The following is a 72,089-nucleotide window of genomic DNA, read 5'->3' on the forward strand; positions in this document are numbered from 1 at the left end:
CTCCACTTCTCCAGCTTCCACCCTAAACACGTTAAAGAAGCCATCCCCTACGGACAAGCCCTCCATATACACAGGATCTGCCCAGATGAGGAGGATCGCAACAGGCACCTCCAGACGCTGAAAGATGCCCTCATAAGAACAGGATATAGTGCTCGACTCATCGATCGACAGTTTTAACGCGCCACAGTGAAAAACCGCACCGACCTCCTCGGAAGACAAACACGGGACACGGCGGACAGAGTATCCTTCGTCGTCCAGAACTTCCCCGGAGCGAAGAAGCAACGACATCTTCTCCAGAGCCTTCAACATGTCATTGATGAAAACGAACATCTCGCCAAGGCCATCCCCACACCCCCACTTCTTGCCTTCAAACAACCGCACAACCTCAAACAGACCATTGTCTGCAGCAAACTACCCAGCCTTCAGGAGAACAGTGACCACGACACCATACAAGCTTGCCACAGCAACCTCTGCAAGACGTGCCGGATCATCGACACGGATGCCATCATCTCACGTGAGAACACCATCCACCAGATACACGGTACCTACTCTTGCAACTCGGCCAACGTTGTCAACCTGATACGCTGCAGGAAAGGATGTCCCGAGGCATGGTACATTGGGGAGACCATGCAGACGCTACGACAACAGATGAATGAACACCGCTCAACAATCACCAGGCAAGAGTGTTCTCTTCCAGTTGGGGTACACTTCAGTAGTCACGGGCATTCGGCCTCTGATCTTTCGGGTAAACGTTCTCCAAGGCGGCCTTCATGACACACGACAATGCAGAGTCGCTGAGCAGAGACTGATAGCCAAGTTCTGCACATGAGGACGGCCTCAACTGGGATCTTGGGTTCATGTCACACTATCTGTAACCCCCACGACTTGCCAAATCTCACTAACTGTCCTGTCTGGAGACAATACACATCTCTTTCACCTGTGCTTAACACTCTCTCCACTCACATTGTCTGTAACTTTAAGACTTGATTACCTGTAAAGACTCGCATTCCAATCATTATTTTGTAACTTGATTTTGTGTCTTTATATGCCCTGTTTGTGAATAGAACTCCCACTCACCTGACGAAGGGGCAGCGCTCCGAAAGCTAGTGGCTTTTGCTGCCAAATAAACCTGTTGGACTTTAACCTGGTGTTGTGAGACTTCTTACTGCCTTTTCTCTGAGACATGCAGATGCAATTCATTCAGTTTCAATAATTTATTATCTCTGTATTTCATGATATACCCTCCTTCATATTTAAATGTCTTGATATCTGCTCACCTCCACATTTTTAATCTACATGGAAAATCTGAGATGACATCAGTATCCAATATTTCTGTCAGAATGTTGTAATGACTTGTGAGCGTTTTATTTTGGATAAGTTCAAAGGCTCTGTCTCAATTCTGATTTACATTTGCTATTTCTGGATCTATTGGATGTTTCCTAATATAAATGTGAAATTTCTTTTTACCTTCCTTCTTTACTTTCTTCCCTCACCTTTTGATTTTGTTTGTCCTCATTCACTGCTTTGTCGTCAATGTATTTTAGTCTCTGCGTTTAAAATCTCCCATTATGACTATTCAATGAATTTTACTGATTTCTTAGCTTTGCCGACACATTTTCCTCAAATTCTCTTCCACCATTTGGTGCTGGGTAGAATGGCCTCTTTCATGTTATGTGATCTGACTGGGATCAACTTTCAATGAGACTTTCAATGTGAGATCTGGAAATACACTCTTAAAAATTCAAATATTTAAAATGACTTTGGAAGCAGGATGTGGAAATGCCGGCGTTGGAATGGGGTAAACACAGTAAGGAGTCTAACAACACCAGGTTAGAGTCCAACAGGTTTATTTGGTAGCAAACGCTAAACCTGTTGGACTTTAACCTGGAGTTCTTAAGACTCCTTATTCAGTAACAGGGACAGGGCTTCAGAAATAAGAAAACCCACAAGGCCCAGGATACTTACAGAATGATTCCTTTACAGCCAAATGAACAAAAACTGCAAGAAATACAATCTGGAGTTGGCTGTTTGGCCCTTTTCAGCCTGGGCAAGACAATGAAAAGTGAAGGTATGGGAATGTAGTTTCTAAAGAGAGAGAAGACAGAGAGAGGGAGAGAAAGAGACAGAGAGGGACAGAGAAAAGGAGGAAGACAAAGAATTCAAGAGAGAGAGAAAAGGATCTTAGATGAAAAAAGCGGAATGAGAAAGTGAGAGACCTAGAGCGCAATCTTACAAAATAAATTCTAAATGCTGAATGAGTGAGAAAACAGGAGTGTTTGGTCAAGTTTTAAAATACAATCTCATGACACTCTTGCCACTTTTGTGGACAGAAGTGTGATTTGCAGTGGTCGGGGGGGGGGGGGGGGGGGGGATGGTGGCAGAGAGCAGAGCTTCAGCAGCTCTGACGAAGGTCTTCCAGACTCAAAATGTTGGCTTTATTCTCTCTTCACAGATGCTGTCAGACCTGCTGAGATTTTCTAGCATTTTTCATTTGGTAAAGATTTAAGTATGTCTTTAAAGGTCTTATAAAATGTGTTTATGTAGCTAGCGAGACCAGGGTTTTTACTATTTTTAAGTGCATGAATGGTCTGATGTTTTGCAGAAAGGAAGGAATTTTTCCCCTATCCCAATAGGCATCAGAATCCTTATACAGTTTCCATTAAAGCGAAGAAATTTGCTCTGGTTTGGTCAAAACGTACTGGGTGTCTGTGACTTAATCTTTGTAACAATATTGCATGGTTGTTGCTTTCTTAACTGAAATACCAACAAGCAGATCACCCTGTTACTGTCCTCATAATATCTGTTTTTCAAATCATTAACACCCTTCAACTTGTTCTGAAAGCAAACTAACGAGAGTTCTGCGAGCCTGTGAGGGAGGTCATCAGAGCTGATGAGTGGTACTTTTTGTTGCTGTTCTAAATGTTGTATTCTCTGTTCTAATAAAGTCCATTTAAATTTATTTCAGTTCCTTTTGGAACATGAAAATGAGATGATGCAACCTCTTAAATCCAGCTTCATGCAGTCCGATGAAATCAGGGGTGAGCTATCCAGTGCTGTGTTAAGCGCTAGATAAAGTTGTAATTCTTTTCTCACAATTTCAACAAATTATTTACCTTTAAGAATGATGCATTCAAACACCACCTCTTTGAGGAAGATTTTTTTCCCAGATTCCAAGTCACAGCCATAGGCCCGTGATCAGAGAGAGTTATTGGTCTGAAGTCACTGTCAATTATTGTATGAGCCTCTGATTTTGTTGTAAAGAAATAGTCAATGCAGGAGTAAGAACAGTGCCCATTGGAGTGAAATGTAAAGTCTCTGATACTCAGGTACAGGTGCCATTGTCTGCTAGCCCAACTTCCATGACATGACTTCTCAGTGAGACTTTTCAATGATCTGCTCATCTTGGAGAAGGGGTTTGATGATGCTGAGAGCCTGTCTGCCATTTGAGACATAACACAATTAAAATCCCCACCCAATCAAAGCAATCCTGTACTTTTATCTAAGACAAGGTTGAAGATCTTTTCAATACATTGTGGGTTATCCTCCTTTGGGGCATATACGTTTATCAATGATGCTTCTGCCCCAACCACAGTTTCATTGAGCAATCTGAACTTGCCATCATTGCCCTTCTGTTGTGAGTGGATACGGAAATTCACAGATCTGTGGACGGCACAGTAGCAGAGTGGTTAGCACTGCTGCTTCACAGCTCCAGGGTCCCGGGTTCGATTCCCGGCCCAGGTCACTGTCTGTGTGGAGTTTGCACATTCTTCTCGTGTCTGTGTGGGTTTCCTCCGGGTGCTCCGGTTTCCTCCCACAGTCCAAAGATGTGCGGGTTAGGTTGATTGGCCAGGTTAAAGATTGCCCCTTAGAGTCCTGGGATGCGTAGGTTAGAGGGATTAGTGGGTAAATATGTGGGGATAGGGCCTGGGTGGGATTGTGGTCGGTGCAGACTCGATGGGCCGAATGGCCTCCTTCTGCACTGTAGGGATTCTATAAATAAGATTGCTACCTAAATTTTTCTCCCTGATGTATGAGAGGAAAAGAACAGTCGGTTTGCCCAAGATCTGCCCGGCAGAATATGTTCTATGTCTGACAAATGTTTTGTTTATAAAAATGCAATTTCCCAGCTTAGATGTTTTAACTGACAAAGTATCTTTGTTCTCTTCATCGGGTTATGTCATACTTTCACGTGATAGTTAATTACCTTTAATGCGTCCATATTAATCTGTATTCAATTGACATGACAGGTGTACTCAGCCTGACAAATAGCCTAATTCAGAGATGAGGGCGTTGAGAGAGGGAAGGCTGGGGGAAAAAAAGAGAGAAAAATAGTTGCTATCCGTACAGTGGCTTTAATGGTGTTCCCTTGAGATTACTGTGGGATAGAAGCTATGTACACAAAAGGTTTAACAGCACATTTGACCCATTTCCAACTGGAGCTAGGCCACTCAACTAAAATTGTCTAAACCAACAAAATTAAGGCTGATCATCTCACTATGCAACTGGCTAAATACACAATTGTGTATAATAACAAAGAAACTCTTGAGTAGACCTTCTGGTGCTTAGCCTTTCAGCTGCACTGGTGATTGGCAACTGAGTGAATTCTTCTGTGTAAACATGCCGGCTGCATTTGGTTACGATGAGTTAAGTCATGTCCACTCATCCCCCAACCCCCATCCAACTTTTCCCATCCCCACTGTTATAAAACCTGGCTAAAATCTTTGACATTCCCAAATAAACAAAACGAAATACATACAATAAATTTCTCAGCCACTTGTAAAGTAATATCTCCAAAGAACAGCATCACATCAAGCAGCTAACATTACACTGGATTAACTGAGCTGCAGCTATCAAGCTGGCCGCAATTGAGTATTAGTTAACCCAGTCCATAGGTAATGTACAAGTTAAAGAGTCTGCAATTTAAACAGTTTCATTTTGTTCCTACTGACATCTGAGGCACATCTCACTACTGTTTAACACTGCCCTCAGTCATCAAGTCTCTGAAGCAGACCTTTTACGTCGCAAACCATCAAGCAGCGAAGCAGAGAATTGCATCATTGTTGTTTTCTACCCACAGTGTGCCATCCAATACGGTACACATCTGTCTCCAGCTGCACGCCCTCAGAGGGGCTCATGGTGATGCCCGGATGTTCCAGTCCCTCTGCAGCCTCCCATACTGATGAAAATGTTTTATTTCCATTCTTCAGATGGACTCTCAGCATCGCCAGCAAGGTGTTGGAACCTTATGTTCTTCTCTCGAAGCTACTTCCTAATATCCACATATTCACATAGTTTCCCCTGCAGAGCTGGTAGTCCTGATCCAGTGTGATTCGTCTTCCATTCAATTGGAGTTTTTTTTGCCCCAAGCCTTAGTGAGAACAGACTGTTTATTCCAGAAGCTGAGAAATTCCACCACAAATGATCTCAGAGGTGTATTAGCATATAACTTTTGTTGCAGTGAACTGTGAGCCCGCTCTAGTTGTAGTGGAACAATCAACCAGGAGTTTTATTAGGTCCTCGAGAAAGCTTACGCCCCACTGGATAAAGTTCTCATCTTCGGAGTTTTCTGCCAACCATAAATTCACAGGTTGTTCCACGTCCTGAAATTTTCACGATGCTCACATCTGTCCTCTAACTGCCTGCTTCTCCAGGGTAAATAAGAGTCTTCAATGCATATGTTGCCACCTTCAACCTTAATAATTTTGTTCCCAGACTCCACTACCCTCTTTCCTAAACCGGTGACAGTTTGTTCCAGTTCAGAGATTGAATTATTCATTTTCCCAAGAACGTCATTAACGTCTTTCCTGAATTTTCTCAGTTCAAACAGAATAGTGCCCAGCTCAGAATTTACCAGACTTGAATGTGGTGCTTGAGTGGCCCCAATGCTGCCATGCAAAGAGGGGCTGCAACTTTTCACTTTTTTATTTCTGTCTTCCATTCTGTACTTTCACTCATTTGGCGTCTGTATCTATACGGGTAACTATTTTGGGGTGATATAATTAGTGGATGGAGGTGGATTCACATTTATGAGCAAATGGAGCAACACTCAGCAGGCAGACATTAGGCTCTCCTGCTCCTCTAGTGGACAGCGCTATTTCCCAACTCTCTGCCCTTTGACCCGCTATTCATCACAATACTTCTGTAGGTGTTTATCTGGTTTAACAACTCCCTCATATCCAACCTCTACAACTTTGGCTCCAAAATTATCTTGACTCTCTTCCTTCCTTGCAGATCTCACTGTTTCTCAAGTCCAAGGGATGAAGAATTGAGCATATCTGGTACACAACTAGTTTAGCCATCCGCCGTCATTTAAGAAGTGTATTTGTGTCATGTTTCTTGTAAAATTTTAGCAGTTAGTTATATTATCTATGCTGCTTTGTATGTATCTGCCAGCCTATGTTGTCCATCCAGCAGTCTAATTGATCTTAATTGCTGGAATGTTTGTTTTGATTTGGACGAATGCAGAGTTGTGATTTTGGTGTTTTCACCTGGGTTTTTTTCAGAGTGGGGCTTGATTGGGTTGACTGACAAGTAAGCTCATATAACTGGGTGGGGCTCAGCTCAGAAGAAATCCAGCTCAGTTGCTACTCGGAAGCTGCAGGAAGAAGTAACTCTTTCTCTCTTGGCACATTGGAGACTGGGATGGCCAGAGAATAGGTCTCTTCCTCTTAAGTTCTGCTGTTTGAAGTTAGATCTTTCTGTGGAGACTGTCTTTCTGGATCACTGTTCATAGGGGTTAAAAGGCTGGAAATCTAGCATCCATTTCAGCATGTCTGTTTTTGATGCTATTCGTTCTGAAGTAGGATTTATGTCTCTGGGGATATTGCTTAAATTGGAATTAAAGAGGTCGATGTTAAGAGGTATACTTTGCCATGTTTAAGTATTTAAATTGGTCAAGGTTAGTAGATCAATAGAATCACACCTGGAGTGAAACACTTTATGCTCGCATGAATGCAAATATCAAATGAAGTTGGGGTCCAGGCTAAGTTATAACCTACCTTAGAGTTTCTGATCTGGTCCTTAACACTTCAGTTCTGGGCACTAAACCACATGCCTTGGGAAGAATGAAGCAAAGATTCATCAGAATGATCCTGGGGTATAACCCCAGTTGCTGTTGGAGATGAGAGTGGAGAGGGCAATTGAGAGGAATTTAAGAAAAGTAGGAAATGGAATCATGCCTTGAGCCTGTGACACAACTCAATTAGATCATGGCTGATCCGTATCTTCACTCTATCTACTTGCCTTAGCTCTGTAACCCTTAATTACCTGTTCAACAATACATCTATCCATCTCAGTTTTGAAATGTTCAATTGATTTCCAGCCTCAGCACATTTTTGTGGAGAGTGTTCGAGATTTCCAATCCCCTTTTTTGTGAAGTGTTTGCTGACATCACCCATTTGTGACGAAGTTATTTTTAATGAAAAGTAACCAAATTCTATAAATCTATTAACCTAATATATTTAATTGTATGCATAGTGGTTAGTCCTGTTGCTTAATAGAGCCAGGGACCCAGGTTCCATTCCTGGCTTGGCTCACTATCTGTGTGGAATTTGCACATTTTTACCATGTCGGTGAGGTCTTCTCCGGGTGCTCCAGTATCCTCCCACAATCCAAAAGATGTGCTGGTTCGGTACATTGGCCACGCTAAATTCTCCCTCGGTGCACCCAAACAGGCACCGGAGTGGTGAATAGGGGATTTTCACAGTAACTTCATTGCAGTGTTGATGTAAACCTCCTTGTGACAATAATAAATAAACTGATACAATGTCACATAATTCCCATGTCCCTGCACCTTTCTCTGTTATGATGTAGCTGTATTCCTTTCTAACGGGCAAAACATAACACATGGTTTCATCCTAAGTATGGTACTGTGCTTCAATTACAGTTATTGTGGTGAAGACAACCAAGGTTAAATTGTCCAGTGTCTGGAGCTGGGACCGGACACAAGCTCCCTATCCAAACTGGCCATTGCAGCTGTTTTGTGACATCATTGCTGTGTGATTGGCTGCTTTGTGATGTCGCGTGGAGACAGTATTCTGCCCCAGTTTCGATATTGGGTTCATGTCACACAATCTGTAATCCCCACAGCTTGCCTGGACTTGCTGAATTTCACTGACTGTCCTGTCTGGAGATAATACACATCTCTTTAACCTGTGCTTAATGCTCTCTCCACTCACATTGTTTGTACCTGCGAATATCTGTTTTGTCGCCACCTGGGTGTTGTTTATCTATTACACAAGATTATAAGTGTGCATAAACAGGTTAACTAAAATACAGGGGCCTATATAACAATTTATATCGATGTGGGTGAATGGCATATAATGAATATATATGAATCTATTATTATACGATAACAGAAGGCATACATGTCAGCTCCACCGTGTTAAACAAAGGTACATAATATAAAATGGAGTCTAGCTTAGCTGATTGTGCTTAGCTTATACTAGCTGGGAAAATCATACGGTTGTATACCGCAGCAAGGACAGCTGGTTTGGATGCACGGAAACAAGCTCCACAGACACGAAAACAACGAGCTCTAATGAAAACAATGAGCTCTACAGTGCTTCTCACAAAATCTCTAAGTATTACAGAGTTCGGGTCTCAATGGTTAAGTGTTACAAAGTTCATTAACCCATTTCCGTCTTCATTTCCCCCCTTTTGGTTGGGCCACGTCCAACATGTCCCCATGACCAACTTAGAACCAAATGTTATTGGCGTATGGGCCTAGCTCCTTTGTCAGGAGGTCTGCCCCCCCTGCCTGTACACTTGTGCCCGGCATAATCTGCGCTGTTACTGTTTTACAGCAAGCGTTCAATAATGTCATACAAACACAGCAAGCAATTACAATTAATACAATCAATCCATGCATCAGGTATGCACCCCATGACCTGAACCATTGCCCCAGCCAGCCTGGAGGGTTATAATTGTGATATTGGTTCCCCTCATCCTGTATTGTTTTCGCCACGTGTTTAATATGGTTTGCTAAGAATATATTCTCCGACGCATCTGGAATATACGTACAGCATTCAGAGCCAACTATAGCACACGTTCCTCCTTGGGAGGCTAGCACATAATCGAGTGCCAATTGGTTCTGTAACACCACAGTCCGGATAGCTACGACCTCTGCTGATATTTCAGAGACGGCTGTGCTCACCTCCTCAAACCCATCCTTAGTCTCATTTGCAATACTCTCTCGGGTTGAGGCCATTTGTATAAGTTCCTGTGCTGCCTTTGCCATCCCATAAAGTGGGGAGGCTATCATGAAGAACCATTCTGTGTCACTAATGGCTCGCTTAGCCCTAAGCAGGTGTATCTTGGGGTGGTCCCATAAGTCAGTGTAATGGTGAATATAAGGCACCACATATGCCAAATAACACGATCCTGCCAAATTCCAGGGAAGCCACGGATAGGCCGACAAAATAGGTACCATTATATGCAGTCATCCCGCTTACATAAGCGGAGGAGAGGCTAACCGGGATGGTGGCTGTGGGGCACTGGATTGTGACCTGTACCATGACCCAAGCGTCATTAGTGATATCAATCTGCTGTATACAGTAGCTACGGCCAACAGGTATGGTTCCATTTCTTATCAGGCAGATAGATCCCCTTTGTTGATTTTTCACAATGAAGTAGGGTGGGAATCTGATTTGTCATAGCTGGGTTGAGAATGTTTCTTGAAGGTCGATAAAGTGCACACTCTGCCCCCTCGCCTTAAAACAACATCACTGTTGCTAATATTAAATGTACCCTGCATGGTGGTACCCGATGGGGTTTTAAATGTCAGTTTCCTTGTCCCTTCCTGGGTTCCATTCTGATTTAAAATCCATTCTATTATTTCCGGAGCTGATAAAGGGATAGGGAATAAAGGAATTCCTCCCTTTCCTCCATGCATGGGAATGTGTGAACAGACCCAGCACTTGCTCAGATTCGGTTGTGATGCATTCAGAAAGGCATATACACAAAGGTGTTCATATAATAGACAGAGTCATCGTTACAGAGATGATCACTGTGCTTTAACCTTAAATTCTCATAATTCCATCTATACTTTCCCGCTATGGCTAACAGGGCCAGGGTCGTGAGAAGCAGCAAGAGAAGCATCCTATCACTTAATAATAACCCGCGCGACCATTATACAATGGTTCAAAGGCTATATCGCCCGCACGCTACTTCCTGCGAACCCGTTCAGCTTGCTTGGAGGTCAGTCATTGTCTGTTTATATCTGCAATTGGAGTATATCACATATTTTTCAAATTAGTTCCAGCATATTCTTTCAACTGAGTTTAATGTTTCCATATACCTTTCCCTCTTATGTCTATACAGGCAAAGGTGTCTCCATTAATAATAACCTCATCGGGCCCATTCCATTTTGGTGCAAACCCTGGTTTGTCAAGTAGTGTTTTCACTAGGATGTCCTGCTGTTGGGACATCAGGGAGCATTTCAAGCTCTCTCTGCGTCTCTTATTTCCTGATTGTCTTTTACCAATTTGCGCATCCCTTTTAGTTGGGTGCTTAGTTCCAAAACATATCTCCTGATTTTATCTTTTAGTGGACCTACATTGGTCCCACCTGTTATGATGCTTTCTGGTAATTGCATTACCCGTCCTGTCATTAGTTCATCAGGGGTTAATCCGGTTGTCCGGTTTGTGGTTGCCCTTAATCTCATTAGTATAATGGGCAATGCCTCTGTTCACATTTTTCCTGATGTCTGTATGACTTTAGCTAGTGCTTTTTCTCCTACAGAATTATGTTTTTATCAATACACAATATATATTATATAAAATTGGTTAAGGCTTTTCAGAATTTGATTTTATTCTCGGGTCTATATGGCAGTGCTTATACTGTATAGTAATCGAGCGGCAGTTGTATCATGCCGCTTTACACTGTGATACCATATCATATCATAACTATGATATCCAAACCCCTTTAATTTAAGCTGTTTCTATTTTTAAACTGAGTTTCAAATTAAAACCCCTGCATTTTAGAAAAATAACAGGCGCCAAATCAAAATCGAAGTAGGTACAATACATACTAGTTAATTGATTAGAAATGTTTTGGTTTGATTCTTAACTGTCTAGGCTTTAAGCTTTGCAGTGTTTTTATATTTGGAAAACCTTGAACAATAGATAGCACATGAAATTCCAACGGCAGTACATATATTTTAACCAGTTACAGAATACTAAACTATCAGACGTTCGTAAATCACTATATTCTGTGGACCTTAATACTGCATTCTAACTGGGCAATTTGCATTGGTGTTGGTCTCCAGAAGTTAGTACTGTAGTCAGGTTTTCCTTTGGATGGGCTAATCAGAACTATCATCAATGTTAGAAGATGTAATCTGTTGCATGTTAACGAAACATAATACAAGCCTTGAATTTCCAAATGTTATTTAGAACTAGTAAAAGAACTGATGGCCAGTTGATGGCAACACAAGTTCCAACAATTCATGGTGTTACAAAGTTTAGCAATGTTTGGCAACAAATGCAGATTTAAAATACTTAACGATAACATCCTTATCTGCATTGACAACTGAGGTTTTAATTAACTAATCGCCTGCTGGAACCTGGAGTAATCAGAACTATGATTCATTTCACTAACTTGATATACTTTAAACTGACTCATAGACAGTATATGCACCTCATTCTTTTGTTCCTATTTTTCTACTACTCCGCAAAATTACTTATTATTTTTTTCCTAACTTCTCAACTAACTCTCTTATAATTTCAACTTCAAGTCAAGGAAAGAGCACATGGTCCTTTCCAAGGTTTAACTCCTTTCTTAACATTAAAACATTAAAGCAAACAACAACAAAACATGCACGCAACCACTTTGTTAAACACACACAGATACACATGGAAGCTTCTTAACATCTTAAACTGGGATGAAAGTAAAACACTTAAAGAGAATACAGAACGTTGATTAACAGTCACTTTTATTCTTCTGTCTTCCAAACTGTAATTAAACTCAAAACAGAAGTAAATTCAAGAAATCTTATCACTTTAATCTCTAACAGTTTGTAACAAATACTCCGCAAGAAAAACAATTTATTAAACTTGCACACAGAGAAGCAATTCACTTTGATCTGCTATACCCTATTCCACCACATGAGGCTCTCAATCGCACAATTACATCCTCTCTCTCTCTGTCACGTACACAGACTGCTTGTTTCATTTAACCCTTTACTCCCCTCTTAACTGTTTTGTTGTGGTAATTCTGCTCCAGTAAGTGGGAGCATTCCCTAATACCCTCTGAATCTCTGCTTTAAACTGAGTGAAGGGTTTATAATTTGCTTTTGGCTGTACATTTGTTCCCCCACGGGTTATTGGCGCTAAGTTGTGTTTTAGCGCTTCCCACTCCTCTGGAGGAGCGGTTGGTCCCTGTTGTGTGGACACATTAGGAGGTAGAGGAACAGTTGCCCCTCTCCATTGCTTTTCTTCTAACACATGGTTTTGTTTCTCCAGTTCCCTTACTCTGGATTCTAACTCTCTGATCTTTTCTTTATTTTCACTCCACCTTTTAGTAGAGGCGACTACTTGCTCAATTAGTCCAGCGAACTGATGTATTAACAATACTTTTATCTTCTTTGTCTTGTTTCTCTTTAGTAGGCAGGGGTCTCCTGTCCGTTAATTTCTTTTACATAGATCATTTTATTCGTTATGGGTAAGGGTAGGTCAGTGATAGATATGGAGGCTCCCATGTCCACCAGCATTTCACATTGTCTGCTCCCTACTCGTGCAGACACGTAGATTCTACCCTCCTCTTACCCAAACTCGCCCCTCGTCAGTTTGCCCCCTCCTGTGGTGGCGGAGGAAGTCTGTATTTGCTCCAACAGGTGGCCTCAGTATGGCCAACCTTATTGCAAAACCTGCAGGTAGGTGCCTTCCAGTTTCCCACAATTATGGTGCACACCCTTGGGTTTAGCTCCTCCTCTGTTTGCACTAACACTTTCCTGATTTATTTGTGGGTATGGTTTCTCATCTGGCCCGTCTCTGATTCCAGATGCCCATTCTACTAATTTATCATAGTTCTGGGTATTGAGAACTTCAATTTTAAGGATTTTTTGGTGAGCTGGTGACAGCCCATCTTTAAATGCTTGTAAAAAGGCTCTATCTGTTCAGGCAGTTTCGGGCATTCCCGAACATTCTTGGTATACTCTAAAGAGTTGCTCCCCAAATTCAGAGGCTCCTTCATCCCTTTGTTGTTTAATATTGGTCATTCTGGACCAATTGGTTGGCGCGTTGCCCAAGACCTGTTGAACTTCCGCCTTAAACCGATTAAATGGTTCAATCATTGCCTCAATCTCGGCGTTTGTCTATGTCGCGTACGTCCACCTTCACCTCGGTAATCCGACCGAGCTCGTTCGGCGGTGTCAGCTTGACCCGCCCCATCACCCATTAGTCTCCACTTATCCTGTGGGCAAGCAGCCCGTACCAACTGGTGTATATCCCGCAAATGTAACTGGTGTCCAACCCAAATGGTGTCCAGTTCTGCCCAAAATTTGCTGTTGTTACTCCAGGGCTGAAGCCTTTCCAGGATGCCAAAATTTGTTGTCTTTCTCTTGGGGTAAAGGGTTTGTATTGGGCGGTGGGATTCTGTAACGTCCCGCCCCGAGTTATGGGAGCGAGATCATGGACCTCTTCCTCATCGGGGTCTCCCACTGGTGCCGTGGGTTGTACAGCCGGCCCATAGGGAGGCAAGGATCCCCAGCCAGGGTCCTCTAAATGTTGGTTTCTCTTTTCTAATTCTCTATTGCGTGCTTCCAACATTTTAATTTTTGCTTTGTCATGAGCTCATTTCTTACCCGAGACTGAGATCTGTTAAATTAATCCGGCCAATTGGTGAACCACTTTCTTTTCCTTTTCCAAACATTTCCGTTGTTGGTCTAGCGGATGGTCTAAATCCCATCCCCCTTTGTTCATCTGTTTAATGAGTTTGTCTCTCTTAGTCATATATTCGTTTATCAGGGACCCCAGGGGTCCCAACTGCCCTTGTCCCGCCATAACACCGATAAGTTTATACTCACCACCTGGAGTCTTCTATTCTCCCTTCTCGCTCTCCCCTCACAGATCGCTCTTATCAGAGTCCGGCTACACCGGTCTTGGGGTTTGATCAGCCCCCCCCCCCCCCCCCCCGGTGTCCCGCTTACACCATATATTTGTTAAGCTAGCTTTTACATGAAGGCTTTTCCTTCCATTCCGGTGATCACTCAGGCAGTCTCTATCTCATTCACGTCTGAACATCACACCTCAGGCAACTATTTTCCAGACCCTACACCCATTTCAATTTCCTGACCATCGCGTGGGGGATTTTCCCTCTTGACAACCGGTCTAAGGCTAGGTGTTAGAGTCAATTGCCTCCTTGTCCGTATGTGCTCAGTTCAGACATCTTTCACTCTCACACTCTCTCATCATAGATGATCACCCACTGTAGTTTGACCCACTCTATCAAGTTCGGTAATCTATTCCAGTGTCCCGGTCGTGGCCATTCGACTGGACCCGTAAACAGATCCCGGGTTTTGGCACCAATTGTTGTAGGTAAATGGGCGGCACGGTAGCACAGTGGTTAACACTGCTGCTTCACAGCTCCAGGGACCTGGGTTCGATTCCCGGCTTGGGTCACTGTCTGTGTGGAGTTTGCACATTCTCCTCGTGTCTGCGTGGGTTTCCTCCGGGTGCTCCGGTTTCCTCCCACAGTCCAAAGATGTGCGGGTTAGGTTGATTGGCCATGCTAAAAAAAAATTGCCCTTAGTGTTCTGAGATGCATAGGTTAGAGGGATTAGTGGGTAAATATGTAGGGATATAGGGGTAAGGCCTGGGTGGGTTTGTGGTCAGTGCAGACTCGATGGGCCGAATGGCCTCTTTCTGTACTGTAGGGTTTCTATGACTTCTATGATACCTCTGAGACTAGTCGTGAGTCAAAGTACAGTGGTTTATTTTCACAATTGTGGAAGAATTCCGATCCCTAACACGGTCTCCAAACTTCTTACTGAATACAGGTCAAGAGCAAACATTTATACATATATTTTTGTCCCTGGTCACGTCCTCATCTTCCCACAATTATTGCTGCCTCGGCAGTTCCATCTTTCCCATGTAACCATGGCCATTCCAAAGCTGCGAATATCTGTTTTGTCGCCACCTGTGTGTTGTTTATCTATTACACAAGATTATAAGTGTGCATAAACAGGTTAACTAAAATACAGGGGCCTATATAACAATTTATATCGATATGGGTGAATGGCATATAATGAATATATATGAATCTATTATTATACGATAACAGAAGGCATACATGTCAGCTCCACCGTGTTAAACAAAGGTACATAATATAAAATGAAGTCTAGCTTAGCTGATTCTGCTCAGCTTATACTAGCTGGGAAAATCATACGGTTGGATACTGCAGCAAGGACAGCTGTTTCTCTTATCTGGTCTGGATGCACGAAAACAAGCTCCACAGACACGAAAACAACGAGCTCTAATGAAAACAATGAGCTCTACAGTGCTTCTCACAAAATCTCTAAGTATTACAGAGTTCGGGTCTCAATGGTTAAGTGTTACAAAGTTCATTAACCCATTCCCGTCTTCACTGATAACTGCAGAGCTTGCCTGAAAGGTCTGGGTATTCTGATCTGTGACCATCGAGGTAACTTTTCCCATTGATCACTGGTCATTAATAAATTTTTACCATTTGTACTGTGACATTGGTTTTCTGAGTCTAATTGCCACCTTGTCGAAAACCCTGCTATCATATAGGTGCAGAACAGTTTATACAACAGGCAGAATTGCATTGAACCGTATACTTGTAACAGCTAACTGTGTGTTCACATTGAGGGAGGATGTGAAACTTTAGATAATGGAACAACAGGTGAGGTGACAGAGGACTGGAGAGCTGCTAACAGTTTAAAGTATTAAAGTTTATTTATTAGTGTCACGAGTAGGCTTACATTAACACTGCAACGAAATTACTGTGAAAATCCCCTAGTTGCCACACTCCGGCGCCTGTTCGGGTACACTGAGGGAGAATTTAGCATGACCAATGCACCTAACCATCATTGCTTTCAGACTGTGGGAGGAAACCGGAGCACTTGGAGGAAACCCATGCAGATACGGGGAGACTGTACAGACTCCACACAGTGACCGAAGCCGGGAATCGAATCCAGGCCCCTGGCACTGTGAGTGCTAACCACTGTGCCACCATGCTGCCCTATTGTTCCATTTGTAAAAAAGAGAGGTAGGGACAGACCAGGAAATATACGATGGGTATAGAGGGATATGGGCCAAATGCGGGCAATTGGGATTAGCTTAGGGGTTTTTAAAAAAAAGGGCAGCATGTAAACCTCGATGACTCTATGACTCGAAACTGTAGTCCAGCCAGTCAAACCTCAGTGATGGAGAAATTGCTAGAAATAATTCTGAGGGACAGAATGTCCACACTTGGATAGACATGGACTAATCAGGGATAGTTGGCATGCTAAGGGAAGGTCGTGTTTGACAAATTCAATTGAATATTGTGAGGAGATAACCAGGAGTGTTGATGAGGGTAATGCATTTGAAATGGTCTATATGGACTTTCACAAAGCTTTTGATAAGATCCCTTGTTAAGGGACCTGGTAAAGAAAGTAAGGGCTCATGAGATCCTGAAGGCAAAGTGGCACATTGGATCCAAAATTAGCTGAGAGGCAGGAAGCAGAGAGTGGTGGTACAGGGAAGTTTCTGTGACTGGAAGACTGTTTGCTGTGGTGTTCCATGGGACTCGATGGCTGGGCTCTTGTTATTGGTGGTAATATTGATTTGGATTTGGATTTAAATGTAGGGGGTATGATGAAAAAGTTTGTGGATTTTATGCAAGTTGGTAGGGTGGTAAAACATGAGGAGGATAGCTAAGACAGCAGGGGGCTATCAATGGACTGGGTAGGTGATCCATGGAATTCTACCTGGAAATGTGTGAGATAATGCACTTGGGGAGGGCTAACTAGGCAAAGGATTATACAATGAATGGTAACCATGGAAAGTACAGGATCAGTGGGACCTTGGAGTGCACATTCATAGATCCCTGAAGATGGCAGGGTAGGTAAATAGAAACATAGGAATTAGGAGCAGAAGTAGGCAAATTCAGCCCTTCGCTCCTGTTTCACCATTCAATCAGATCATGGCTGATCTTTCCTTTGTCTCAAATTCACCTTCCTACCTATTCTCCATAGCCCTTTAACTGTTTTTAAATTAGGAACATATCTACCTCCTTCTTAAAAGCATATAATGATTCAAATTCCACCGTGCTATGGGGCTGCAAGTTCCACAAATTAACTACTTCTGTGAGAAGCAGTTCCTGCTCATCTCAGTTTTAAATCTACCACCTCTCATCTTATACCTGTGATCTCTTGATCAAGATTGCTCCACAAGAGGAAACAATTAGTCTGCATTTACTCTATCACCCTTTTAGAATTTTATATAACTTGACCAGATCCCCTCTCATCTTTCTAAACTCCAGTTAGTATTAGTCCAAACTGTTTAATCTCTCCTCATACGTCAACCCTTTCATCCCCAAAATCAATATGGTGAAGCTCCTCTGAACTGCAGCCAATGCTGCTACATCCTTCTTCAAATAAGGAGACCAAAACTGGATACAGTACTCCAAATGTGGCCTCACCAACATCCTATACACATAGAAAAACTGGTTAAGGTGGGGAACTTGCGTTTATTAGCTGAGGCATGGAATACAGGAACAGGGAGGTCATGCTCCATAAAACACTGGTGAGGCCACAACTGCTGTACTGTGGGCAGTTCTGGTCACCACGTTACAGGGAAGGTGTGATTGCATTGAAGAGGGTGCAGAGGAGATTTACCAGGATGCTGCCTGGGCTTGAGAAAAAATTCGATAGGCTGGGGCTGTTTTCCTTGGAGCAGCAAAGGTTGAGAGGGGATCCAATCAATAGAGGTGGTTAAGATTATGAGGGGTATGGATAAGATGGATATGAAGGCAATAGTAGAGGGGTCAATAACCAGGGGCATAGAATTAAGGGAAGAGATATAAATTTAAGATGGAAGAAGAGGAGAAACATTTTCACCAGAAGCTGGTGGGAGTCTGGAACTCTCTGCCTGAAAGGGTGGAGTCAGAAACACTCATAACATTTAGAAATATTATACATCCCCTTGCACTACATAACCTCCATGGCTATGGACCAAGAACTTGAAAATGGGATAGTGTAGTTGGATCTTTATTGACAAGCGTGGACATGGTGGACTGAATGACCTCCTTCTGTGCTGTAAACATCTTTGAATCTGTGAATTACCACCGTCAGCTCGACCTGCATTCCCTGGGGGTTAAAATGACAACTGGTGATTTGATTGAATATTTCTAGACATTAGCAGCAGAGTTCTTCTATCTCTGTGTCGGAGCAGACTGAGAGAGTGCTCTTGTTCTTTGTGTAGAATCAGTAAATATAAGCTTAGAAATGAATGAAGGCTTGTCTTCAGTGTCCTATGATTCTCCACCTGGTTCTTTGGATTTTGACAGCCTGGCTGATATACACTTGTCACAGAGTTGACATGTTATAGACTCATACAGCATGGAAACAGGCCCTTTGGCCCAACTTGTTCATGCCACCCTTTTTTTTTAAACCCCTAAACTAATCCCAATTGTTCGCATTTGGCCCATATCCCTCTAGACCCACCTTACCCACGTAACTGTCAAAATGCTTTTTAAAAGACAAAATTGTACCCGCCTCTACTACTACCTCTGGCAGCTTGTTCCAGACACTCACCACCCTCTGTGTGAAAAAACTGCCCATCTGGACACTTTTGTATCTCTCCCCTCTCACCTTAAACCGATGCCCTCTAGTTTTAGACTCCCCGACCTTTGGGAAAAGATATTGACTATCTAGCTGATCTATGCCCCTCATTATTTTATAGACCTTTATAAGATCACCCCTCAGCCTTCTACGCTGCAGAGAAAAAAGTTCAAGTCTATCCAGCCTCTCCTTATAACGCAAACCATCAAGTCCTGGTAGCATCGTAGTAAATCTTTTCTGCACTCTTTCTAGTTTAATAATATCCTTTCTATAACAGGGTGACCAGAACTGTACACAGTATTCCAAGTGTGGCCTTACCAATGTCTTGTACAACTTCAACAAGATGTCCCGGCTCCTGTATTCAATGTTCTGACCAATGAAACCAAGCATGCTGAATGCCTTCTTCACCACTCTGTCCACCTGTGACTCCACTTCCAAGGAGCTATGAACAGGTACCCCTAGATCTCTTTGTTCTGTAACTCTCCCCATTAACTGAGTAAGTCCTGCCCTGGTTCAATCTACCAAAATGCATCACCTCACATTTATATAAATTAAACTCCATCTGCCATTCATTAGCCCACTGGCCCAATTGATCAAGATCCCATTGCAATCGGAGATAACTTCCTTCACTGTCCACTATGCCACCAATCTTGGTGTCATCTGCAAACTTACTAACCATGCCCCCTATATTCTCATCCAAATCATTAATATAAATGACAAGTAACAGTGGACCCAGCACTGATCCCTGAGGCACACCGTTGGTCACAGGCCTCCAGTTTGAAAAATAACCCTCTACAACCACCCTCTGGCTTGTCAAGAAGCCAATTTTGTATCCATTTAGATGCCTCTCCGTGGATCCCTTGAGACTTAACCTTATGGAACAACCTACCATGCAGTACCTTGTCAAAGGCCTTGCTAAAGTCCATATAGACAACATCAACTGCAGTGCCCTCATCTACCTTCTTGGTTACCCTTTCAAAAAAACTCAAATCAGATTTATGAGACATGATTTCCCACTCACAAAGCTATGCTGACTGTCCCTAATCAGTCCTTATGTCTTTAAATGCCTGTAGATCCTGTCTCTCAAAATACCTTCCAACAACTTACCCACCACAGTTGTGAGGCTCACTGACCTGTAGTTCCCAGGCTTTTCCCTGCAGCCCTTTTTAAACCAAGGCACAACATTTGCCACCCTCCAATCTTCAGGCACCTCACCCGTGACTATCGATAATTCAAACATTCTGGTAGAAATCTCAGCAACATGTGGTGAGAGTGGGCTCACTATAGTCTCGTCAGTGAAAAAGTGACCATTTCCTGATGGACATTGTCAGTTCCAGGGAGTTTCAGGTTAGCTTCCATTGTAATGTGAATCTCTTGGAATCTCAGGGAGTGGGGGAAGGATTGCTGAGAGTTTTCCTGAAATGTTCGCATTTCAGGGACAGCATGGTGGCATATTGGTGAGCACTGCTGCCTCACAGCAGTGAGAGATCGATTCCTGGCTTTGGTCACTATCTGTGCGGGGTCTGTATGTTCTCCCTTTGTCTCCCACGGTCCAAAAGAGGTGCTGGTTAGGTGCACTGGCCATGCTAAATTTTCCCCTCAGTGTACTCAAACAGGTGCTAAGTGTGGTAACTTGGGGATTTTCACAGTAACTTCATTGCAGTAAGCCTACTTGTGACGAATAAGTTAACTTTAAATTCTTCCCAGGAATGCTATTCCTGGCTGGTGGGACAACTGCCAGTGAATTGATTCAGTCTGCCGGATAAGACAAACCCAATAGATCTGATAGAAATATACTAAGTGATGGGTAAGTGAAGACTCCGTGCAGACTTTGTATTGTATCTGGGCCCTGCCTGCTGTGTGCTTCAGAGATTTCACCCAGTCAATAGCTGAGCCCAGTGACAATCCCCAGACTGCAACCCTCCCACCCCGCCTATTAGAGAATACAGCTCTTCCTCTATCTGTTCCTCACTAGGATCCCTGTGCATACCAGATCATGCACACACACTTTCTTTCCATATTTAATTCCCCATTTCAAAATTTTCATGTTTACAGCATTGAAGTTCAACCCAAGAACAAATGAAAAATGACAGACAGGAAAAGATCCTCTGCTCAGTCCAGCCTGTCCATCGCAAACAAAATAAATTGACTTCTCCAACCCATCTGAGAATGTGTTACATCCTGGAAGAGACCAAAAATAACTTAAAAGGAAGGTTCATTTCAGGGAAAGGTTCTCTGGGAGATTCCGCTCCGATCACCTTAAAAAATCGAAAACGTGTCCAACAGATTCATCTGATCCTGATAAATCCATGAATTACAAAGTCTTTGCTTTTCCATTCCTGCTATGCAGGCACCATCTGAATATGGAGTCTGGATCCTGGATTCCAGATATCTCCTGTCCAGCTCAATACCCAGTGCTCAATCTGCACCCTGTCACAGTTTAACTTTATTCTTTTTTCCCTCATGTTTAAGCCGAGCGAGCGAGCATGCAAGTAAGTGCTCCCACCTTTCATCTATATTCTTTGATAAATCTGTTCAACATGTCTCTACAATTATGAACTTTGATTTCTGAAAACCACATTATTGACACATCGATCAAGCAACAGTGAGGCAGCCTTAAAGGATAAAAATTATTGAACCAGTCATTAACTGCTCGACCACACTAAACCCACCGAGCAAGCCCACTCTGTACTTTAACATTATGTAATAGTGAACACTATTTCACAACATTCGACTTGTTTTTATTTATTCAGCATGTTAATGTTAATTTGACAGACGATGTGTTTTCAGCTACCCGATAACTCTCTGCAATCAGAGTCTGACTAATGTGGCTGAAACATCAACAAGACAAAAATCATTGATAAATCCCAGTTACCGTGTGATTAGTTAACACTGACAGCCTTCAGCAGCTGCGATGCATCAGTAAGAAAATCTTCCCGATGATCCAATTAACATAATGTTTTATATAAAGTCAAGGTCTTCCCAAAAAATTAGAAGTGGGACAGGTTGCATTGCAATATACAATTGGAATAGAATCTTAATACATATTTTAATATAATCCCAATACCCCTAATTGAAATGTCTGTTATTTTTGCTGTCAACTTGCTGTAATATTACGGGCTCATATTAAGAAATTCAGCAGTGAGATATTCAGAAAGAATGTTGTTGATCATCACCGAGACACAGCGCAGACCCGGTGAGGTTTCGGAGACTGTACTATTCCTACTTGTGGAGTGAGGTCCAGGTTAGTAACCCCAGGTGGAGTATGGAATTGAAACTTCTGAAGCAGAGCTGTGAAGAACAGGAAGAGTTCAACCTTAGCCAGTGCTTCACCGGCACACACCCTCGGACCTGAAAAAGAATAGGAGATTATTCAGTGCCACACACAGTCAATTCATAGACCACAAATTTCAGAACTCCTATTTCTTTACCATCTCCACCATCAGCAATTTAATAGACACAGTAGCCTTTCTATTGTTCCCTATACAAACAACAGCAGCAGCTGGAGTCCATTCAGCCCATTGAGCCTGCTCTGCCATTCAATAAGATCAAGACCATCTCCACACCAGCTTCCCGCATGATTCCAATATCCACTGATTCCATTTGTATTCAAAAATCTATCAATGTCTGTCTGGAACATACTTAACAACTGAGCTCCACATCTCTCCAGAGTAGAGAATTTCAAATATTCATAACCCTCTGAGTGAAAACATTATCCTCATCTCAGTTCCTAAATGGTCAATCCACTTACCCTGAGACGATGACTATCTATTGACTACACTTTCTCTGTCTCTGAATGGTCAATCCCTTACCCTGACACTATGATTATTGCAATCCCTAATTGATTGATCCCTGCCTCTGAGAGTATGGCTATCTCTAGGTGACCCGATGAGGAGAAACATGTCCCAGCATCTGCCCTGTTAAGCCCCTGAAGAATTTTAAGTGTTACATTGAAATCTTCTCTCACTCTTCTTAACTTTAGTGGATATAAAGGCCCAGTCTGCTCAATCTCTCCTCACTGCAAGCATCAGTCCAGTGATCTCTCCAAGATAAATGACCCTCCTTTGCTAAGGAATTAAACTGTACACAGTATTCAAGATGTGGGTCTATCAAACCCCTGCCTAATTGCACTGTTTGTGGCACTGGGTCATTAGAATTAGTTGATATAGTTGTTATAGTCCTTTTATTCGGATATCTGTTGACAGCTGCCATTACCTCTATCACTCCTCCTCCTCCTTACACAAGAATTGATGGTCACTGCACTTTCTAAACTGGTGTGAGACTTCACTGAGTTGTCTTGATAGAGGTGTTTATTCTTTCATAGGATGTGGGTGTTGTTGGCCACCCGAGAGGCTGGCTGCTCTGCTGACGGTGCCTCAGATACTTCTCCAACCCCGACTGAGACAGGTTCCTTGACAACTGGCCTTGCAGGAGTTGTTAGGTTAGGAGAGCTCTGCTCTGTTTCAGTAACTGTCCCCCAGAGTTACTGCAGCATGAAACAGCTTTGTGCATTATCTCATGGAGAAGGGAACTCCATGCCTGTCAGATGGAAATGGTGAGATCCATTCACCCTCTCTCAGATGGACACACATCTTGCTCTCACTGACTTCCTGCCCAGCCAGCACTGTGACCACTTCAGTGGCCTCCTCCTATTCTATGGGTGTCAGTGTAATGATGTGAGATACTCCACCATCAGAGCAACTCCCATTCTCCTGCCTTGTGCCTGCCCATTTGTCCTGAAGGGTGAGGAATGAGGGTGTTATGACCATGGTTCATTCTACCACTGTATCCCCAGAGACTCACTGATGTGTGATGTCCATGGTTCCAGTGTCACCTCCCTCCCCCAGGTGTTTGTGGTGAGTGCTGCCCCTGGCTCAGGAAGGAACATGGGTCCTTCCAATGGCACCTTCATCATCAGCTTCCCTCCCTTTGCCCCCTCTGACTGAGACACCATGGATGCAGCAAGGCCCTGGATGACAGAGGCTGCCCTTGTGTTGGTACAGCTGAGGCAGCTGGGCCACGGGCACCTCAGCCACATGGAGACAAGAGTGAACAGCCTGCCTTGACTAAAGCCTGGACTTGTTCCTGGTCATCTTGGCCAGGCCACAAGGAGGTCCTGGGTCTTCCTACACCCTCTCTTCACATTGGGTGGCCAAATATACCAACGTACCAATCAACTCAAGAACAGCTTCTTCCCTGCTGCCATCAGACTTTTGAGTGGACCTACCTCGTATTAAGTTGATATTTCTCTACACCCTAGCTATGACTGTAACATTACATTCTGCACTCTCTCCTTTCCTTCTCTATGAACGGTATGCTTTGTCTGTATAGCGCGCAAGAAACAATACATTTCACTGGATACTAATACATGTAGCAATAATAAATCAAATCAGATCAGATCAGATCAGGAGCATAGATCTGAAGGCAACCAAACGTGGGGCTGAAGTGTAACCAAACATTGAGGAGAACGCCTTCAAATAATCAGAAGCGCTGAGACCTCTGGTACCTATACAGACATGGCTCCTCAAAGCTGCAGAAAGCACAGGCACAAGCGTTTATATATGAAATATCTCAATTATTTCAAGCAAATGTGTCAGTAACACTGCTGGAAATGTATCCTAAGGGTCAGAAGAGGTATCCAGGAGTGAACATAGGGTGGCTACCTGTTTACAGTAGCTGAGAAAATCTCTTAAACTTAAATCTCTCTAAAAGGCAGTCAGAAAGATTATTACCTGGAGTGGTAATATTTTCACTGGGATTAAAGGCGGAAACTTATCCTTGCTCTAAATTCAGTCACAGGATGTGAGCTTCACTGGCGAGATCAGCATTCATTGCTCACCCCTGTCATTAGAATCTTTATAATCTGGGCCAAATAATATCAAATTCTGGATTTTTTGAGGTTGTTGCCAATTCCAAATAAAAATTATTCTCAACACTGCCTTGTGCCAACTAAATGGAAATATTTTACAAAAAGAATACACGACCCTCTCATCCATTACCTGCAGAGAAAGGCATGAAGGCATCTCTCTTCACAAACCTCCCCTCAGCATCCAGGAAGTGAGTCGGGTTAAACTCGTTTGGTGTTTTCCACTGAGTTTTATCGTACAACACCGAGGTCAGCACAGGAATCACATACGTCCCCTGAAAACAAGCAAAACAATTCTGACTTTCTGCATAGGCCGAACTTCACATGGAGACTGAAATCAAGGGATGTAAAAGCAGCTTTGTAGCTGATTCCATTCATTTCTACATAACACAGGTGATGACTGTCCCCACAATGCTCTTAAATGTAAGAGATTATGAAAATTTAAAATACAGTTCCTTATTCAATAACATCCAAATATCTTTATAAATCTTTCTGATTCTGTTACTGGTTTCATTTAGAATATACATTCATATTAGATTGTAATATTCCGCAGGAACAAATTGTGAAATTGAAATTCCATTTCTTGTGTTAAAGTCTACCTTTGGAATGAAATATCCTCGCAAGTTTACATCCACGGTTGTTGAATGAGGAAGGTTCAAGGGGACAATATTGGCAAGCCTCTGAATTTCATGAATGACTGCGTTGGTGTAGGGCATGAGTTTCCGGTCTTCGAATCGAGGGGATCTTCCAGCTCCTATCACCTGATCAATTTCTTCCTGAACTTTCTCTGAAACAGTTTGGAATGGAGCAAGATTATGGGGTAGAAATTCACCTCGATCAGTAACACAAAACCAGTGCCATTGATTCAGCTGAGGGTTAGGAAACAGGACCATTGGAATCATTGGTTCCTAACCATTGATTAGGTGCATTGATCTGAATAGGCACCGGAGTGTGGTGACTAGGTGACTAGTGTGGTGACGTTACTTTTCACAGTAACTCATTGCAGTGTTAATGTAAGCGTTACTTGTGACTAATAAATAAATAAACTTTAAATAAATAAATAAACAGGAGGAGGCCATTCAGCCCACCAAGTCTGTTCTGTCATTCAATCAGATCATGGCTGATCATCTACTCAATGCCACTTTCCCACACTACCCCCTTATCGCTTGATGCCATTGATCTCCCTAAATTTATTGTTTAAGGATGTCCCCAAAGCCTCCATGAAAAGATTAAACATCCCCATTGACTTATGGGAGACCCTGGCTTGTGACTGACCAAAATGGTGAATGAAGTTCAAACAGGAAAGCACCAAACACATTGACAGACTTAACCATGAACATACAGAGGTGACGTTGAGGCATTGGAGAACTTTCTCAAACCTCCAAACAACCCATCGACCCAACCCTTCAGGTAACACCTGCCTCACATGTGGTAGCACCTGCAGATCACATTGGACTTTCAGCCACCTCAAAACCTATCATACCAGAGTGGGAGTGAGCCATCCTCTACCCCGAGGAACTGTTTAAGAAAAATCAAAATTATAGAATTTCTGCAGGTCAGTATTCAAATACGCTCAATAATATGCACAGTATTCTGTTGATCTGAGGCTGGGAGAGATCAGTATGATTGGGATTGCAATGTGAAATATCAATAGTGTCTGTGAGACCTTTTCCACCAATGCAGAGAGAACATCGACACAGCGACATCAAGATTCTCAAAGAAAACATTTTTACATTTTACAAAAAGCTGCCCTATCATAAGACCAAAAGACCATAAGATACAGGAGCAGAATTAGGCCATTTGGCCCATCGAGTCTGATCTGCCATTCGATCATGGCTAATATGTTTCTCAACCCCATTCTCCCACCTTTCCCCATTATCTTTGATTCCCTTACCACTCAAGAACCTTTCTATCTCTGTCTTAAATGCACCCAATAACCTGGCCTCCACAGCCTTCTGTGGCAATGAATTCCACAAATTCACCACCCTTGGGCTGAGTAAATTGGGCAGTTGTAAACCCCGCCGGTGGGAACCACTCCCGGTGTGGGGGAGACACTGGAGGGCCAGGAGAATACCATCCCGGGCCCACTAATCATGTAGAAATGTCAATTTTAATGACATTTCCATATGATAATCAGTTCCGTGCTTGAAATCGTGAAATTGCACGAAAGAAAAAGCAATTGGGAGACTCATCATAGAATCATAGAAACCCTACAGTGCAGAAGGAGGCCATTCGGCCCATCGAGTCTGCACCGACCACAATCCCACCCAGGCCCTACCCCCATATATTTACCCACTAATCCCTCTAACCTACGCATCTTAGGATTCTCAGGGGCAATTTTTAACCTGGCCAATCAACCTAACCCGCACATCTTTGGACTGTCCCACGAAATGAAATGTCCTCATGAAATGCTTCCCACGAAATGCTTCCCACTGGTTCTCCTGGCCATTATTAATTAGTAATGGGTTGAAGGGTTATGGAGAATGGGTAGGAGAGTGGAATTGAGGATGAGATGACATCAGCCATGATCATATTACATGGTGGAGCAAGCTCGAGTGGCTGAATTGCCTATTCCTGCTCCTTATGATGGTTATGATTCTTATTATATGTAGTCATTCCAATCTGTAATTATGTCTTTGCCTACATATGCCGTGTTTGTGAACCTACCTCTCCTCTCACCTGATGAAGGAACGGCGCTCCAAAAGCTCATGATTCCAAATAAACCTGTTGGACTTTGACCTGGTGTTGTGAGGCTTCTTATTATTATATATAGAGTATAGGCATGTGGATCAGAAGGAGCTCTGGAGGTTCCACATACTGCGATTGGTGTGCAGATAAAGGAGTAATATGTCTAATATAGAGTATAGGCATGGGGATCTGTAAAGGGCTCTGGATGTTCCACATATTAGGAATGTTGTGCAGATACAGGATTAACACATCCATGTACGGGATAGACATATGGATCTGTAGGGGTTCTGGAGACTCCACACACTGACGTTGATACAGGAGTAAAACATTTGTGTAGGGCAGTGGTTCCAACCTGAATGTACTGCAGGTGCACTGTGGAAAACAACATCAGCCTTCTCATTAGGTAAATGTTATCTGTTTCCACTGGTAGGCCTACTGCAGGTAAATGTGCTGTGATGATTACAATGTATTTGTGCATCATAAACTATTAGAAATAACCGTGCTTTTAAATACATGTTGATACCCATCAACCACAGGCTATGTAAAAAAAACCCTTTAAAATGGTGGGTGTACGTTGTGGTCCGCAAAAGCTTTTGATGATGATCTAGGTCGGAATTCTCTAACCTCACCTTTGGGTGGGATCCTCCGGTCCTACTGCAGTGAATGGAGATTTGGCTAAGTGCCAAATTCCCCATTCTCACTGGCAGCAATAGTGGGGTGTGAACAACAGCAGAATTCGTGTCCTAGTGGTCCGCATGAAGTAATGGCTTGTAGGACATAGGCATGGGGATCTGTATAGGTTCCTGAAGCTCCACACACTGGGATTGATACAGAGATACATTGCAAAGGAGTGTTCACTATCCACTGGTTAGCAGCCTCCTCCATACGGTGGTAGATACTTTAGAGGTAAGCTCTGGACTTCTTCAAATTTGTATTATTGGATATAGAATTTCTGAGCACTTGTGCCAGACCAAATGATATAGAATTTAAAATGTTGATAGATTTAAAACATTTCCATATTGCATCATTATGAGTATCATACTTTCATCGTGTCTGAATCTGCATTGAATGTTGACTCTCGCATGACTGAATTGTCTTCTTGAGCTCATCTGGAGTTCAGAAAAGTTCCTCTTGCTTGTTTGTAGATGATCAGCTCTTTCTGATACCAACTAGCCGATGCATTATTCATTAACATGACCAGTTCAGTGCTGATCAAGGCATGTTTTCATACTGAACTCTGGGTCATTGAGAGCTATATTAAGGCTACCTTATCTCATTTTAATCAGATCCTTACAAAAGAAATACTATATCACAAATGACTTTTATCTATAGGTAAGGCTGGGTTTGTACACCAAATGTAGATATTAAAGACAACCGTTCAATTCTCTGTACCAATACATTACTGGAAACATTTAATTGATCTCACACGATGTGTACAAAGGACTAATCAGGGAACCATTCCAACAGCAAAAACAAACTATCAGAAGTGAGGCGAATGATATCTTACTCTGGATTTCAGGGTATTTCATCATGAGAAGCAGTCCCCAGCAGATGGTAACGGAAGTTGTTTCTGTCCCGGCACTAAACAGTTCAGTAATCAGAGCAAGCACAGCCCTTTTCTCAATTTCAGAATCCTGGCCTCCTGATTGCTTCAAGAGAAATTAAAGGGGAATATTCAGGAAAATATCTGGTTGCATAAGCTGCAAGATAAACCTGTGTCATTGAAAGTGGCACTCCCTGTCTCTGAAACAGTACATCATGAGGTCAAGTCACTCATCACAAATTTGAGTTCATAATCTGGCTGATCTTTCAGTGTAGTTCTAAGGGAGTACTGCACTGTCAGAGGAGATGTTAAACTGAGGCCCCATCTGCCCTCTCAGGTAAATATAAAAGATCACATGACATTAGTTGAGGAAATTAAGGAAAACTCTTGGTGGTGTCCAAGTCAATATTTATACCTCGAACAAAACATTTATTAAAATTGTGCTTGCGTGGACTTTCATTTATTCCTGGAATGTGGACATCGCTGGCTGAACCAACATTTATTGCCCTTGCAATGAGGGCTTGCTAGACCATTTCAGAGTCAACCACTTTGCTGTGGGTCTGGAGTCATGTGTCGGCAAGACTGCCAGATTTCCTTCCTTAAGGGACATTAGTGAGCCAGGTAGGTTTTTAATGACAATCAACAATAGTCATCATTAGACATAATTCCAGATTTTTACTGAATTCAAATTTCACCATCTGGAATTTGATCCCTTGGTCTCTGGATTACTAGTCCAGTGACAATATGACTACACAACTGCACACATTGACTCCCTTGTTTCCCTGCATTCGAATAATTACCACATTTTGGAAGTAGAACATTGTATGTACATTACTTTGGGACAGTTTGCGGTTATGAAAGATGTCATATTAAATGACCCAGCCTAGGGTATTCAGGGTATATTTTCAGCTGTTGCAGGTTCTATGAAAATCAGAAATATAGCACACAGTGAAGGTAGCAACAGACTACAGAAGGTCCTTGGGTGGTTTCCCTGGATAATGAGTCACCGGTCCACTGCTGGTAGAATCCAGCTGAGGCCCTCAATTAGCTCTGGGTCATTTGACCTCAGGGTAGAAAGGCCACCTTCCACTTTTACTGCCCTGAAGCCTGATCAGGGAATCCAGAAAGGCGATGGGATCTCCAACCAATACCCTCCCACCCCCACCCCAACTCCTCCAAACCCACCTCTGGGGCAGGGCGGGGCATTAAGTTCATTTGCCTTAAAAAAAATTGAATTTTAAATAAAACGAAGAAGAAAGTAGGTCTAAAACATTAAGCAACATTACCAGATATAATTTTAAGACAAGGTTTAACAAAAGTTATACAACCCACGTAAAGACTTTTCAACAATTGCATTATGGCAAGAATTTCTATGCATTTTGCAAGATGAAAACTCGTGCACCATCAATGTTATACACCGACACAATCACTGCAACATATTCAGTTTAGAACACTAGGTTAGCACTAGTGTTAGAAAAAGAGCCAGATACAATGAACGCATTCACTTGTGGTAGAGTTGTCTGATATAACAACAGATACTTCACACCAGTTAAAAGTCTCCCTTTTTATTCTTAAAGCAACTTCCTCTGGTAAAGTTTGAAATATAAGGAGGTTCCCTTAACTGCCGAAAAGGTGAGTCGCTGTACCTGTTGATATCTCATGATTATTGCATCGCGCAGAGTCTGGATGTGGTTCTCGTTCAAGGTTTCTTTGGCTTCCTTGAGGAAATTGTTAAAGATGTTATGCATCTTCTCTCGATTTTCAATGATTTTTTTGTAATTTGGAATCAGAAATCCCAGAGACGGGTAAGAATTGTACAGCTGAATTGGAGAAAATTAACAAATTCAGGCTTTCAGTTAATGAGTGATGGATTTGTTCATGTTCAGTATAACGAGTTTGGCTGGATATTAGCCCCAACCCTGTGAATGAACTTCATAAGTTCATAAGATATCGGAGCAGAATTAGGCCATTCGGCCCATTGAGTCCGCTCTGTCATTCGATCATGGCTGTTATGCTCCTCATCCCCATTTTCCTGCCTTCTCCCCAAAACCCTTCAACCCATTGCCAGTTAAAAATCTGTCTAACTCCTCCTTAAATTTACTCATTGCCCCAGCATCCACCGCACTTTAGGGTAGCGAATTCCACAGATTCACAACCCTTTGTGAGAAGTAGTTTCTCCTGAACTCTCTTTTAAATTTGCGACCCCTTATCCTAAGACTATGACCTCTTGTCCTAGAATGCCCCAACAGCGGAAGCATCCGCTCCACGTCTATTTTATTCATACCTTTTATGATCTTCTATACCGCAATTTGATCTCCCCTCATTCTTCTAAATTCCAGAGAGTATCAGCCTAAACTGTTCAATCTCTCTTCAAATGACAAACCCCTCATCACTGGAATCAATCTAGTGAACTGCCTCTGAACTGCCTCCAATGCCATTACATTTTCCTCAAATAAGGGGACCAAAACTGTGCACAATACTCCAGGTGCAGCCTCACCAATGATTTGTATATTTGCAACAATACTTCATTACCTTCATATTCTATTCCTTTAGCTATAAATGCCAACATTCCATTTGCTTTCTTTATTATCTGCTGTACCTGCATGTTAGTTTTCTGTGACTCATGAACAAGGACACCCAGTTTCCTCTGCACCGGAGCACCCTAAAGTCTCTCCTCATTTAGATATTCAGTCGCTTTCCCATTTTTCCAACTAAAATGCACGACCTCACATTTATCCACGTTAAACTCCATGTGCCACATTTTGGCCCACTCTCCTAACCTATCTATATCCATTTGTAAGGTTCTTATTTCCTCATTGCAACTTACTGTTTCACTTATTTTTGTGTCACATGCAAATTTTGCTATAGAGCCTTCTATCCCTGTATCCAAGTCATTAATGTGGATTGTAAATAGCTGGGGCCCAAGGACTGAACCTTGTGGCACCCCACTAGTTACTTCTTGCCATCCAGAAAAAAAAACTCATTTATCCCGACTCTCTGTCTTCTGTCCATCAGGCAGTCACCTATCCAAGCTAATAAATTACCCCTAATCCCATGCTATCTAACCTTGTGAATTAACCTTTTGTGCAGCACCTTATTAAATGCCTTCCAGAAGTTCAGATATACAACATCGACAGGATCCCCATTATCCATTTTGCTTGTTACATCCTCAAAGCACTCTTTCATAAAACCATGCTGACTCCGATGCATAGTGTTTTGACTTTCCAAATGTCCTGATATGGCTTCCTTGATAATTGATTCTAACACTTTCCCAACAACAGATGATAAGCTAACTGGTCTGTAATTTCCCACATTTTGCCCCTCTCCCTTTCTGAATAAGGGCATTACATTAGCATTTCCTTCCATTGGGGCACCTTTAACATTTTCAAAATCTTTCATAGGCTGTGGGTGTCATTGGCTAGGCCAATGTTTATTTCCCATCCCCAAGTGCACTTGAGAAGGCGGTGGTGAGCTGCCTTCTTGAACAGCTGCAGTCTATGTGGTGTAGGTACACTCAGAGTGCTGTTAAGGAAGGAATTCTCAGACTTTGGCCCAGTGACAGTGAAGGAACAGTGATATATTTCCAAGTCAGGATAACGTGTGACTTGGAATGGAACTTGAAATGAACCACTGCTGTGACAATTCCACTGTGAGTTCGGAAGCATCGACATAGTGGTAGCAATTTCAGCATTATCCCAAGTTAACATTTGCTCTGTGCATTTTCTCACAGAAGATGGTTACCCTAAATTTATTCCATGTTGATACTGCTCACTAACACAAAGTTAAAAACCCTCTCAGTCAGTTGAGGAAATCGTTATTCAGACCAACGCACAAGTGAGTGAACTTAGCAATCGACCTCACTACAATAAGATAAAAGGATATTTACATGTATTGAAGCTGTCCCAGCCAGTCCAGCACCCTCATTATTCAGTTTAATTAGGTTGATAAGTGATTCATCAGTATAAAGAAAACGGTCTCCAAATATGATTGAACAGATAATATTGCTGACAGCAGAATTAATAATCTGTCGTGTTTCAAATGGTTGACCTATTAATAGACAGAATGTTCAAGATGAAAACAAGGCTATATATGTCAATAATACTTCAAAAACTTGTTCAGTTGTGAAAAATCACAAGTTAAATCACAAGGACTCTTAAATTGGCCCCGCAGGTGGAGGAGGTGGTTAAGAAGGCGTATGGTGTGCTGGCCTTTATCAATCAAGGGACTGAGTTTAGGAGTCCGGGGATAATAATGCAGGTATATAAGACCCTCGTCAGACCCCACTTGGAGTACTGTGCTCAGTTCTGGTCGCCTCATTACAGGAAGGATGTGTAAAAGATTGAAAGGGTGCAGAGGCGATTTACAAGGATGTTGCCTGGATTGAGTGGCATGCCTTATGAGGATAGGCTGAGGGAGCTCGGTCTTTCCTCCTTGGAGAGACGTAGGATGAGAGGAGACCTAATAGAGGTGTATAAGATGTTGAGAGGCATAGATTGGGTGGACTCTTGGAGGCTTTGTCCCAGGGTGGAAATGGCTGCTACGAGAGGACACAGGTTTAAGGTGCTGGGGTGTAGGTACAGGGGAAATGTTAGGGGGAAGTTTTTCACACAGAGGGTGGTGGGCGAGTGGAATCGGCTGCCGTCAGTGGTGGTGGAGGCAAACTCAATAGAGTCTTTTAAGAGACTCCTGGATAAATACATGGGGCTTAATAGGATGGAGGGTTATAGGTAAGCCTAAAAGGTAGGGATATGTTCGGCACAACTTGTGGGGCCGAAGGGCCTGTTTTGTGCTGTAGTTTTCTATGTTTCTGTGATTCTATGTAAAAAAACACTGAGCTTACTAATTCAGGATTTCATCAAACACGAGAGGAATAGGCAGAAACTGCAGTAAATCAGGAAGTAGTGATTCTTCAATACAATTAACACCCTGAACATTGTGGGAGAAACAGGCAGCTTATGGAGCAGCTTTAATGCCCTTGAAAGTAACCATATAGAGTGAAAAATATAAGGTGTTGAGTTTTCATTCCAACACACCCAATAGAAGTGGGAAAACAGGGAGAACGATGAGGCTGAAATTTGCCCTTGGCTGTTGAGGAAAACAAATAGAAGTCCATCTGCACTGAAACAGAGAGAAGGATAAAATAGGTTGTCAATGTACTGTAGTCTATTATACTTATGAAGGACTCACCTTCTCAACCTTGTTCTCGCCTGAGCTGCAGTTATCCTTAGGTTAAATCACCACTAGTCAGCTTTTCCACTCAAAGGGGAGAACAGTCCATGGCTATCTGGGACTATGGCGACTTGTCATCACCTTTATTATCTACATGAGTCCATGATGAATATAAGAAGTATTGAAGGAGCCTGTGTGCAGGAACAGATAATCATGCACAACTTGTGCTATACCACAGCCTGGTCTCCAATCCTCTTACCATTGGGCCAAGGCTCTGACCTGCCGAGAACATGTGGTTGTCAGTATGCGATAACCATCCCATGTTAAAATAAAATCATGGACAGTCACTTTCCACTTGTCACAAGGAAATTTAAGATCTGGAATGTCAGTCCCAACAGTGATGGTCCTGAACGCTGCATTACCATCATAGTTCAGGAACTCGGGGGCCTCAACATCGGCATTGCCATCCACAGTTAGACACTTCTTTGGGAACATGGAGAGGTGATGTCAATGCATTGGAGGGGGTTTACAAACCTCCAAATAACCCATCTACCTGATCCTTCAAGCACCACCTGCTCATGATGTGACAGAGTCTACAGATCAGGCCCAGTAATGGACTCATCAGCCCTCTCAGAACCCATCGAATGTGAGTGGAAGTGAGTCATTCTCGATCCTGAGGGATTGTCTCAGAAACTATAAGAATTGCATTGAGGGGAAACATAGTGAATATTCACCTTTACATCAGGCAGGAAACATGCCATCTTGTGTTGTGTCGACTTTGATGGACAAAGCTGGGAATCTGATCCATTATCCACCAGGAGCTACAACTGAGAACCTCATCTCTATGGAATGTAATTATACTGAAGGTCAGGTGTACAACTCGACCTATTCTGAAAGAACATCATTCAATCTTTCTGCCCTTTGCCCATTCTCCATTTCCCTTAAACTATTCTAGATTCAGTTTCTATACTTGCAGCTGAATATCCAATGTTCTTAAGGCCCATTGACTGAAACAAAGCTTTCATGTTATATTGGTCATTTTGTAAAGCCATACTCTTGTTATAACTTACAAACCAATAAAATGAGATTCTGTATTTGCAATTTACTTTGTAAAAGAGGTTTAAACATTCGGAAGATCCCATCGGTGGGAAGGGCCAGAAAATACTGAAGCTGCTTTTTCCTAATCAAACATAACCTAAAGTGCCCAAATTTGATTAACGGTTTGTGACTGCAAAAGGTCTCACGGCAACCTTATTAATGTCGTGTATAGAAAATTGATGGCACATTATGAAACTGGTCTGATTTCCATTTGCACTGTCATCACTGGAATTAAAACTGGATTCTACAAAGACCAGTAACAAGTTCAGATGTTACCACATAAGTTGTCTTAATGCCATTTACGGAAGTTCTGTTTTATTCAAAAGAGAATCATTCATGTAGATGAGAATTTCAAATCAGCAATGAATCACAACATTTCAGGTCTCTGAGATACAAAGTGCTCACCTTTATAACTCTCCAATATATCCACAAGGAAACTGACTTCTTCAGTAATCTTGTCTTCAATAGATTTCTTGCCCATCCCAAAGTTACGAAGAGATGATATCACAAACTTTCTTTCATCCTGCCATTGCTTCCCCTCACTGAATATTACACCTGAAAGTGATACAGCAGCTGATTCAACATTGTACACAGTGAGAGTTTAAGTGAATGGAAGTCATTTTTATTCTTCTGCTTTAAGATTACTTAGACCCCCAGATCATGATTACCCTTTCCAAATGAGTTTGTTTAATACAAAAAGGAATCATTTAGATTAATGACATCTTACATTGCAGACTGAGGCCATTCAACCCATTCCTGCTCTTACCCCATGATTAGCACTTGGGGCGAATGGGATCAAAGGTTATGGGGAAAGCAGGATTAGGCTATTGAGTTGGATGATCAGCCATGATCATAATGAATGGCGGAGCAGGCTCAAAGGGCCAAATGGCCACCTCCTGCTCCTATCTTCTATGTTTCTATGTTTCTATTCTGAGAATATTTCCCAGTATCCAGCCAATTCCCTTTGAATGTTTCTGATTGAACCTGCATCCACAACCCTTTCAGACACTGCAGGTGAAATCTTACCAAGTAATGGCTGAGTGTTGGTTCAGGCGTGAAAAATGGAGCAGTGCCTTACCTCTGATTGGAGCAGTGCCTTACAGCTGCATAACACCTTAACTGCTGCAAGCTCTGGGGAGCTTCATATAAATGGCTCACCAACATTTGTTCCAGAATGACTGCAGGGGATTGCAGCCAAAAAGCCAGCACTGTGCTTTGCGGAGGGGGCAATCATCCGACTGCTTAAGGGAGTGGCACAGAGGCAGAAAACCTGCTCCAAGAGATATTCATTTAGCAGGGTGACCAGCCCTGGTATGCAGTGAGAGCCCTGGTCAATGCAAATACACTACAGAAGAGGATGGGGCAACAGTGTTGGAAGAAGTTGATCTTCTTCACTCAGCAGTGTAGGTGAACCACACCCAGTTTACCACTGGATTCCCTCACACCTGCAACCCTCAGCCACCTTGGCTGCTGCCAATACCAGGCACCGTGTTTCCCCCCCATTCCCTCCCACAATCAGCATGTTCCCCCAATAGCTGCTTTGCCCCTCACCCTCCAGCTCCCAACCAAGCCCCACACCACTCACACCTCTTCACCATCTTAAGGGTCCATACTGCTACCTAAGCGCTTCCTATCCATGTCATTGCAGGACAAACTAGAGCACAACAGCAACAGTGGGTGCAGCCAGCTGGAGTCATGCCCGGGTTGTAAACCCTCACATGCTTCGAGGAGCAGGCCCTCGAGCTGGCCAGGAAGGAGGAAGAGCGTGCCTGCACTGCTGGTGAAGTGGGGGAAGCAAAGAAATGTGAGAATTTTCAACACAAATGTTGTCATTCCTCAAGTCTCAAGTGAGTAAACAATGTTCCCTCCATGTCACATGTAATGCACGAATGCCATGCACCTTCTCTTGCAGGCCAACCACCAGAACAGGCCAGTCTATCCTCATGTCCCCTGGACCCATGGGACTCCAGCAAATCAAAGGAAGATGCCTCACAGCTATCATCCACACCTGGCACCAGTGCAGATACCCCCACCTTTGTGGGTTCATAAGTAGGCAGGCTTCTGGGTCACTCAGTGGTGAGCACCTCATAGCCGATGATCCACAGCAGGCACAGGCAGGAATGTCCCAGGGGACCAGCAATTAGAGGGATACTGGAGGCCAGGACTCTCCTGTACCCCCAGATCCCATCGCCCCACAGCTGCTGGAGCTGTAAAGGCAGAGGCCAAAATTCTCCTGTCTCGCAGGAATCACAGTGGGCAAGACAGAGTTCGGTGGATCATTTAAAGGTCCATTGAGCTTGGGTGGGAATTTCTGGTCTTGGGGCGTGTGCAACCAGAGAATCTCACCCAGAGTCGCGAGTCTCTGGAAAGGATGACAGCAGCCCTCCTCAGACTCTGAGGCCAAATGGAGGAATCCCATTGCCTTCTATCTGGGAAGATGGTGCCTTCACTGTAGGGCACCAAACCCAACACTGCGAGGTTGGTGTCCCCAGTGGAGACTTTCGTGCAGGACATGCAGTCCATGGGAGGAGATCATAGTGCAGTGCAGAAGAGGCTGTTTGGCCCATCGAGTCTGCACTGATTCTCTGACAGAGTATCTGATCCAGGCCCTCTCCCCCACCCTATCCCTGTAACCCCACATATTTTACCATGGCTAATCCATCTAATCTACACTTCCTGGGACACTAAGAACAAAGAACAAAGAAAATTACAGCACAGGAACAGGCTCTTCGGCCCTCCAAGCCTGGATCGACCATGCTGCCCGACTTAACTAAAACCCACTACCCTTCCGGGGACCATATCCCTCTATTCCCATCCTATTCATGTACTTGTCAAGACGCCCCTTAAAAGTCACTACCGTATCCGCTTCCACTACCTCCCCAGGCAACGAGTTCCAGGCACCCACCACTCTCTGTGTAAAAAATCTGCCTCGTACATCTCCTTTAAACCTTGCCCCTTGCACCTTAAACCTATGCCCCCTAGTAATTGACTCTTGCACCCTGGGAAAAAGCTTCTGACTATCCACTCTGTCCATGCCTCTCATAATCTTGTAGGCTTCTATCAGGTCTCCCCTCAACCTCCGTTGCTCCAGTGAGAACAAACCAAGTTTCTCCAACCTCTCCTCATAGCTAATGCCCTCCATACCAGGCAACATCCTGGTAAAACTTTTCTGTACCCTCTCCAAAGCCTCCACATCCTTCTGGTAGTGTGGCGACCAGAATTGAACACTATATTCCAAGTGCGGCCTAACTAAGATTCTATAAAGCTGCAACATGACTTACCAATTTTTAAACTCAATGCCCCGGCAGATGAAGGCAAGCATGCCGTATGCCTTCTTGATTACCTTCTGCACCTGCATTGCCACTTTCAGTGACCTGCGTACCTGTACACCCAGATCCCTTTGCCTATCAATAATCTTCAGGGTTCTGCCATCTAAAGATCAATTTAGACTGGCCAATCCACCTAACCTGCAAAATTTGGACTGTGGGAGGAAACTGGAACACCCAGAGGGAACCCATGTAGACATGGAGAGAATGCGCAAACTCCATACAGTCAACCAAAGCTGGAATTGGATCCAGGTCCCTGGCGCTGTGAGGCTGCAATGCTAACCACTGTGCCCCCATGCTACCCATGGTGCAGGGTTTCGACTGCATGGTGCAAGCACTGGTGGGATCCATGAGTGGCAGTGCAGAGGGTGGCAGGGCTTCTGGATATCACTCTAGCTGCCCCTCCATCCCATAGAAGAGCACAGGAGCCCCCCAAGAACCCAAAGGGAAGAGGATCATCAGGACTACAGTCTGGGGCCCTCCAGCCAATGGACCCTAGGGATCTGACCACACCCTCACTATGAGCAACCTGCCTCCAGCCTCTGACACAAAGGAGGGCAGCAGTCCAACATCCATGCCACCCAAAAGCAGGTATGGATCCTATAAAGATTCTGGCTCTCCTTGAGTACATCCGCCAGTCATCTCAGGTCAAAGGTCATGGAAGTCAGCAGGCCACCTCAACTCATTTTGGGATTTTGAGGAGACACCTAGATATTGTGGGAGGGTGAGGAAGATTAAGAAACATCGGCACTTATCAGGCCCGGGTGAATACAGGCACTGTGGCAGTAAGGTCATCATTTTGTTTTGAATGTTTGACATTAAGTTTCACTTTGTTCACCCACAGAGTCTGTTCATGCTGCTAAGCTTGGGGTACCACTGCACTCATCTGGCACCTCATCCCTGTGGAGTGTGACAATGGCAGTGCTATGCACCTCCCATGCCCTTGCCAGCCCCCACTAAGGAAGGCCACTCCCTCAGCTGTTATAGAACATAGAACAGGCCCTCCGGCCCACGATGTTGTGCCGAGCTTTATCTGAAACCAAGATCAAGCTATCCCACTCCCTATCATCCTGGTGTGATCCATGTGCCTATCCAATAACCGCTTAAATGTTCCTAAACTGTCTGACTCCACTATCACTGCAGGCAGTCCATTCCACACCCCAACCACTCTCTGCGTAAAGAACCTACCTCTGATATCCTTCCTATATCTCCCACCACAAACCCTATAGTTTTGCCCCCTTGTAATAGCTCCATCCACCCGAGGAAATAGTCTTTGAACATTCACTCTATCTATCCCCTTCATCATTTTATAAACCTCTATTAAGTCTCCCCTCAGCCTCCTCCGCTCCAGAGAGAACAGCCCTAGCTCCCTCAACCTTTCCTCATAAGACCTACCCTCCAAACCAGGCAGCATCCTGGTAAATCTCCTCTGCACTCTTTCCAGCGCTTCCACATCCTTCTTATAGTGAGGTGACCAGATACAATATTCCAAATGTGGACAGGAACCCAGGAAGTAGGACATGGGAAGCTCTCCCTGTATACCAGCCTTCACAATCCTGACGGGAAGGGTTGAGAAGGCCTGCAAGTGACGCGTCCCAATGCCTCTACCCAAAATGGTGATTCTGGGAATCCCAAGCTAGCCCAGAGTTCAACCTATACGTGTCCCCAAGTCCTCTCCAGTGCTCCCTGAGCAGTGCACACCATGTAAGGTGCTGGCTGCCTGAGCACTCATCTCTGAAACCACCCTTGGAGGTGAAGGTGCCAGGTTCGCGCTTCTGTAGACCTGCAGTAAGTGACAATTCTGTGCAAGTTTAATATCCAAAGAGCGTTCTTGCTAATGACATGCTAATGTATTAAAATAGGCTTTCTGTAGTCCCGTAGCCTGGGTGGCATGTTGGCACAGTGTTTAGCACTGTTGCCTCACTGTGCCAGGGACCCGGGTTCGATTCCTGGTTTGGGTCACTGTCTGTGTGGAGTTTGCACGTTCTCCCCATGTCTGCATGGGTTTCCTCCGGGTGCTCTGGTTTCCTCCTACAGTCCGAAAGACAAGCTGGTTAGGTGCATTGACCCGAACAGGCGCTAGAGTATGGCAACTAGGGGAATTTCACAGTAACTTAATTGCAGTGTTAATGTAAACCTTACTTCTGACTAATAAATAAACTTGTAAAACTTTTTAGCTTGTTTTAGGCCACGTCAGCAGTGAGGGGAGATCAGAACCTGGAAACTTGCCAACGCAAATCGCACCCTCCTGACTTTGAGCAATTTATATTAAAAAAAAGCTCATATTCTCTCTGATTCTTTCACCATTTTCTTAAAAATTAACTTGACTGTTGATCAGTTCAAATGTGAGAAGATCCCACAATGGAAGAAGTCAGCACAGTGAGGATCTCGGTTTGTCAATCTAATATCAGGCAGAATGAAAGTTTTCACATGAGGATTGTTGTTTCTGTGGTAGAAATATTAAATTATAAAAGTCCTACATGAATTGTTGGTGCTATGGTGTTAGCTTTATAATGGCTGTGAGATTTCCATGGCGATTCCATGTGTCTGCTATTCAATGATTAATGTTATGTAGATATGCGTGAGAAAGGAAGACAGAATCTCTGATTAGCATTGCCAATGTAAGCTGGTTTGGCTGGTAAATAAATATTGACAACACAGCAGGTTTTGAACTGCAATCTCAGCAGGTTAACCAAGATTTGTGCGGCTCTGTTGTTAACTTGAGATCTGACCTCTAACTCGGCATGATAGGAGGAAGGTTGATTTGGGTCTTGACACAGAAGGTGAGACTTTCCCTGTCTGTGTTACAATTAAACATTTATGTAATAGATAGGCATAGATAGGGTGAACAGTGGGAAGCTTTTTCCCAGATCGGTGGTGACATTCACGAGGGGTCATAGGTTCAAGGTGAGGGGGGGAGGTTTAACACGGATATCAGAAGGACGTATTTTACACAGAGGGTGGTGGGGGCCTGGAATGCACTGCCGGGCAAGGTGGTGGAGGCGGACACACTGGGAACGTTTAAGGCTTATCTAGATAGCCACATGAACGGAGTGGGAATGGAGGGTTACAAAAGAATGGTCTAGTTTGGACCAGGGAGCGGCACGGGTGTGGAGGGCCGAAGGGCCTGTTCCTGTGCTGTATTGTTCTTTGTAATGACTTTAATTGATCATATCTTTTATATTTGAATAGATAAAGGAAGTACATCCAACTAGTTTAGTCCATAGCTCAGCTATAGCTGCTTCTCTTCCCCAGATAACAGTGTGGGTTGGGTGTTTGAACTTGTTCAAAGTTAAGGTCGTCAGTCTTTTTTTAAAATCAACAAATGGGGTCAAAGATTATGGGAGGCAAGAAAGTGGAGTTGATGCAACAGTCAGTTCAGTTTGATTGTATCGAATGGTGGGAATGGGCTCAAGGAGTTGAATGGATACTTCTGCTCCTATTTTGAATGTTCTTATGTTTGTAGCACTCTTGGTTCTCAGACACAAACTTCTGGTTTCAACTCACTCTAGAGTTTCAGCACAAAAATCAACGCTCACATTCTAGTGCAGTGCTGACGGAGCACCGTATTGCCAGAGATGCTGCAGTGCTGAGAGAGCACTGCATTGCCAGAGGTGCTGCAGTGCTGAGAGAGCACTGCATTGCCAGAGATGATGCAGTGTTGATGGAGCACTGCGTTGCCAGAGGTGCTACAGTGTTGAGGGAACCTTGCAATGCCAGTTGTCCTGCAGTACTGAGGGAGCACTGCATTGTTGGAGATGCTGCAAGGCTGAAGGAGCACTGCATTGCCAGAGGTGCTGTGGACCTGAAGGAGTATTGCATGCTGGAGATGCTGCAGTACTGAGGGAGCACTGCATTGCCAGAGAGTGCTGTAGCATTGAGGGAGCACTGCATTGCTGGAGGTGCTGCAGTGCTAAGTGAGCACTGCATTGGTGGAGGTACTGCAATGCTGAGGGAGCACTGCATTTTCAGAGGTGCTGTGGTTTTGAAGAACAAAGAACAAAGAAAATCAACAGCATAGGAACAGGTCCTTCGGCCCTCCAAATCTGCACCTACCGAGCTGCCCGACTGAACTAAATCCCCCTATCCTTCCTAGGATCATATCCCTTTATTCCCATCTTATTCATGTATCGTATCTGCTTCCACTACCTCCCCTGACAGTGACTTCCAGGCACCCACCACCTTCTGTGTAAAAAACTTGCCTCGTACATCTACTTTAAACCTTGCCCCTCGCACCGTAAACCTGTGCCCCCTAGTAATTGGCTCTTCTACCCTGGGAAAAAGCTTCTGACTATCCCCCTGTCAATGCCGCTCATAATTTTGTTGAGTTCTATCAGATTGCCCCTCAACCTTCATCGGTCCAGTGAGAACAAACCAAGTTTCTGCACCATCTCCTCATGGCTAATGCCCTCCATACCAGACAACATCCTGGTAAATCTTTTCTGTATCTTCTCCAAAGCCTCCACATCCTTCTGCTAATGTAGCGACCAGAATTGAACACTATATTCCAAGTGTGGCCTAATTGAAGTTCTATAAAGCTGCAACATGACTTGCCAATTTTTAAACTCAATGCCCCGGCCAATGAAGGCAAGCATGCCATATGCCTTCTTGCCGTAGATGCTGTAGTGCTGGGGAACACTGCAATGCCAGAGGTGCTGCAGTGCTGAGGCAGTACGTCATTGCAGGAGGTGCTATAGTGTTGAGAGAGCACTGCATTGGTGAAGGTGCTACAGTAATGAAGGAGTACTGCATGGCCAGAAGTACTGCAGTGCTGAGGGAGTACTGCATTGCCAGAGATACTCCAGTGTTGAGGGAGCACAACATTGCCAGAGGTGCAGCAGTGGTGAGGGAGTACTATATTACTAAAGGTACTACAGCGTTGAGAGAGTATGTATTGCCGGAGGTGCTGCTGTACTGAAACAGCATTGCATTGCTATAATGACAGATTGTGGTAATGGTAGTCTGGGGGATATGTGGACTGTGATATTACAGATTGTGGCAGTGGTAGAGTGGGGGATAGGCTGGGGGCTATGAGATTACAAATAGTCACACTCAGAATCATATCACCGTGTAAATGGCAGTCGAACAGCAGTCGCCATTATTAAATCAGGCCAATATTGGGGAGTATGGTGATCCCTGGAAAACTTCAGAAACAGCAAATGGATAATTGATATTCAACATCTGAGGTGAGCTCTTTGATGTCTGATATTAGTTGCAGAAATATTGTTAGTAAAGACAACCTCATCATCAAACACTACCCATGTGACAAAACAAATGGGTTTATCGTCTTAGTAAAGCTGGCATCATTAGATTTACCACAATGTTGCCTGAGCTGGAGAGTTTCAGCTTTGAAGAGAGGCTGGTTAGGCTAGGGTTGTTTTCCTTTGGGCAGAGAAGGCTGGAAAAGTAACTAATCGAGGTGTACAAAATTGTGAGGAACATAGATACAGTAGATAGGAAGATACTTTCCACTGAGTAGAGTGATCAGTTACACTCAAGAAGCTTAACACCATCCAGGACAAAGCAGCCCAATTAATTGCCATCCTTTCCACAAACATTAAATTTTTCCACCCTGATGGACAGTGGCAGCCGTGTGTACCATCTAAAAGATGCACTATAGGAACTCATCAAGTTTCTTCAGACAGCAACTTCCAAATCCACGGCCATTACCATCTATGAGGATAAGAGCAGCAGACCTGGGAACACCACCTGGAAGTTCCCCTCCAAGCCACTCGCCATCCTGACTTGGAAATATATAGTTGTTCCTTCACTGTAGCTGGGTCAAAATCCTGGACTTACCTCCCTGACAGCACTGTGGGTGTACCTATGCCTCAGGGGCTGAGGCAGTTCAAGAAGGCAGCTCACCACCACTTTCTGTAGAGTAACTAGGGATGGGCAATAAATGATGATCTAGCCAGTGATACCCAATCATGTAAATGAATAAAAAATAAAATACAACAACAGGGGACCGAGATTTAAGGCAAGGAGCAGGAGGTCTAGAGGGGAATTTGAAGAAAACCTTTTTACCCAGAGAGTGGTGATAATATGGAACTCAGTGGAACTCACTACTTGAAAGCATGGTAGAGGCAGAAACCCTCACACCATTTAAGGAGCACTTAGATAAGCATTTGACGTGCCATAGCACACAAGGCTACAGACCAAGTGCTGGAAAATGGGATTAGAATAGATAGGTGTTTGATGGCCAACACAGATGTGATGGGCCAAAAGGCTTTTTCTATGCCATACACCCCATATCTCCTTACCACATGGCACGCTCTGACACAGTAAAAAGGGGAGGTGTGGCAAATGTCAGGTCGATGGCATAAGTGAGAACAAGACTGGATATATAAAGTTCAGAAACAAAGAGAAAAAGAAAGAGAATCAAAGAGAGAGTGGCAGCTAACATGAAAGGAAATTCAAAAGCCTTATTTTAGGCACATAAATAGTAAGAGGGGGGGACAGGGTTAATTAGGAGCCTAAAAGCGCCTTACAGATGTAGCAAAGGGAGTGGTTCAGGCACTGAAAGAGAATTTAATATCTCACTTTCGCAACATAAAAAGATGCTGCCCGAGTCACAGTGAAAGTAGATGTAGTTGAGGCACAGGTTGGGCTAAAAGACTGGGAAAGAGCAGGGACTAAAGAGACTGACTGTATTTAAAGCCAATCTGTCAACAGAACTGGAAGCGATGTAAGCGAGGGTGCTAAGGATGTAAGGGTGGAAAGTCCTGGCCACCATCTGATGGTAGGAAAATTAGCAAAAACAAACATGGGCTAAAATGTCACCTTACCACGTCGGAATGAGAACTGATCGAATATCGGTATGTGTGGCCTCCCGGTGAACTGGTCAGCATGATTCAGGAGGGCATCTTTCACTGTGTCATAGCCGGTCAACACCACCGCCTTCTGTGGGCCAATCTCCACTGAAAATACACTTCCGTATTTCTCTGAGAGCTAACAAAAAGTTGTTTAATGAGATTACAGTGTAATTTCCAATGAGCGATAACAAGTACACATCAGGGGAAAATGAGAGGAAATTAACAATAATTTCAGCCTTACAACCCGGTATCCCCACATTAGAAAGCTGGGAGGGTGATTCTCCCAAAAGTGCTGAATTGGTGAGAAAACTGGTCCAGATCACGACTGTTTTTCCAGTGCAACTTCAGACCCGAATCTCCCCACTCTGTGCAATGCAGAGGTGACAATCGTGAATATCGTTAAAAACTTAGGGGGCGGGGCCTATTCATGCCAAAGAGCCTGAAATCGGCGGGTTGAGTGGGAACCCGCACATGCTCACATCACTGGGAGATTGCTGAAAAGACCTCCCAGCATCCAGATCACTGCCCTTCAACCCCCACATACATCCCTGGCCCCCACAGACATCACCGACCCCCTCCCCATACAGACATTGCTGCCCCCCGCCCCCCCCAGCAGATATCGCTGGCCCCCCTCCCCCATACAGACATCACTGCCCCCCCTCCCCCAGCAGATATCCACTCCATCTGACAAAGGAGCAGCGCTCCGAAAGCTAATGGCATTTGCTACCAAATAAACCTGTTGTACTTTAACCTGATGTTGTTAAAATTCTTACTGTGTTTGCCCCCTCCCCCATACAGACAATCGCTGGCCCACGACGCCTACACAGACATTGCTGGCCCACAACCCCCACACAGACATGGCTACCCGCTTACCCCATGCCCCCATGAATCCGGAAAATGTGGGTACTCCATCCCTCCATCCCTTGAACATACTGACCTCACTGCTGCCCTGTAGAGAACTTGCATTGTGCTGAAATGCACAACCCCAGCTTGCGAGCATTCCTCCTCTTGAATGGGAGCCTTGAGTATTGCACCCTCCCCCACAACCCCCACCCCCGCCCCTCGACACAGCAGGTTATCAATTAGGAGCCCTGAGTATTGCAACCCCCCTGGACATGGCAGCCTATTGAATGGCAGCCAATCAGCACCCCGAGAGATGCAAGACATTCAACTGAAAGCAGCCTTCAAAATTTCTCACAAGGATTTATTGTCAACTGGCCCTTGACTGGCCGCACTCACTGCACCTGCACTCTCCTAATGAGCCCAAAGCTGTATATAAGCTGCAGGAATGGACACACAGCCAGTCAAGCCACAAAGATGTCTGCGTGCAAACCAGCACTCAGCTTCGCGGAGGCTGATCAGGAGCACCTGCTAGATACCATGGAGGAGAGGCGTGAGCGGATCTTCCCCAGCCAGGGCCCTAACTCAAGGGGTGCATCCACCACGGCATTGTGGGAGGAGGTGGCAGAAGCGGTAAATGCCAGGAGCCTGGCACCGCGCTCTGGCAGTGCCGCAAAAAAATGTACGACCTTCTTCAAGCAGCAAGGGTGAGTGAGCATCCCACTTGGAACCCCACACGTGCTTGGCACGGATCTCAAACCATACTGAGACACCTGAAGGGCATGCAACAAGTTACCCTTCCCCCAGGAACAGAATCTAACCCCTTCTCCTCACCCCTCAATGGTGACTGCTTTCCCCGAAACTGTCAGCACAACGCCCGAGACACAGGTACGCATTGCGCACCATGCACTGCGATATATTAATGCTTGCTATCCACATTATGTTCCCACAGGAAAACAACATTCACGACGTATGTGAGACTGCACAGACTGGTGGTGGTGTGCCTGACCTGCGGCAGCTGACCAGCATCGAAGAGCGTGCCATGGAGCTGGCAGGGGGTGATGGGGCATCCCAAATGGTCACCGACAGCCAGGTCGGTGTCCAGCATGAAGTGAGCAGAAGCGAAACCCTCAGGCTAGGTCCTCCTCGAAGTAAGTGTTTTACTGCATAGAATGTTTTAACTCCCTGGCCCTAATGTGTTTTCTTTATTGCAGCTCTGGACCCGGAGGAGCCGGCCCTTCAGATGTTGCCGCCGCCCCCACTGCTCTGGAGCAAACTGCCCACAAACCCCTGGATGACACCTCGAGGGAGGCACTGAAGAATCCTCCGAGGGCAGCAGCACTGATGCGGCACTGGCATGTACCACACAACCCACACAACCCACTGGCATGTACCACACAACCCACCAACACATAGACGATCACCATGGTGTGTACCTTTAGTGTTGAGATTTCTGGATCATGATCTGGTGAGATCATCACAGACACTGATGCACATCCAGGGCTCAGGCACACAGAGGTCAGCCGGAGGCAGGATTCAGCTGTCCCGAAGCCAGCTGCTGGGCCTCTGGGTTTGTTCCTCCCAAGGCTGGTGGAGATGCATCAGCAAACCCGGGGAGTTGTGGAAGGGCTGTCGGCAACCATGCTGCGACTGCAAGGCTGTTTAGGGGAGTCCAACAGAGTGCTGTTGCAGGAGGTGGTGCCGACACAGCGTGCAAACCAGGCCATCACTGCAAGGGTGGTGACTGCAGTGGAAAGTCTGGCTCAGGGGTCTGTCCTCATGGGTGACAGGATCCAGGCCATCCTGGAGACACAACAGGCCAGGGCGAGTGTGTTTTCTGGTATCCAGGAGGCAGTGTTCCATGGCCATGGGGGCATGTGGGAGACACTGCTGGCCATGGCTGGGTCTCTTGCTGGCATTCTGGAGACACAGCAGGCTGTGGCTGTGAGCCTCGATAACTTAGCCCAGGCTGAGAGGGCTACCGATGAGGGGCTCCAGAGCCTGGCTCACTCACAGAATGCTTTAATGGAGGGGCTCCAGAGCTTGGCACAGTCTCAGAGGGCCAGGACTGAGCGATCACAGAGCATGGAGCAGATGGATCTGGGCCTCCAGGACTGGCAGAGCCAGGAGCTTCTGGAGCACAATCCAGCTACCCTGGCATTCCATTGAGAGTCCTGGGGCCTCTGGGCATCGCAAGAGAGGGGGAAAGGCTTGGGCCCATGCCGGAGCCTTCCACCCAGGAGATCCCGGATGTCCCAAGACCTTCCAATTCCCCCCTTCCTCACATCAGGGAATCTCAGGGTCTCTGAGATGAACAGGGTGGCACCGAAACAGTGCCATCTGCAAGTTAGCCCGCACCCTCCAGGTCCTGGCCACCCAGGGGGCATCCGCCAAGGGCATCACAGGCAATGGGGCATACATCACAGCTGGACACCTCCACTTCCAATGTGCATCCTGGGGTAGCACCTAGAAGAAGCAGGAGACCGCACAAAGAAAGTTGTAGTTCACTAAGAGGGCACAGGTCACCAGTAGTCAGGGTTTATTCATCAATAAAGTTAAGAATACAATAAACTTTTAATTGCACCTCACAGCTGTAACTAATATGTCTCTGATTCTCCCCCCTTCCCCCACCCCCTCACAGAGCTGAGTGATCCCAATTCCCAAGCATAGAGATGCTGTCTGTTGAGCCTTGGAGACTCAGCCGCATGTTACAGTGTGCCTGCCCTACCTTCCCCAACATCCACCAGACCCTTGGTGCAAGTGCCACCCCCACGTGCACCCCCCCGGCCAAAAAACATGTGTCCCCCAACCCTTACAACTATGTAGGCCAGGGTGGCAGCGTGCGTTCTGAGTACAGGTAGGAGACACGCTTGAGGAGCACCAGGGGCAGGATCCCAGTGTGCACAACAGCGAATTGTCATCATCCTCCAGCCTTCAACCAAGACTCGCAAACATTACCAGCCTAGGCACATTAACAGGTTTGGATGTTTCTGGGGGACAGGCTGGTGGGATGAGAGAGACTGGGGAAGGGTGATGTGGTGTTTTGAGGGCCCAGGTCGGTTTGGAGGGGAAATAGCGGCTGCACTTGCTCCTGGGATGTGGTGGATGTGTAGTGGTTGCAGCCCCTCACTGCACAGCACCGGCTAGGTGAAGCGGGCTGCATTCAAGGTTGCTGCCTTGCTGCCCTTCCCTGCCGGACACCTACTATCTTTCCTCCGGCTCTTCATATGGTGGGGCACCCACCTCACACCCTCGCCGCTCCTCCTCCTCCTCCTGCTGGTCTCCCCGCTGCTGGGCGATCGTGTGCAGAGCACAGCGAATGATCACAATGAGGGCCCTCCCCAGAGCGGTCCAAGCAGCGGATCCGCATCTTAAGCAGGCCGATGCACCGCTCTATGATGGACCGGGTGGCTGCATGGGCCTCGTTGTAGCGGGTCTCCGCCTCAGTCTCGGGCCTCCGCACAGGCGTCATCAGCCATGACCTTAGCAGGTATCCTTAGTCACCCACTAGCCACCCCGGGAACCTGGGCTGGTCTTCAAAGAGCCCAGGGATGTCCGACTGCCTGAGCACAAAGATGTCTTGGACATTCCCTGGATGGCGTGCATCGACCTGCATGATCCTCATTAGATGGTCGCAGACAATTTGGACATTCAGGGAGTGGAACTCCTTCCTGTTCAAAAATTGCTGCGGTTCTGCATGTGGGGCCCGCAAGGCGATGTGTGTCCTTGGACATTGGGAATCCCAGCAATTGAAGCAAAGCTGAGAGCCCGGGCCTCCTGCTGTGTATGGCCCACATCAAAATTTATGTACTGCCCTTTCTGGGCATACAGGGCATCTGTGACCTGCCGCACACATCTGTGCATGAAGACCTGGGAGATCCCAACTAGGTCGCCACTGGGTGCCTGAAATGATGTGGAGATGCCGGCGTTAGACTGGGGTAAACACAGTAACAGTTTTACTAATACCAGGTTAAAGTCCAACAGGTTTATTTGGTAGCAAATATATTTGGTATTTGCTACCAAATTAACCTGTTGGACTTTAACCTCGTGTTGTTAAAACTGTTACTGCCTGAAATGAGCCAGAGGCATAAACACTCAGGGCAGCCGTCACCTTCACATCCACAGGGAGCGGGTGGCTGCCTCTCCCCAGAGATGCCAGGTGTGAGAGCACCTCACAAAGGTGTCGCACTGTGGTCTTGGAGAGCTGCAGCCGGCGGCACACATCTCCTCCGAGAGGGCCTTGAATGAATTGTGGGACCTGTACCTCCTTGGCTTCCGCACCCTCCACCTTCTGTGCACCCTCTCGGAAGCCTGCATACCCATTTCCTGGCCCTCAGCGGTAGACCCCTGCCCTTCTTACTGGGGAACTTGTAGTAGCTACTCCTGGGGTAGTCTCTCCACGCCCACAACATCCTGAGCCACCTCCTCCACCCCTGCTGCCACCAACATGGCCAACTCCAGATCGAGCAAACCGAGATCCATCTGCACAGTAGGGTTTGGAAAGAGCGTGGAATGACGGATTATTCTCATTGGCTGCATAGACCCAGCACCACCCCAATCCCTCACCTGGGCCAGTACCCCCATTTGTGGGTACTGGCAATGCCATAGAATCCATGGTGCCATGCGTGACCCAATTAGGAATGCGAGAGATTCCCATCATAACAAATGCTGGCACAGATTATGCAGGTTGGTGTGCAGCTGTGGGCACTCCACACCTTTGAGCCATTGCTATGTGTGCAACTGCAGCATCTGTTACAGGCATGGGTTGCTGGTCCATGTCACAGGGCAGGGACAGACTGCAAAGCAGCACGAGCTGTGTGCCCAGTGACAGCAGATTCCATGCAGTTCATGTCTGAACCTCTGCACGCCGGCCTGGAGCAGCTTCGTCTGGTTCGGCCTCAGTCAACACATGGTGCACTCCTCCCCACCCTGGAACACCAGCACTTAGTCGATTCCCTCACCACACCCCATGGCCAAACAAGGCCACTGCAAAGTGCCCTGGAGGGGGAGGCTGAGCAGGGCTCCTTGAGGGTGCCTCCCACACTGAGCTACAGCTCTGGCCTGGAGGGGAAGGCTGAGCAGCTCTCTTTCACAGAACCTCACCCAGAAAGCTCTGAAAAACTAGAAGGCCCTCCTCCTCAGATATCACTGGTCCATGGGCCAGCACCTGACAGCAGGAGGAAGCCCACCAGGCATCTCCAGGGCCTGACTGCAACATCCCCCACACTCCGCTAGCAGCATTTACCACCTCATGCCAGTTCAAGGTTGCCTAGCCAGGTTGAGACTTTTATAAACCTACTCTAATTCGCGCCAAAGTGACATCACGCCAAAGAGGTGGGAGACACAAACGTGGGTGGAGATTGCCGTGTCGATCCCGATAATGGCATGCTGAGGTATGGTAAGTAATACAATTCAGCAACATGCCGCTTTTCAGTGTAGTCCTGGCCGTGCCATTTCTTTTCCAGTTGGGAGATATGGGCGGGTCATAAACACTTGTGGGGAACCCGCAAAATGGCCGACACGCAAATCTCCTAACCTCACCAGCCAGAAAATTTGAGGGTCATGATGTCTCAGTTTTATTGTTGATTTATCCCAGCAGTTACCCAGAATCAGATTCCATCTGTTCAATCCCCCTAATCTCACAAATCCATTCCTGTATTGTTTAATCAATGTAAACTGACTTAAATTAGTTATTTGACGGACTGATCAGTAAACATGGAAGTCTAGTACTTAAACTGGAATACCCGATTACCATCCAGACTCTGTCAACTTCCGACTATGGGAAAATGTGAACAAATTTAAGGAAAGAAACAAACACATTTTCTGCCCCTTCCCACCGACGGAAGTCAGACAGGTTGTTGACTTCGGTGCCGACCCGACTACCCTGTTATAGGAACAAGCGGTGGGCGGACGGAGGTGGACGGTAAGGTGTTTAGTTAGATTTTCATTCCCTCCACCCCCACAACCAAGTCAAGAACATGCCCAATGCAGGCGGGTGGGGTTTTGTGGCTATAAAATCGAGCTCACAGAATCACAGAGATACAGAGACACTTCAACTCAGGGTTCGTTTTGTGCTTTCAGCCCCCAAAGCTTCTCGTCCCGTATTGTTGTAGACGCCACAATCCTTCAGAGCTACTCAATGTAGGATGTCCTCTTACCCCCATTAGAGACCAGTCCAGTCTACTCAGGTTCAGTTGGTGCAGGTTTCCGATCAGGGGAAGTGGAGTCGGTCCAGGCGGGAAGTTTCTGGGAACTTTGCCTTTCCACCGAGTATTGGAAAGGAGCAGGAGGACAAAGAATATCAGGAGCAATACGGTAGAGGGGTAATCTGTAGGTAAGAAACTGAAGAAAGCCATCATGTAGAAATCCAGCCAGACTACTGAACTCACGGAGTTCTTGATATCTGGCTTTGTCCTTCAGGATGTGGAGATGCCGGCGTTGGACTGGGGTAAACACAGTAAGCAGTTTAACAACACCAGGTTAAAGTCCAACAGGTTTATTTGGTAGCAAAAATTAAACCTGTTGGACTTTAACCTGGTGTTGTTAAACTTCTTACTTTGTCCTTCAGTCCATTCCTCCTGATTATTGGTTTGCAAAGAGCCGCCTCCATTTCCATATTGGGTTGTGTTTTTAACCCACACATTCCCTGTTGGGAGGTTTATTTTACTCAACAGATTGTTACATAGCAGCCTGAACTTCAGTTCCCAGGACTGATATAGGACAGAGTCTGATTACGGGGTGGGAAATCAGAGCCCCAGCACGATAGACATTAAGGCACAGCAAGAATCCATTCAAAAAGAGAGATACGTCAATATTCACGCCTGGATGTGGCTGAGTGCGACTGGATAGATGCAGCTGAGAATCAGTCTGGTTCCCAGGACAAGGCTTCAATGATAAATAAGGATATTTAATAACCTTATACACGTAGCTAAGGTGGGAATGATTTCTCACGGACACTCCTGTTCTGATTCACATTTGCACTCATAGTGTTTTCTTTATGATAACCTAACATCTTAAATTGCTTTACAGCCAGTGAAATGTCTTATTTGAAGTGTTGCCCCTATTGTAATGTTGAAAAACAATGGGGTGAATTTGAGCCCAAACTCTCCCTCTGTGGGAATGATGTGGTGCTCAGAATCCAGACAGTGCGATTCACGCCAGCGAATTTCCAAGTTCTGGAGTGCGATTTTACCACCTTGCACATCCATCGAACAGCACGGCGAGCTGATAAACTAGCGTGTGATGCTAAAAATACAATTCACAGCCAGCGCCAAACAGTTTGCTCTGTTCCCAGCCCCTTTTTTTAAAATCAGTCGTGGGACATGGGTATCCCTAGCTGGGCAGCATTTATTGCCTATTCCTAGTTGCACTTGAGGAGGTGGTGGTGGTGTGCTACCTTCTTGCAACTGAGTGGCTTGCTAGGCCATTTCAGAGGGCAGATGAGAGTCAACCATGTCGCTGTGGCTCTAGAGTCACATGTAGGTCAGACCAGGTAAGGACAGCAGATTTCCTTCTCTAAAGGACATTAGTGAACCAGATGAATTTTTCTGACGATCAACAATGACCATCAGTAGATTCTTAATTCCAGATATATTTATTGAATTTAAATTCCACCGTCTGTCCTGGTGGGATTTGAACCCCAGTCCCCAGAACATAAACTGAGTTTCTGGATTAATAGTCTGGCAATAATACCATGGGGTCATCCCTTCCCCAATGTATAAACCACTTGGTGCCCAAAAAGGGCACAAAGTTTATTAGCGTGGGATTGACTGGATTTCTGTATCATTAGGGAATTCGGAACACGATAATTCCCCCTCCTGGATGCTTCCCACCACTCTGCCATGACAACACACTGGTGCAAATCTATACATGCGTCCACTAATGGAGAACAGGTGCGATAGTCATGCTAGGGGAATCAGAGTCCACTAAAGCCCACAGGTGGTCGGTGATATGGCTGCGCCATGCCTTTTTCTGTTTTACAGAGGATTGCACCATACTACACCAGAGAATACAGAAAGAATTGATACCCAGAAAGATCCTGACCATCACCCAAGGAACAACTGCACAAATGTGGGAAGACATCCAGTCCCTTTGCTGCATTGCTCAACACAGTGAAAATTGTACATTGAAACTATCTAAAAATCGGCTTGCTCAGGGGAGCTTTGACATATCATCGGATCTGAAACTGGTCACTGGTACAGAACCTTCCAACAGAACCAACCTTTTCGAAGCACCAACTGTGGCTGATCAGTCAGAGTGAGGTTGGGGAGAAGTGTGAGTGAACTCCAAGTGTGGTGAGAGCATCTGTTATTCATCTAGCCTCATAAGCCACTGGATCATTCCTACAGGCGAGAGGCTGCTCAAGTGTGAGGTATCTGACAAGAATTCCACAGGCCACAAAGATCTTGTAACCTGTTGTCCCTCTTGTGACATGAGGGCAGCAAAATGGAAGAGAAACAATTGGAGCATGAGGTGTGCAAGGAACCCTTTCCAAAGTTATTAACACTCATGCAATATCAACACACACAGGAAAAACCATTCACATGTGAAGTATGTGACGAATCCTTCGCACGATCGTCAAATCTCAAGTATACACAAATGTATTCAGAAAGGTGAGAATCGATTCTCATGCAAACTGTGGTAAATCATTCACCCTATCCTGGACCTTCCATGTGCACCTGCGCATTCACACAGGAGAGAAACCATTCACGTGAGGTGTGTGACAAATCATTCTCATAGTCATCCTCCCTCTGTGAACACCAATGCATTCACACAGGGGAGAAACTATTTAAGTGTGACATGTGCGACACATTTTTCAGGCAGTCATCAGCCTACTGTGCACGCCAACACATTCACATAGGGGAAAAAACCATTCAATTGCAAGGTATGCGACAAATCATTCTCATGGTTGACAAACCTCCATGAACACCAGCGCATTCATACAGTGGCAGAAGAGGTCAAGTGTAAGGTTATGACAAAGTCCCCAGAGACATAAATCCCCGGGACCTGATGAAGTGTATCCCAGGACATTGTGGGAGGCTAGGGAGGAAATTGCGGGTCCCCAAGCAGAGATATTTGAATCATCGATAGTCACGGGTGAGATGCCTGAAGATTGGAGGGTGACAAATGTTGTGCCTTTGTTTAAAAAGGGCTGCAGGGAAAAGCCTGGGAACTACAGGCCAGTGAGCCTCACATCTGTGGTGGGTACGTTGTTGGAAGATATTTTGAGAGACAGGATCTACAGGCATTTAGAGACGCAAGGACTGATTAGAAACATAGAAAACTACAGCACAAAACAGGCCCTTCGGCCCCACAAGTTGTGCCGAACATATCCCTACCTTCCAGACCTACCTGTAACCCTCCATCCTATTAAGTCCCATGTACTCATCCAGGAGTCTCTTAAAAGACCCTATTGAGTTTGTCTCCACCACCACTGACGGCAGCCGATTCCACTCGCCCACCACCCTCTGTGTGAAAAACTTCCCCCTAACATTTCCCCTGTACCTACACCCCAGCACCTTAAACCTGTGTCCTCTCGTAGCAGCCATTTCCACCCTGGGAAAAAGCCTCCGAGAGTCCACCCGATCTATGCCTCTCAACATCTTATATACCTCTATTAGGTCTCCTCTCATCCTACGTCTCTCCAAGGAGAAAAGACGGAGCTCCCTCAGCCTATCCTCATAAGGCATGCCACTCAATCCAGGCAACATCCTTGTAAATCGCCTCTGCACCCTTTCAATCATTTCCACATCCCTCCTGTAATGAGGCGACCAGAACTGAGCACAGTACTCCAAGTGGGGTCTGACGAGGGTCTTATATAGCTGCATCATTATCCCCGGACTCCTAAACTCAATCCCTCGATTGATAAAGGCCAGCACACCATACGCCTTCTTAACCACCTCCTCCACCTGCAGGGCCGATTTTAGAGTCCTATGGACCCGGACCCAAGGTCCTTCTGATCCTCTACAGTACTAAGAGTCTTTCCCTTTATATTGTACTCCTTCATCCCATTTGACCTGCCAAAATGACCCACTATGCATTTATCTGGGTTGAAGTCCATCTGCCACTTCTCCGCCCAGTCTTGCATCCTATCTATGTCCCTCTGTAACTTCTGACATCCCTCCAGACTATCCACAACCCCACCAACCTTCGTGTCGTCGGCAAACTTACTAACCCATCCCTCCACTTCCTCATCCGGGTCATTTATGAAAATGACAAACAGCAAGGGTCCCAGAACAGATCCCTGGGGCACACCACTGGTGACCGACCTCCATTTAGAAGAAGATTAGGGATTAGGGACAGTCAGCATGGCTTTGTGAGTGGAAAATCACGTCTCACAAATTTGATTGAGTTTTTTGAAGGGGTAACCAAGAGGGTAGTGCAGTTGATGTTGTCTATATGGACTTCAGCAAGGCCTTTGACAAGGTACCGCGTGGTAGGTTGTTCATAAATCTCACGGGATCCAGGGTGAGGTATCTAAATGGATACAAAATTGGCTTCTTGACAGAAGCCAGAAAGAGGTTGGAGTAGGTTATTTTTCAAACTGGAGGCCTGTGACCAGTGGTGTGCCTCAGGGATCAGTGCTGGGTCCACTGTTATTTGTCATTTCTATTAATGATTTGGATGAGAAGATAGGAGGCATATTTAGTAAGTTTGCAGATGACACCAAGATTGGTGGCATAGTGGACAATGAAGAAAGATATCTCTGATTGCAACAGGATCTTGATCAATTGGGCCAGTGGGCTGACGAATGGCAGATGGAGTTTAATTTAGATAAATGCGAGGTGATGCATTTTGGTAGATTGAACCAGGGCAGGACTTACTCAGTTAATGGTAGGGCGTTGGAGAGTTACAGAACAAAGAGATCCAGGGCTACACGTTCCTTGAAAGTGGAGTCACAGGTGGACAGAGTGGTGAAGAAGGCATTCAGCATGCTTGGTTTCATTGGTCAGAACATTGAATACGGAAGTTGGGAAGTCTTGTTGAAGTTTTACAAGACATTGATAAGGCCACACTTGGAATACTGTGTACAGTTCTGGACACCCTATTATAGAAAGGATATTATTAAACTATAAAGAGTGCAGAAAAGATTTACTAGGGTGCTACCAGGACTTGATAGTTTGAGTTATAAGGAGAGGCTGGATAGACCCAGGTTTTTTTCTCTGGAGCGTAGAAGGCTGAGGGGCGATCTTATAGGGGTCCATATAATAATGAGTGGCACAGATCAACTAGATAGTCAATATCTTTTTCCAAAGGTAGGGGAGTCTAAAACTAGAGGGCATAGGTTTAAGGTGAGAGGGGAGAAATACAAAAGAGTCCAGAGGGGCAATTTTTTCACACTAAGGGTGGCGAGTGTCTGGAACGAGCTGCCAGAGGTAGTAGTAGAGGCGGGTACAATTTTGTCTTTTAAAAACCATTTAAGCATTTACATCGGTAAGATGGGTATAGAGTGATATGGGCCAAATGCGGGCAATTGGGATTAGCTCAGGGGTTTAAAAAAAAAGATGGCATAGACAAGTTGGGCCGAAGGGCCTGTTTCCATGCTGTAAACCTCTATGACCTGAAAAGTCTCCAACTACATCAGACAATCCACACAGGAGCGAAACACTTCAATTGTGTGTTTTTGCGATAAAGCTTTCATAAGGTCTTCTTGATATACCAGAGGACACACATAGGGAAGAAACCCTGTAAGTGTGAATTTTATGAGATGGCTTTCTCCCGAAATTATCATCTCAAGGCACAAGCGAGTTCACATGTGGGAGAAACCCTTTAAGTGTGAACAATGCAATGAGGCCTTTACAGTCATTAACACTGGTAAAAGAATGATGAGTGTGACAAATCATTCTCACAATCATCACATCTTTGTAGACACCAAAACATTCACACGAGAGAAAAACCATTCCAGTGTGTGATAAATCATTCTCATATTCATTATCCTTCTGTGCACACCAACACGTTTGCACTGGGGAGAAACCATTCAAGTGTGAAATGTGTGAGAAGATCTTTGCAGAATCCTGGGACCTGCTGAAGCACAAGTGAGTTCACACTGGGGAAAAGCCATTCTCAGATAAGGTGTGAGAGAAATGATTCCCAGTCTCATCATCCCTCTATGCATACCAACACATTCACACAGAGGAAAAACCTTTCCCAGGCAAGTTGTGTCACAATTCATTCCGAGACTCATCGTCCTTCTGTGCACAACACATTCACACAAGGGAGAAACCTTTCCCAGGTGAGGTGTGTGACAAATCTTTTTCAAGGTCCTTGGACCTCCTGTTCCATCAGAGGATCTACACAGTGGAGTGAGTCTTCAATTGTGAGCCTAGCATGAGGAAAGCAGCACTCCTAACTGCAAGAAGCTGTCCTACTTTGCACACACGTACTTCATCAGAGCAAAGAAGAAATAATAAATGACTATTTTGATCAAAAAGGAGCGAGTTGTTGGCACAAAAATAAGTCATTTTGAAATTTAAAATGTCCAAGTCTGGAAAATGAATTTAGAAATGAGGCTGTGCCAACAGCTGAAGAAGGACACAGTTTAACTGTGGATTTAACTGGGACATTCTTTGTAGAGTTTAAAGATGAGACAGCTACAGACATGGAGACCAATGAGATTGCTGAATTCAACACCGATTGTTTTGAAGAGTGTGCTTGAAAATTCACCTGTGAATAAGAAGAATCTTATTTTGTAGACAGAACTTTGCAATATAAATATTGTAAGAAGAAAATTCTCAGAAAACATCAGAAAATGTAATATTTTATATCTTAAACTGGACATGAAATTCAGCAGAATTGAATTCATGAAGTTGATTGGATAATGGGAGGATGATTATTGTGTGTATTATATTTAATAAGATCATTGTTAAGCTCGAGAACATATTGAGTTGTAATATTCTACACAGTATAAATGAAAACACATCACTTGATGACTTTTTCATTTTCCTCAGGTGAGAGATGTTGTGAAGACTTAGTTCATTGTTCATGTGCTTTTGAATATTATTTTTAATTTTAGGAATATAACTTTTAGGTTGTAGTTTAAAATGATCAGAATAGAGAGAGTTATCAAACAGCAAGTGGGCTTACTTGGCTGGAGAAATGGAAATATGTGGCGAGATTCTCCAACCTCCCAGCCACGTGTTTCCCACTGGCAGGAGGTGGCCCATTGTTTCCTAGCGGCGGGATTCTCTGGCTCTGCTGCTGTCAATGGGAATTCCTAATGACTTCACCCCACACCAGTAGGAAAGCTGGGTCGGGGTGTGCTGCCGGCGGGACTGGAGAATTGGCCATGAATGGCCAGAGAATTCTGACCTCAGTCTGCACTCCTTGCAGTAATGATAATCCAGAGAGAGTGTTCTGTTTTAGGACTTTCGGCTAAATGAGTTTAAAAACATTCAGTGAACCCTGACATGCTGTAAAACCCATTTAGTTCATCAGAGCAAAGAAATTTTTAAAAATACTTTCAATAAACACCTCCTCACTGTGTGGGGTATGACATCACAGAAAGCACAGAATCCCTACAGTGCAGAAGGAGGCCCATCGAGTCTGCACAAACCACAATCCCACCCAGGCCCTACCTCTGTAACCCCACTTATTTATCCTGCTAATCCCCCTGACACTAGGGCCAATTTAGCATGGCCAATCAACCTAACGTGTACATCTTTGGACTGTGGGAGGAAACCTGAGCACCCAGAGGAAATCCATGCAGACACGGGGAGAATGTGCAAACTCCACACAGAGAGTGATCCGAGGCCGGAATTGAACCCAGGTCACTGGCGCTGTGAGGCATCAGTGTTAACCACTGTGCCACCATGCCACCCAATGTTACGCCACAGAAATGTTACACCAGAGGAGGCCCTTTGGCCAATCATGTCTGCATCACCAAATGACACATCAGCCAATGAAGGAAAGGATGACCATTAAGTCACTCACCATCCCCAAATATGGGTGTGATGTCTGAGTTCCTGACAATGAAAGCATTGTGGGATTATCTAGCATGAGTGATATTTGCATAGAGTGTTCTCAGACAACCATTACACACTACACGGAGGAGGAGAATTGTTTTCTGTTCAGGGAGCTCTGAGAGTCTCCTCGGGTGACCTTCAATGCAATGAGTGTTATCAATCACTCCCAATATTTGGGGAAGCAGCTATTTCATAAAACCCCAGTGACCTCTGCTGCTGCTCGCTGAGTGTTGTGTTAAATTTAATTAAGTGATTTACTCTGCAGAGTCTTTTACTCTTCTCCCAACTATCTTTCCTCTGCCACTTTCCTGAACTGTCTCCTCTGTCTCTCTCTTTTCCCTATCTTGCCACTGTCAGTTGCATCCTCTCTCTTGTATCCCTCTTTTTCTCAATCTCGTATCTCTTCCTGTTTCTCCATCCCTACTCTCATTCTCTCCACCAGCATCATCAAAATGAGAGGAAATTATCTATCATAAATCAGATCGGTGTTGGGCCCACTGTTATTTGTCATTTATATTAATGATTTGGATGAGAATTTAGGAGGCATGGTTAGTAAGTTTGCAGATGACACCAAGATTAGTGACATAGCGGACAGTGAAGAAGTTTATCTCGGACTGCAATGGGATCTTGCTCAATTGGGCCAGTGGGTTGACGAATGGCAGATGGAGTTTAATTTAGATAAAGGCGAGATGATGCATTTTGGGAGATTGAACCAGTGCAGGACTTACTCAGTTAATGGTAGGGCATTGGGGAGAGTTGTTGAACAAAGAGATCTAGGGGTACATGTTCATAGCTCAATGAAAGTGGAGCCACAGGTGGACAGAGTGGTGAAGAAGGCATTCGGCATGCTTGGTTTCATTGGTCAGAACATTGAATACAGGAGTTGGGACGTCTTGTTGAAGTTGTACAAGACATTGGTAAGGCCACACTTGGAATACTGTGTACAGTTCTGGTCACCCAATTATAGAAAAGATATTATTAAACTAGAAAGAGTGCAGAAAAGATTTACTACGATGCTACCAGGACTTGATGGTTTGAGTTATAAGGAGAGGCTGGATAGACTAGGGCTTTTTTCTCTGGAGCGTAGAAGGCTTAGGGGTGATCTTATAGAGGTCTATAAAATAATGAGGGACATAGATCAGCTTGATAGTCAATATCTTTTCCCAAAGGTAGGGGAATCTAAAACTAGAGGGCATAGGTTTAAAGTGAGAGGGGAATGATACAAAAGGGTTCAGAGGGACAATGTTTTCACACAGAGGGTGGTGAGTGTCTGGAACAAGCTGCTAGAGGTAGTAGTAGAGGCAGGTACATTTTTGTCTTTTAAAAAGCGTTTAGACAGTTACATGAGTAAAATGGGTATAGAGGGATATGGGCCAAACGCAGGCAATTGAGACTAGCTTAGTCATTAAAAATAAAAAGGACAAGTTGGGCCAAAGGGCCTGTTTCCATGCTGTAAATCTCTAAGACTATTAATCTATGACTCTAAATGAAGAAAAAATTGCAGAAACTCCATACAATACTGTTGAGATAATAATGTAATTATGATTATATTAAATTATTTTTGAATTTTTTTCTATTTCTGTGCCACAACTGAAATAAACTATTCCCTCCAATTTGCTGAAATAATTGCTGGCTGCAGCATGTAGACTAGAGTCATGAAAATGACTGGCTGTTGGTGCCTGAAGCCCAAAATCGCTGAGAGTAATTTGAAGAACCGCCTCAAACAGGTGCAATCAGCAGAAACTCGCCACTCTCATTATTCCCATCTGGGGCTATAGTCATTTCTGTGGTTGGCACTATCTCTCTGGGTGATGTTTAATCATGATGTGGAGATGCCGGTGTTGTTAGGTCCCTCCTTTGCACAGCAACCAATGCCACCCCCCACGAACAGATGTTCGTGTTCCCCAGGAAGTCTTCCTCAGGGACTTCACCACCATCGTGGCTGGCATACCCGGGCCTTGTCCTGCTTCAGAAGCATGCCAGGACCCGTAAGTCTGACCCCCTGGTTGAGAGGGTACAACTCCTCCATGCCAACCCCCAGTATGCCTACGTGCAGTACCCCAACGGGCGGGAGGACACAGTATCTATCCGTGGCCTCGCGCCCACAGGTGACTCAGGGACCCCTATAGCACCCAACCCCTCACCCCCAACCCCTGACTTTGTCCCTACCATGTCAGAATCACTACTCACTCCTCTCGCCCCCGTGTACAGCTCGCCTGAGCCACAGGAGTCGTCACCACGCACCCGATGGGCGGATGAAAACACGGGTGACAGCTACGTTCCGGCGCCCGAAATGACACCGCGACCTGAAACCATGTCGGAACCGGTACTACGGAGATCACAGCGGAAGAGCAGGCCTCCGGATAGACTCAATCTGTAAATATTGTTCACTCTGCCTCACCCCCGACGGACTCTTTTTTTAAACAGGGGGTGAATGTGGTAAACCACTGTTATCTGTAGTTAGTATTTCTCAATACCTGTATATGTGGCACATCCCTGTCGGTTCTGCCCAAGTCTCCTCCCCCTGGTCTGGGTATAAAGGCGGTGGCTCCTCCCCTTTGCTCTCAGTTCAGACCAGATCACCGACAGGGATGGCTCCAAGTTCTTGCTAATAAAAGCCTATTTGTCTTGCTCACAACTAGTCTCGGCTCAATTTGTTTAATCAACCATTGTTAAAGATGGTGAATGTTCAATTTAGACTTAACGTCCATGTAAAATTCCTGATAGTCAATTTCAGCCAGATTTCGCTGACAAAACTGAAACAAACTTGTGAAAACTCTCAGCCACAACCTGTCCATTTGTGGTTGTTGCATATTTGCCAAGGAGTTTTACTCAAAAAAAAAGAAGTGCGTGACAAATTGGAGCAGTTTTATTTAAAGGTGGTACATTGTGATCTGATTGACTTAATGATCACAAGCTCAAAAAACCTAAAACTAACACTCTGGGAAAAGTGGACTATTCCTCATGTTTTATTCCTGACAGACTGATTGAACTGTGCCCATAAGTGAATGAAAGCAGAATGGTTAATCAGCTGTACTAATTGAAGACAATCCCTTAAAAAGTCCATTCCAGCTGACATCATGGACTTTACCGCCTTTCACAGCTTCAGGAACGCAGACACAAAGACAACACTGACACCTGCAGCTCCAACTCGTTACCACTTCAGATCAAATCAAACTTTCAGGCTGCCAGTTCACAGGGGGGAAAACATTATGCACAGCCTTGGGACTTAACCCTTTAGAAATGAAATCTTATGCAACAGAAATACTGTCAGCTGTGGCTTAGTTAGCACTCGGCTCGGAGTCAGAAAATTGTGCATTCAAGTCTTACTTCAGAGACTTGAGCACCAAGGCTCACAGTCCAGTGCAGTACTTGTCCCTGTGAAATACTGAAAGTCAAGAGGTAACAGAGATAGACAAACTTAAAACAATCACAAATACCCAAGAAAGGGAAAGAGAAAACTATTGGAAGGAAAAGCTGAGAAATCCCTAGGACCTGATGGACTTCATCCTTGGTCCCTAAGGAAGCAGCACTAGAGAAGGTCAATGCATTGGTTTTAATTTTCCAAACTTCCCTAGATTCTGAAAAGATCCAATTAGATTGGAAAATAGTGAAATTGACTCCTCTAGTCCAGAAAGGAGGCAGGCCAAAAGCGGTGAGGCCAGTTCGTCTAACATCTGCCATGGCACAATGCTGGAAACTGTAATGGACGGGGTTATATTGAGGCACTTAGCTCAATGCAAACTGGCAGGATCAACATGGTTCTGTGAAAGGGAAATCATATTTGACTAATTTATTTGAGTTCACTGAGTAAGTAGCAAGCAACATGATTAAAAGAGGACCTGGAGATGTAGAGGCGGCACGGTGGTTAGTACTGCTGCCTCACAGCACCGAGTTCAATTCCCGGCTTGGGTCACTGTCTGTGTGGAGTTTGCATGTTCTCCCCGTGCCTGCGTGGGTTTCCTCCGGGTGCTCCGGTTTCCTCCCACTGTCCAAAGATGTGCGGGTTAGGTTGATTGGCCATGCTAAATTACTCCTTAGTACCAGAGGGACTAGCTGGGGTAAATGAATGGGGTGATGGAGATAGGGCCTGGGCAGGATTGTGGTTGGTGCAGACTCGATGGGCCGAATGGCCTCCTTCTGCACTGTAGGATTCTATGATTCTATGTGCTGTACTTGGATTTCCAAAAAGCATTTTGATAAGCTGCCATCTCAAACGTTAATACACAAAATATGAACTCACGGTTTAGGGGGTACCATATTAGCATGGTTAGAGGATTGGTTAGCTAACAGGAAAGAGGGTAATCTTGTGGTTGACAAGCTGTAGCTAATGGAACCCGCAGGAATCAGTGCTGGAGCCTCAACTGTTTACAATTTAGAAAAATTAACTGAATGGAGGGACCAAATTTATGGATTCAATTTTGCTGATGACTAAGTTTGGTGAGAAATTACAAACATACCCCTAAGTTGTGAGGAGGATGTAAAGAATCTGCAAAGGGATACAGAGTGATTAAGTAAATAAGCAAAGATTTGGCAGACAGAATACACTGTGGAAAAATGTAAACATGTCCAATTTTGGCAGGAAGAATAGATAAGTAGTACACTACTTAAATGGAGAGAGATTACAGAACTCTGAGGTACAGAGAGATCTGGATATTGTGGTGATTAATCACAAAAAGTTAGTTTGCAGATTCAGCAAGTGATTAGGAAGGTAAATGGCATGCAATTGTTTATTGCAAGGGAGATGGAATTTAATGGGACATTTTTTAAAGCTGTACAAGGCATTGCTAAGACTATCTCTGGAATAAAGAGAAGAGGCATACAGACTCAAAATATTAACCCTGTTTCTCACTCCACAGGTACTGCCAGACCTGCTGAGTTTTTCCACCTTTCTCTGTTTGTATTTCTGGAGTACTGTGTATAGTTTGTTTCTTTGTGTATGAAAGGCTATAATTGTTTTAGATAATTGCATAATTAAAGGTTAGACAGTGAGTGGCGGTAATGTCACTAGACTAGTTATTGGGCGATCAAGAGGGTCGTCCAACTTGACTGTCATCCTCTCTACCGCGGCTATATTCATGGCCAGGTATCCCTGGAAAGGGAACATGCGGTGTCCAAGGGCACAGTTGATGCCTTCCATGCCCGCTGGGCACCACAGGGACTGGGGTGTATTATTGACCCCTTTAATCACATTTTAATTTGATGTTTTAAGTTTTCTTTCCGCTTTGTCTTTTTTTTCAGGCGGTTCCCCTCCTTTTAGGGAGCTGCCCCTTTTGAGTTGTCCCTAATTTGGTTGGACACGAAAATACGTCACTAGACTAGTAATGGCCAGGCAAATTCACTCCAGGTATTGGTTGAAATCCCACCGCAGCAGCAGGTGGAACTTAAATCCAATTCAAAGTCGAGAATTGAAAGCTAGTCTCAGTAATGGTGACCATGAAACTATTATTGACTGTCATTAAAAAGCCCATCTGGTTCATTAGGGCCCTTTAGGGCGGCACGGTAGCACAGTGGTTAGCACTGCTGCTTCACAGCTCCAGGGTCCCGGGTTCGATTCCCAGCTCGGGTCACTGTCTGTGTGGAGTTTGCACATTCTCCTCGTGTCTGCGTGGGTTTCCTCCGGGTGCTCCGGTTTCCTCCCACAGTCCAAAGATGTGCGGGTTAGGTTGATTGGCCATGCTAAAATTGCCCCTTAGTGTCCTGAGATGCGTAGGTTAGAGGGGTTAGTGGGTAAAATATGTAGGGATATGGCCTGGGTGGGATTGTGGTCGGTGCAGACTCGATGGGCCGAATGGCCTCCTTCTGCACTGTAGGGTTTCTATGTTTCTATGTTTAGGGAAGGAAATCTGCTTGCCTTACCTGACCTGGTTGACATGTGACTCTAATATGGTTGACTCTTAACTTGTCTTTGAAATGGCCAAGCAAGCAATTCACTTCAAGGGCAATTAGGGATGGGCAATAAATGCTGGCCTTGTCAGCAATGATAACATTCCATGCAATAAACAAAAAAAACAGTTCAGTAAAGGTTCACTCGACTGATTCCTTAGATGAAGGGTTCTTTTATGAGTAAAAGTTAAAAAGGTTGGGCCTGTATCCATTGGAGTTAAGAAGTTTGGGAGGTGGTCTTAGATATAGAACTCTGAGGGGGCTTGGCAGGTTGGATGCTGAAAGGATGTTTCCCCTTGCAGGAGAGGCTAGAACTAACAGGCACAGTTTAGAAGAAAATAATTGTTTTCACTCTGACAGTTGGTGGTCTATGGAATGCTCTTCCACAGACAGCAATGTAAGTTTGGCCATTTAATATTTTTAAGGTTGAGTTGGATAGATTTTTGTTTGACAAGAGAGTCAAAGGGTATATGAGGGGAGGCAGGAAAGTGGAGCCGATGCCACAATAGTATGAGTCATCATCTTATCAAATGATGGAGCAGGCTTGAGGAGCAGAATGGCCTACTCCTGCTTCAAATTAATATGTTTGTATGTAAACTCAGTGTGGAAGCATCAGTGTTTCATGACCACTGCTGACTGTGTGAGGCTCAGTCATACAACTTACTTAGCTTCCCCACTATGTAAATGCAAAGGTAATCTAACATGCACCATAATTGTTCAAATTCCTTATTACACACGTCGCATGTGAATGTGTTTTCTCCGCTGTGTCAATGTGCCGATGCTTCACCAGGCCTGATAATTGTGTAATGTATTTATTACACACCTCACAGTTGAATGCCTTTACCCCAGCCTGACCAATCACCCACTGCCAAACCTTCGGAAAGGTTGGTTCTAATGGAAGGTTCCACACAACTGACCAGTTTCAGATCTGATAATATGACAAAGCTCACTGACCAATTTCCAGATGATTCACTGTCCAACTTTCTCTATGTTGAGCAATGCTGTGTAGGGACTGGATGTCTTCCCACAGTTATGCAATTTTTCCTTGGGTGATAACCAGGATCTATCTGTGGTGTATATCCTCTCTGTATTCTCCAGTGTAGTAGGTGCAATCCTTCTGCAAAACAAGAAGAGGAAACCTGATTTCCTCCAACTCCCTCTCCTCTTTTGCTGAAGGGGCTGACTCCTCAGCTAGAGACTGTTCCATAGCGGATGCCAGTCTGCTATTCCCGTGGGAAATTAGATACATCACTCAGACTGCAAATCCCAAATTCAGCAATCGTCCAGGCTCACTTGCTCTGATGACTTCGCTGGTGGAGTGTTGTGAAGTTAGTTCTTGTAAAATTAGAAGCAAATTGTAAAAATGCTAAGAGCTGTAAAATATCATAGTCCATTTAAAAAAAGGTACCTTTTTTTATACTGAAGCACTGCAGGTGTATCCAGTACCCAGACTGAAACAATGTATCAGAGGCAAAAACAACAGGGTTACTTTGGTAACAGGCTTTAGGTATTTGAATCAGAACATGTTTTTGAAGTTTAACCAATCTGTTTGAAATGGGCAAATGGGTAGCAGCAGCCTATCAGATTTGAATTTAATGCTTTGGTACCCTGAAAACCAATCCTATTGTGCAAACTTTGATATGTCATAAGGGGTATAAGATCAGCTCCAGAAAATGGCCAGAAGACCGTCTGCCACCTGCCGAGTAACAGCTTAGTTCAGTTCACAGCGAGAGAGAGACACACACACAGTCAACTCCCTGCCAATGTAACCACCACATTAATGTCTTAAAAGGAAGTCTCATCTCAATCATAAAGGTACCAGAAGAACAGAAGAAAAGAGAATAGTGAAGGCAGAAGAAATCAACAAAGAAGAAAGAAGATTCCGGGAGACGACAAACCTGATTAAAATAAAGTTTATTTATTAGTCACAAGTAAGGCTTACATTAACACTGCAATGAAGTTACTGTGAAATTCCCCTAGTCGCCACATTCCGGTGCCTGTTCGGGTCAATGCACTTAACCAGCACGTCTTTCAGACTGTGGGAGGAAACTGGAGCACCCAGAGGAAACCCACAAAGACACGGGGAGAAAGTGCAAACTCCACAAAGACAGTGACCCAAGCCAGGAATTGAGCCCAGGTCCCTGGCGCTGTGAGGCAGCAGTGCTAACCACTGTGCCACCGTGCTGCCCTCTTGAGTGTAACTAAACTTTCTATTTTTTTGTTAATAAGTGGAAGTTGTAATGATCTAAACAGGATTCCATTATAATAGTGCTTTATTCGGTTTGTTAATAGTTTAGTTAACCTGCTTACTGTTAGTTAGAAGAATAAAAAGTGTTACTTGTTGACTTTACAGAGAGAGTCTCAGGTAGTTATTTTGAATTGACTACTAAAAGCTGTTGAAGGGCAGATAATCCCCCTTCCCACAAACACTTTAACAGATTATGAAGGAAGGTACTCCTCTTTGAGTGATTGAGTGTTAGTTCTCAGAGAGGAGATCAACCTCCTCTTTGTCTCCTGGATTTTGAACAGTCCTAGATCTTTAAATAACCTAAAGTGAGAAGTGGAAGATCTGTTAACTGACAACAAGTTGGTTAACTCAAAAACGGGGAAATGGCTCTTAACATTGCTAAAGAAGTTCTGGGAGTTGAATTTGCCTCCCAAATTTGCCAAGAAATTTTAGAAAGATAAAAAAAGGTGACACTTGTAGAATTGGCAGACAGCCTAAATTGGGTGTAACCAGGGATAATAGGAAAGCTGAAATTGTAACAGAGATAGCCAAGCATTTGTGAAGAGCAGAGAAACTGTCAAGTGTGGTGGAGTTAGAAAAAATTAAATTGCAAATGAGACAATTGGAGTTAGAAAGTGAACTTAAAAGGCTGGAGTTAGAAAAGGAGAGAGAAGGAAGGAAAAGATTGTTTGAGTTGGAAAAGATAAAGTTGGAATTGGAAGCAAAAAGACTTCAAATGACAGAAGTGAAAGTACAAGATGGAAGTGACGGTGAGCAAGCTCAGCGTAGCCAGCCACCTGGTAGGGATATATAATAAATATGTCTAAACATTACCAAAACTTGATGAGAAGTACGAAAAGCCTTTTTTATCCCCTTTGAGAAACTGGCTACACAGATTTGATCACATACCTCACACTCGAATGATTTCACTTCCATAAGGCTGCTCTTACATTAACAATCATACAATCTTCTAAACACACAAGGTGCAACTGTTGTATGAGCCTATGTTGCCTCCTCACTCTTGAATTTGCCAGTGGTTCATGAAATGGCCAGAGGTGGTATGGGTAATGTTAATGCAGACCAAGTTGGTAGGCCGGGCTACTGAGGTGTTTGCAGCACTGTCAGAGCAGGTATCAGGAAAGTATGAAGAAGTAAAGGCGGCTGTTTTGAGTGCTTATGAATTGGTACCAGAAGCATATAGGCAACAGTTTAGAAATGTAAGGAAGGAACCAGGTCAGAAATATATCGAGTTTGAAAGGATTAAGCAGAGCAACTTTGATAGATGGGTGAGAGCATTGAAGCTAGAAAAGACATATGAGGCCCTTCAAGATATAATTCTGCTAGAGGAGTTTAAACGCTTACTTCTAGAAGTGAGAAGAATTCATGTTTAGGAACAGAAAGTTGAAACAGCGAGAAGAGCTGCAGAGATGGCAGATGAATACACATTAATGCATAAATTGAAATCTAGCTTCCGACAGCAATTTCATTCTGTGAGGGATAGAGATTGGGAAAGAGGGAGATCCTTCAATGAAAAACAAAAATTAGATCACACTGGGAACAGTTTACTACCTGTGACAAAATAAACCCAAGAGGGTGGAAAAGAGGTGAAAGACCTCAGGTGTTTTCACTGTAATAAGGTGGGACATAAAAAGTGTTGGTGGTTAAAGAAAGGCAATGGAAGAAAGGATGTGGTAAAAGATGCTCAACCAGTGGGATGAGTTAAAACAGTGAAGAAAATCTCGAGAAAAGTCGAGGAACTGAAGCAAAGTGCACAGCCTAGGCAGGGGCTGGATAGTAAAATAGCACGCGATCTATTCAAAGACTTCACCTATATGGGTAAGGTTTACTCAGGGGGAGTAGGTAAAGAAGTTAAAATATTGGGAGATAGTCTGTCTCTAACAGTAAGAGATGAAAATATTTGCACTCCTTCTGAAATATTGCCCGAGAGAGTAATAATCAGTGGAATAAATGGTGAGAGGAGTAGTGTACCCCGTGTAAAATAAGGCTGGAAAGTCCAATCAAGGCTGGGTGAGTGATAGTGGGGGTGATGGAAAACTGAACTATTCCAGGAATACAGTTTATCATTGGAAACAATATAGCTAGATCACAGGTGGGATTAATGTCCATTGTAGTGGAAAAGCCAAAAGAAAACCAGGGAACTGAGGAGTTAAAAGAAAAATAGTCTGGAATTTTTCCAGACTGTATGGTGACAAGATCCCACAGCCATAAGTTAAAACAGGAAGGGAGAACAAAAGAGAAAGATGAAGGAGTTGAGGTCCAGTTAGCTGACACTCTGTTTGATGAAATGGTAAAGGAAAAACCTAAGCAGGTAGAGGATCAGGCAGAGGTGTTTACTTCTGAAAGATTAATGGAGTTAGAACAGAATGATGAGACGATAAAGGATTTATATCATGAAGCCTATACGGAAAAGGAATGGAGACCTTGGCAGGTTAGTGCAGATAAGAAATGGGTGGAAGTTCACCAGATTGTGTTAGCGGTACAATACAGACAGGCAGTATTGCGGGTAGCACACAAATTGTCTGTAGGAGGTCATCTAGGAGTGAGGAAGACTCAGGCTAAGATACAGAAGCATTTTTACTGGCCTGTATACATAAAAATGTGGTTGAGTTTTGCCATACCTGTCATACATGTCAGATGGTAGGAAAGCCACAGGCAATGATAAAACCAGTGCCTTTGATGTCAAATCCCGCATGTGAAGAACCTTTTACACAGGTTATAATTGATTGTGTAGGTCCCCTCCCCAAAACCAAAAGTGGGAATCAGTATTTGCTAACCGCAACGCATGTGTCCACCAAGTTTCCAGAGGCAATTCCTTTGCGGAATATCAAGGCAAAAAATGTTGTGGAGGAGTTGATTGCTTTCTTTATCTGTTATGGATTACCCAGGGAGATTCAGTTAGACCAAAGATCCAATTTTGCTGCCAAATTATTTAAGGAGGTCATGGATAGTTTGGGGATCAGACACTTTACCTCAAGTGCACACCATCCTGAATCCAGGGAGCATTGGAAAGGTGGCATCAGACCCTAGAGACCAGGTAGAGGACTTAATGCTAGGATTACCCAACTGATTGGGATAAAGGTATCCCCTTTATATTATTTTCTATTTGAGATGCTCCAGACTCAACTTACTCCATTGGAGTTGATGTTTGGACACAAAGTAAGAGGTCCTTTAAAATCAATTAAGGAAAAGCTGGTAGGTCCAAAGTCAGAGATCTCACAGTTGGATTATGTATCTGAGGGGAGAGGAAGATTTAACAGAGTGGATGAATTAGCTAGACAGCACGTGAAGGTGGCACAGCATCAAATGAAACAAGAAGCAGATAAATCTATAATTTGTGCATTTGCCCTTGGGGATGAAGTATTGGTGCTATTACCAGTGTTAGGGGATCTCTTGAAAGGCAGGTTTAGTGGTCCCTATCAGGTTGAGAAGAAGTTAAGTGAGGTGAATTATCCGATAAAGATGCCAGATAGGGAAAAAATGTATAGGGTATGTCATGTGAACATGCTAAAACAGTACTATGACAGGGAAAGGGAACCAGAGAAACAGGTATTAGTTTCTGCCACTGGGAGTGAGGAATCAAATCCAGATGATGTGGATTTTGATGTGCCTCAGAGTAAATTGAATAATGAAAAAAGTCCTCAAGGAAGGGAATAGGGGAGTGTGCTATCAGTCTCAGGAGCAGAGAATTGAATTGAAAGACTTGTTACAGTGCTATGAGGATCTATGTGGAAATAGAATGGGGAGGACTAATGATGTAGTACATGAGATTGACATAGGGAATGCTGTTCCAATAAAACAACACCCCTATCGGCTTTATCCTCTCAAAGCAGCACAAGTTCAGAAGGAAGTGGAAGCGATGCTACAA

General features: G+C 44.5%; 1 protein-coding gene across 1 annotated transcript; it reads right to left on the minus strand.

Annotated features, from left to right (window-relative positions):
- Positions 1-21,506: 21,506 nt before the first annotated feature.
- Positions 21,507-52,699, minus strand: LOC144497105 (cytochrome P450 2K1-like). The gene is made up of 9 exons (XM_078217885.1): positions 52,288-52,699; positions 45,263-45,425; positions 35,554-35,703; positions 32,768-32,928; positions 30,528-30,701; positions 28,846-28,987; positions 25,250-25,437; positions 24,784-24,925; positions 21,507-22,135 (listed from the first exon to the last, which is right to left on the minus strand). Exons 1-9 carry the CDS (start codon positions 52,486-52,488, stop codon positions 21,957-21,959), a joined length of 1,500 nt encoding a protein of 499 aa, XP_078074011.1. The 5' UTR covers positions 52,489-52,699; the 3' UTR covers positions 21,507-21,956.
- Between the last annotated feature and the right edge of the window lie 19,390 nt (positions 52,700-72,089).

The sequence above is a fragment of the Mustelus asterias genome, chromosome 8, assembly GCF_964213995.1.
Source record: "Mustelus asterias chromosome 8, sMusAst1.hap1.1, whole genome shotgun sequence".
Taxonomy (NCBI): domain Eukaryota; kingdom Metazoa; phylum Chordata; class Chondrichthyes; order Carcharhiniformes; family Triakidae; genus Mustelus; species Mustelus asterias.

Excerpts from the sequence above, each read along its gene's own strand:
- LOC144497105 (XM_078217885.1), bottom strand. The coding sequence starts at position 52,488 with ATGATGGCTTTCTTCAGTTTCTTACCTACAGATTACCCCTCTACCGTA. Across the intron at positions 45,426-52,287 it reads TGGACTGGTCTCTAATGGGG|CTCTCAGAGAAATACGGAAG; the intron begins GTAAGAGGACAT and ends ACTTTTTGTTAG. Across the intron at positions 30,702-32,767 it reads CTGGGACAGCTTCAATACAT|CTGTACAATTCTTACCCGTC; the intron begins GTAAATATCCTT and ends TCTCCAATTCAG.